Source organism: Micropterus salmoides, unplaced genomic scaffold (genome assembly GCF_014851395.1).
Source record: "Micropterus salmoides isolate LMB-PRFRI ecotype aquatic unplaced genomic scaffold, ASM1485139v1 Ms_hic_scaffold_12, whole genome shotgun sequence".
Classification (NCBI taxonomy): Eukaryota; Metazoa; Chordata; class Actinopteri; order Centrarchiformes; family Centrarchidae; genus Micropterus; species Micropterus salmoides.
The window spans coordinates 24,660,454-24,730,512 of record NW_024040263.1 but is presented as its reverse complement, the minus strand read 5'-3'; the positions used below and the strand labels follow the sequence as shown (position 1 = coordinate 24,730,512).

Below are 70,059 nucleotides of genomic sequence, written 5' to 3'. Positions count from 1 at the left end.
TGTTGAGGTTTGGCTTTAAGCTGTTAAAGGGCCTTACCTGAAACCTCTTTGGAGACGTTTTTATGTTCTAATGTAAAGTTTAAGTTATTTGCATGTTTGTGTCAACATCACAAACTGAAGAAAGAGTGAATTGTATGTTTTATTTGATTGTAGGTATAATTTAATGTTAAATATTCTGCAATTTAGATTGGCCTGTTGGTGCAGCCATTGTGTTGGAGGAGAATGTAGCTGAAACCATTGTGGAAAGAAGAACTATTTGTACAGGCATAATGGGCTTTATTCAGCTTGAATCCTGGGAGGGGCAGAATATACTTGCAGGAACACACTGAGTTTTAATTACTATGATTACCTTTTATATCTGATCCAGGTTCTTACTGAGGCACTGAAATGAAGTAGCACAGGTAAATGGAGGGGAACTCTTCAAAAGATCAAAACATTCACTCACAAAAAATTTGGTTCATAATTGCAGAATATACATTAATACATTATATTGGTTAATGGATAAAGGTCTATAGATAACCAAATACATTTCTGAGAACTAACCAACTAAACTTCCATTTTGGTGTTTTGATGATGTGAAGGTTGGTTTGTGTAGCAGACAGTCCATTACTGTTCCTGCCCTCTAGATGGCAGTATTGCCATATGAGAGAAATCCGACAAATGCTTCAAGCATGAAGGATTGATTTGAAGAACTTCCTCTTTAAAAGATTTAGTGGACCCAGATTGCAACTTGACACCATAACATAGTGAGCCCAAATAGTTGCTGTGGGCAGTGAGGAGTTTTTCTGCAGCGTCACACTCTGCTTATGAGAAATAGAGTGATAGAAAAGAACTCTTTGGGTCAACTGATGTAACTGAGTTACTTATTTGTTCTGGTTTGTGCATGTTAAATTAAAACCATAATCACCATATAGCAAATACATCATGTAACACCTGAGGAAAGAAGACCTCAGATTTCAGTTTGTGCTTATTTTAACACAAAATGCCACTGTTGATTTGACCGTCTGTGCTATGAACAAAAGATTCCCAAATACATGTTTTAAATGTGGCAGTGTTTAATTGTCAACAAATATCTTTGCTGGATTTTTTTCTCAAACTGACACTTGAATTGCCAATATATTAAGAAACTAAGTCTACTGATTAATGGCGCTCATTTTGGAAAGCTCATATAATGAGCTGATTTCAGATGTAACAAATGGCTGTGTCTCTTTTCTCGACTATGACACTCTCATTCTTGTATGCCTACAGATAACCAGCACTTGGTGGCAGTATTGCATTTACTTTTATAAGAAAGAGGCGTTGCCCAGTCAAGTCTGTGCCCAAAATGACCTAAATCTCAAAATGCTGTGGTCTTTTCGTTTTCTGTTATATTGATCTAATACATTCACTTATACCTTTCACTTGTTGCTGAGCTTTCCCCCTTCCTAACGTGGTTACAAAGTGCTCAGTTTGTTATTACTACTGCCTTTTTTATGGCTGGTGCAATGAATTCTCTTTTGTTCAAGTTAATTGTGAGCCTTTAAGGCACATTCAAGCTTACAGAATTTGGAAAATAAGAGTCATATACGTGTTTACAGTCAGTAGCAGTTTTGTAGGGAAAATGTGCGTCACTGCCTCTGAGCTGTTTTGATCTGTAGTTCTTTCACTAGTTAGTCTCTGAGTTTTGTGTACCCTAACAGGGATTTCAGCAGAATGCACTTCTTTAAACATTCTACATATATATAAAAATATATATATAAATATATATATGTAGGTTTGGGTTTCTACACCCAGTGCATGCTCCAGTAGACATCCACACAGGCCATAGGAAGCTTTAAAAATGAATGTGGTCACCTTTACAGTCACTACAGAAAAATGCAACAGGGTCAGACCTATCCTTTGTATAAGCTCCCTCCTATGATAACATACATTGTAGAATGCCAGTAAGCTGCTGTGAGCAGTGTATACCCTGCACAAGTAGGTCCTCATACTCTGTGTGAGGGTGTGGTTTCTCAAACCAGTTCTACCTGTTAAACTCCTAACTTTCAGCCATCCTGCACTGCCCCGTCAGAGCCACGTGTTTTCTTATTAAAATAGGGGACAGTACTCAGTGTCCGTGGTGGGAATGGACTGACAGGGACTGTTCTCGCTTGCTCAGGAGGGCCAAACTCACAGCCATGCAAATGGATGAAAAATCACATCTGTCTCATGCTTGGCAGGTCCTGAGAGCCCCTGAAGTCTGTTTGGTCTTGTTCCACTCTCTATCTCTCATCAAATGTTCCTACGCCTCGCTGCAGCTCAGGCACAGATTGAAAACTTTCACAGTAAGGTCTGATGCCATACAGAGTCTGAGACCTTTAGCAAAGAGGTTAGGCATTCCTCCCAGCTTGTATGTCAAACCTAACACTGCTCCAGAATAGAGTCCGCCAGTCGAGTGAAGAATGTTCCTCCTCTCCGCAGCTCTTTAATGGACTTTTTGACCTGAGACATCAACATTCCTGCTGATATGAACGTCAGCCTCCAGTTTAACTATTGCAGACATGACTAAAACTAAACATTTCACTGATATTAAAGCTTAATGTGATTTGGTAAAATTCCACATTGAAATAAGGTTACGGCAGACCCACACTGAAGTGAATTTTTCTGATTCTGACTTTTTACGACGATACAATTTAATAAAATCAATACTGTAAATTAGGTTAATAGTATAAAGAAATAGTTATAGGGATATATCATTCACTTTATTGTAGAGAGTTAGATGAGAAGATTGAAACTACACTTGTTTCTGTATGCTAATAAGCTACCAGTTGACAATTAGCTTAGCTTAGCACAGAAACTGGGAACAGAGGGAAACCTCTATTCTGACTGAGGTAACAAAATCCACCTACCATCACTACTAAAGTTATTTTTTAAAACTGATGTGTAAAAACATCCTGCACCCGTTTCTAGTCTTTGTGCTAAGCTAAACTAAAGCCGACTGCTTTTAGCTTTATATTTAGCATACAGACATCAAAGTGATATCAATCTTCTCAAGACCATTTCCCAAAATATCAGCATGAAGCTTACTGTACTAAATAAGTTGTCAAAAACATAATGTGACTAACGGATTACAAACAAGGGATGCAGTTGTAGGACAAGGAAAGGTTACCCACATAGTGAGAAATTCCCTACGACCACAGAAAGAATCAAAGTATCCCAACAACTCTGGAGTTCATATTCTCACCATGAACTTTTGGCATAAATTTCAATGAACTGAACTCTCTTTATGCCATGTATTTTATGACATCAAGTGAGAAACATCTTATTTTCCTCTCTGATCTCATTCTCTGCTAGCCTCTGGCTAGCCTTAGATGGCAGACAGCCATGACATGGAGAAATTACAGATATGACATGACAGCATCTTGGCACCACTTCTTGTCATTTTCCTTTGGGCAGCCACGTGCAAACAGTAGAGCTATTCATGCTAAATAATATCCTAACTACTTTTCAGTGTCGGTTTTCTTGTTTGTTTTCCCCTTATCTCATTGTCTGTAAATCCATCATTAACCAACATTTCAGACTTTGATTTATTCTGCACATCAATTAGTTCTCCCTGATGTCAGCATCTCAGTCGCTTGAAGCGTAGGCTCGGTCTCTACAAAAAAGTCAAAAACTGTTTACCTTCTGGGCAGAAACACCTGACCAGACAATGAGTGGTTCCTGTTTACAGAAGGGAGCGCTAACTGAGAACTGATACACTATCATAAACCAACTTAGTCTGTCAGTTATATTATGCTCCTACACCAACATTTCCCTTTTTTTATGATGATAGTTCATTACCATGCCAAGAGGCTCCACAACAAAATTAAGCAAATCCTTCAACTGCTCCCACTTCCAGTTTTGTGGGCAAGATGGTGGTTTTGCAGTCATTCGTAAAATTGACCACCATTATGTCGGTCCCCATCTGAGATCCACCACTAGCTCCTTTAGTTTGTCAGTGTTAAGCTGCAGCTTCTGCTGCACCACTCAACATACTTGGCTTTGGAGCATTGTCTTCAGAGAGTTGTGCACTGAATTTTCAGTTTTTGAGTACTCTGTACAAAATTTGATCGATCTTGGTAAAAGGCCATGACCTGTAATTAAAGCAACGGCTTGACATTTTTGTAAAAACCCAATGTGCAGTTTGGTCTTACACAGGGTTATGGTAGAACTGTTTCTTTCCCACAAAAGGAAAAAAATGTTTGGTACAGATTTTAAAAATGAGATACTAATATGTGAGCTGAATATTGCTGTGCAAATTAGGAGACCTTTAGCAATTATAGCGTACCTCCTACAGACAGAACTGAAACAAATACCTCTCACATGAAAGTGATAAAAAAGGAGGCATCATTGCACATTTTAAACATGGGAAAGACCTAAAAAGACAAACAATGCGTAACAGTACATCTAAAATGTCGGAAAGTGACACAATTGGAGAAGTCAAGGTTTGGCATTCATTTGTTCTTAATCAGATGTTCAGTTTTTGATTTGCATATTTTGTTCTCGACAGTCCCACTGTGTCAAACACTTCAATTCATTTCCAACTTTCATTTAAACTCGACGAAGCATTGAGGTCACCCTCAATCGCAAAGTTCAAATAAATAGGACAAACAGTTACACGTAGCAATGTGATCATGGTTTGAAATTGTCCATGTTGAAGATCATTCCAAGTACTGATCTGGGGAAAATAGTCTGATGTTGATGCAACATCTTATAATGACCTCTGCTCTGGATTTTCATGTCAAATTACAAGCTCAACTGGAAGGGCTTTGTCTTCAGCTATCATTATACCAGTGTGGAGTAGACACTCACATGTGCAACAAAATGGCTCCAAATAAGGGTGAGTGAAGCTCCTCAGAGGGGGATGGGTTTTGCAATTTGACCCTCTCTCCAATCTCTCCAAAACCAACATTACGCCATCGTTTGAGAATTAGGAACTCTTCACAGGATTTTACTGTAATATCAGAGGCTGTAAATGCTGACCTGTACTGAGTGCAAATGCTCAAATGCAAGGTTCTCTCCCTCTCTGCATGCTTCATATAACAATTTCCAGCCTCTCTTTCACACAAAACATACATTGAGTCATCAGCAGCCCTACCCTTCACGATACTTTATCGTAACAGCTCATTGGTCATTAATCATGAAGTCCATAAAAGAGGCCAAAGTGCAGTGCTGATAGCACCTGTTTCCACAATGACTCTCTTTGTTCAGTTAGTCAGTGTTTGCATTCCCACTCAGTAGTTCTTTCCCGATCTGTGTGTGTTCTTGTTACTAGGTGATAGGATTTAGACAGCCTTCATGTAAGGTTGAAAGCCTCCAGGCAAAGATTAGTCACCCATATGGGTGTGTCTTGTTTAAAAAAAACCCTCTGGGCAAACCTCAGGGTCATTTGCTCACATAACTGCTCTTTTCTTAAATGTTTTCTTGCTTTGTTTGAGTTCTGAGAGCATCAAGTTGAAACTTTCTGATTGGGCTTTTCCTCTACATCCTGAAGCTTTCCACACTGGAGCTGTTAACCATTGTTCACCCTTTCCTGACAACAGCCCTGTTACGTAACACAGATTTCCACAACTCCACACCCCACCTCCCGAAATGTAATGCAGTTGCTATGACGACTGCAAAAACAGAGTAATGTTTTTGAGAAAAAAAAAAGACGAGTCACAAAACAACACCCCTTTTATTTACCAGCAGATTTATTTTTCAGACAGATCACACACACACACACATGCACAAGTCAGGCATTTCTTCTAATAGCTCATATTGTTTCATACATTAACTTTAACACAAGCTTCACTTTCAACTCAGTTTTCTCATTCTCTGTTTTTTTCCAGTGCATTTTCCCTTATCTTGTAACAGCTTTTATTTGTCAGTGTGTGTGTGTGTCTGAGAACAGCTTGTCCTGCCAGTTGGACCTCCTAGCTGGAAGATCGCACAGTGGTGGTTGTGATTGTGGTCTTTGAGCCTCCTGTGCAAAAGAAGGGGGGAAATCATGATGTTAGTGCTTCAAGCTTTTATTACACTGACTGTACTGTTGTTATGTAATGTCTTGTTAGAACAGATGTCGCTCACGCTTACCAGTGGGTCTAGAATGACGGAGAGGGAAGAAAGAAGCAGAGAAAACAGTGAGTGAAGTGGGCGTGTGCATTATTTTCTAAATCAATGACTGCATTTTGCTCTAAATGGTCTCATAACTCTGGATAACTGTCTACCTGGACTCCTCTGTTTCCAGCAGGCTCCTGTAGGTTGCGATCTCCTGCTCCAGCCTGGTCTTGATGTCCAGCAGCATCTTATACTCCTGTCCCTGCTGCTCAATGCTTGAGCGCATGTTGCCGAGTTCTGCTTCAAGCATGTTGATTGTGTTCTGGTAACCACTGAGCATGGCGCTGTAACGAGCCTCTGTCTCTCCCAGTGTGTTCTCCAGAGCCCCTTTCTGTAAGAGAGTGGAAGGAAAAAGGATCTTAAAAAACTCACACGTGGATTGAAACACACAGTGTTTGTTTTTTATACTTGCAAACAAGTTCACTGTACTAAATCTTTTGTGGTAGTTCTGACAATTTAAAGCTATAGTCTGTGACCACCAACCACACCCTGGAATATATATGTTAGACAGACACAAAAGCATGCTGGCGTTTGTGTCGTATTTTCCTTTCCTTTATGAAGGTTAGCAGAGGGTTTTGAATGTATGTGTCTTTTAGCTGCTCCTCCACTGTTAAACAGGAGCAGTGTGCTGTTGTTGCAGGGAGTGTTGAATGATTAACTCCAGCTGGGCACAGATAATCTATGGGAGAACAACTTTAAGGTCGTCCAGTCCAGCATTCCTTGAGCTCTCTTCAAGCTCTTTTATGTCTTCCAGAATTTGAGCAGATGTCTGTGAAATGTTTTCCTCAGCAGGATCCCTTTCCTCCCTTCTCCACAGCTCCCATCATCCTTATCTTTATCTCCCTCCCTTCATTCTTTCAATAATGCCCCCTTCTGTTACCCTCCCCTCTGCTCTTTCAGCCTCTATCACTGTCTGTTTCTCCATTTACCCTGACAAGACAGCAATCCGGGAATTTTGCTCATATAAGGCAAGATCAGTGTGATGTGAACAGATGGTTTGGGTTAAGGGTTTTTTCTTTCTCACCATGCTGAGCTGAGACTGCAGCTCAATCTCCAGGCCTTGCAGTGTACGCCGCAGGTCACTGATCTCTGTCTTGGACGTCTGGATTGACTCTGTGCTGCTGGCCACCTCCATTGTCAAGGCTGCCGACTAAAGCAAGAAAGAAGGACACAGTTGAGTGATTACTTGTCTTAGTTTCACAGAAGATTATGTTTAATTACAGACTCTCGAGGGAGTAAACCCAGTCATTTGCAACGTGGGGGATAATGTGCCTGTTTACAGGAAAATCTTTTCACCTTCTGAGTAAACCAGGCCTCCTGGTCACGGCGATGTTTGTCAGTGATGCTTTCATACTGGGCGCGGATCTCATCCAGGACTTTGTTGAGGTCTTGATGGGGTGCGGCATCCACCTCCACATTGACTGTGCCAGTAAGCTGAGAGCGCATAGCTGCCAGCTCCTAAACAACCAAGGGGGAAAAGAAGTCAGCATTAAGATCTATTTTCAATCAATTCTAGGTGTGATGAAGCAAGCTTCTGGTGTCACATCAAATAGTAATCATTATAGCTAACAGATGTGCATCAGTCACCTCTGCGTGATTCTTCTTGAGGTAGGCCAGCTCATCCTGCAGGCCCTCAATCTGCATCTCCAGGTCAGCCTTCGTCAGGGTGGTCTGGTCCAGCATGCGGCGCAGGTTGGCGATGTCAGCCTCAACTGACTGGCGCATCGCAAGCTCATGCTCATATCTAATTAGTTTGGAGAGCAGAGGACACTGAAGTGAGACAAGTATAACCCTTAAGCCTTCTTGTGTGACATTTACTAGATGAATATAGGTCCACAAAAGTATGAAGATTTGTGTTTACTTGGTTCTGAAGTCATCAGCAGCCAATTTGGAGTTGTCAATCTGGAGGAGGATGTTTGCATTGCCGATGTTGGCGCTGATGATCTTTAGAGAAGAACAACAATGGGATTTGGTCAGAAGCCAAAAGTCTCAATTAAATAGTTCATTGTGCAGTTACATACAGTGGTAGACTGGTTTTGGGACCATGCAGACTCAAGTAATGCCTATAGTGTCTCTGACCCTTTGAAAACCCTCCCCTGATAATCATTAACAGCATGACAAACATTTGACATGTCTGGTGTTGAAGCTGTTGAAGCTGACACACACTATACCTTGTCCTTCAGGTCATTGATAATGGCCCAGTAGTTGCTGTAGTCCCTCTCTGCTGCAGGGCCCTTCTTCTCGTAGTACTCTCTGATCTGCAACTCCAGCTTGGAGTTGGCCGCCTCCAGAGAGCGGACCTTGTCCAGGTAGGAGGCCAAACGGTCGTTCAGGTTCTGCATGGTGGCCTTCTCGTTCAGGTGCACGTTGCTCTGGTCCAGGGCGTTGGAGAGGTCGAAACCACCGCTGCCGAACCCCATGCCACTTCCGTACCCGGAGGAGACAGTGCGCACAGTGCTAGAGGAGATGCGGGGACCTCCCCTGAAGCTGAGTCCTGACACACTGTGAGCCTTGTGGGGAGCAGCACTTGATGTGTAGCTGCGGCTCTGTCTGGAGATCATGGCGGGTCCACTGGAAATGCTTTGGCTGTAATACATGATGGCTGATGGCTGTCTGCAGGTCGAGAGAGCACACGTTGAGAGAGAACCGTTATACAGCTGTAGACTGTAGCAGGACTGTGGAGTTTGATAGAGGGAGGCAGGCCCTTGATATAGTGCTGGACCTGGGGCGGGACTGGCTGGGAGGAGTGAGGTGGAGAGGGAGGGAGGGAGTTTTCCTTCAGAGTTCAGCCACAGCCTTGGCAGGACCTCCATTTGTTTTCCTTTAAGATCTAGGGTTTAGTTTCTTTCCAGTACGGTGAGGAAACTGTTAAGGAATGTGTGTGTGTGTGTGTGTGTGTGTGTGTGTGTGTGTGTGTGTGTGTGTGTGTGTGTGTGTGTGTGTGTGTGTGTGTGTGTGTGTGTGTGTGTGTGTGTGTGCGCATCTGCATGTATGATTTGTGCATGCTTTCATAAATACCTGTAGTCCCGATCTCACCAGTCATTTGTTGTCTTGATGTAAATAGAGTTATTGTTTTAGTGTTCCACCATAAGTACATTCAAATAATATTTCATCATTTCAAATTTAGAAATTACCCATGTTGATAAGGTCACGTTACAGTCAAGTTATTTCAAACAAAACATTTGATTTCCCAGTCAAAATGTATTTTAACCAATACATACTGCCAAACTGGTGTCATGAATCATGAATATTTGTGAAATAATTATTTGAAGCATCATTAATCTATAGTAACTTGCTGTTACTGTGTGAGCAATTTGAGTTTTTAGACAGTTATTCTTTTAGAGGCAAAAAAGTGCGAGACACGTGTGCTAGACAACAATTTAAATCAACCTTTGAAATTTAATCACATGCAAATTACAGTATATCTGAGCAGCATTGTGGCCAACCAGATAAAATGAGCCTGTAATGAATAAAGTTGTTTCTGATTGACAGCTGAACAAAGACTTTGTAGCCTTGAACCACAAACCAGCATTGTTTCATATCTTTTAAGTTAGACCCTTTTTTCAAACCCATTGTTCAGGATATCACACACAACATCCCTCTTCAGTCCTGTATCCTGTGTGTGTGTGTGTGTGTGTGTGTGCGTGTGTTTGTGTGTGTGTGTGTGTGTCCACTCGCAGTTCATTTCGTTGATTTTGGCCTATGTCACTGGCTGTGTGAGAGATGAGACAGAACGCCTTAAGGGATTTCTGTGTTCTTGCATGTGCGCAAATGTATGACTGGTTGGGTGTGCATTTGTGTGTGTTTCTGTATGTGTGTGTCCTTCTTACCTCATTGTTGAGCTCTGGCCAATTTCTGTGCTTTTGTAGCATAATATCTGGTCACAGCTGGGGATGGTGAAGGAGGCACATGGGGGTCACGCTCAATCAGAGGGAAAAGTGAATCATGCTCCTCATGTTTTGTGTGTAAACTTCGTTGCTAATTACTTGGACTGCAGTTTTGTAGGTAAAGGTTAATTTTAGGTGGACATGTTGGGAAATATGCATACTCTGTTCTTGCTGAAAGGTAGAAACATTGAATGCAAGACTCTTGAAGACTGTTACAACTTACAGGGCAAAGGTCACTTGACCAATGGGAGTAACCAAGCTAGCGTCTCCGCTAGCGAACTAACCCATGAGGATGTTTACTACCTACTGACCACTAATGTCTGTGTGAGCTGTTACAACATTTTATCACAGACCACACTCACTGTCAGATTGAAGATGTTTTATGATAGTAAATATGCAGTCACAGGAAAAAGTATGTGACCCCTTTGGAATTACCTAGGTTTCTGCATAAATTGGTTATAAAATGAGATCTGATCTTCAGTCACAGTAACAACAGTAGACAAACACAGTCTGCTTAAACTAATACCACACAAACAATGATGTGTTTTCATGTTTATATTGAATACACCATGTAAACATTCACAGTGCAGGGTGGAAAAAGTATGTGAACCGTTGGATTTAATAACTGGTTGACCCTCCTTTGGCAGCAATAACCTAAACCAAACGTTTCCTGCAGTTGAAGATCAGACCAGAACAACGGTCAGGAGGAATTTTTGACCATTCGTCTTTACGAAACTGTTTCAGTTCAGTAATATTCTTGGGACGTCTGGTGTGAATCGCTCTCTTGAGGTCATGCCACAGCATCTCTATCGGGTTGAGGTCAAGACTCTGACTGGGCCGCTTCAAAAGGCATATTTTCTTCTGCTGAAGCCATTCTGTTGTTGATTTACTTCTGTGCTTTGGGTCGTTGTCCTGTTCAGTCTTCTGTTGAGCTTCAGTTGGCGGACAGATGGGTTTACATTCTCCTGCAAAATTTCTTTCTAAACTTTGGAATTATAGCAACCCTTCCAGGCACTGAGGCAGCAAAGCAGCCCCAAACTATGAGGTTTTGGCCTCAGGTGAAGATGCCAACGATGGTCGTTCAGTCTTGGCCTCGGGTAGTCCTAACGACTGTAACGACTGTCGTTACAACAACCAGGAACACTAACTATCCTGGCAAACGATCCCACTGAGTTTAAATAGCTGAGTTTCCCTACCAGTCAGTCAGAAGTCCCTTGGATGAGGGACGAAACGTCTTCCAGTATCTTCAACCAAGTCCAGTTGCCCTTGACTTTAACCTTCGTTGGATAACTATGACCTAGATGACTGAGAATCTTCACAGACAAGATATGGTGATCAATTGTATCAAATGCAACACAGATCTAACAAGACCAATACAGAGACTAGTCCCTTATCTGATGCAGTTAAAAGATCAGTAGAGATTTTTACCAGTGCTGTCTCTGTACTATGATGCATTCTGAAACCTGACTGAAATTATTTGAATAAGTTGTTGCTATGCAAAAGTTCACAGAGTTGAATGTGTTTTTCGCTGATTAACAAGAAGTCATGTTTGCATGAAATTTAATATGGATACAATGGCATATTATGGAAGGAGGTTGGCTTGCTACATCTTCAGTTTGTTTCTATCATAATCATCATTTCTACATTAGAAAATGTTTTTTTATTCAAAATTTAACAGAGGTTATAGACAAATAAACAGGACAAACTTTTAATCTGTCATTTAACCCTTCACTTGCAGGTCACAGTGGTCCGTAGAGAGTCTCCCAATATAAATCTAGAGCCAGGAGATGGTTAGTTTAATGTATTTTAGCATGAAACCTGGAAGCAGGGGGAAACAGCTGATCTGGCTCTGCCGAACCAGCACTTAAAGCTCACAAATTCACACTTTAATCTGTGAAAAACCACACTGACATGTTGTCGTTTTATGGGGGGTTAGGTGCTGGACTATTTCTGCAGATATGGTCATGGAGGTCCTGGAATTTGGTCGTCACTGTAAGGTTGCCTGGCAACCAGCGGAGAAGTAGCTAGTCACCGTGCCAGGCCAAGACAGTCCTGTCTTTTTTTCTTAAGATATGCTAAGCTAAGTGGTTACTGGCTCTAGCTTCATAATTAGCATCATGAGAGTGGTATCAGACTTCTCATCTAACTCTCAGCAAGAAAGTGTATAGGCATTCAACTCAAAATATGCATACACTGCAGCGACTTATGCCAGACTAATTCCCGCCTGTAAGCTATTATTCTAGACTCTTTACTCTTCTGAACATAGTTTTAAGGGAAATCACTTTTGAAATGGGTCGAGGACCAAAATGCTCATTATGTAGGTCCCAGGCATAGACTGGTCCCAGGTTGCTCTTTCCTTGATTAAACTTAAAAACAAGTCTTGTCAAGTTTATTTGCAGAGCCCTTAATCACTATTATGTATGGTCTCAGCGGGCCTGTCAGCACCCACATTATGAAAACAGTGACTGAAAAATGACTCCAAACTAAGACCTTTGCCGAGAACGAGAACAAAATCCCACAAGGAGCTCAGAGGGGGAAAATACACAACACCGTGGGAGGTGCTGCTTAGTGTCTGCAGAAAGGGACAAAGACTCTGGATCTTTGTGCAATGTTTATTTAGATGTTTACCGTTGTGTAAGCCACAATATGCCTTGTAAATTAATCCATCACAATTGGAAGGTACCTTTTTGTGCGGAGCCTTCCTTGCGGAGAAACTGTATCAGTGCCAATCATAGCCCAGGTACTGAGAAACAGACAGGGACGGGCAAAAGGGTTGGGTTGTCTGCTGAAATACAGCTTTGTATACAGCAGGACGAAGATAAATGCTTCACATTAGCAACGTGTCAAAGCAAAGTGGATGAGTTCATGTCTACATGGGCTGGAGACCATAGATGGGTGTTCTCACTGAAACCAACCTTATGACTCATGTGCATGGTTGATTTTCACCTCTACAATCTTATAAGAAACTCTACCACTTTATTTTTCATCAAATTTTGTTTGAAACATCAATGCAACCATTTTTAGTTATGTTATAATTAGTATGGTGAATGAGTAATACATGCAATGACTGCGTGTTTACAGCTTCTCATGAGAGCCTCAAAACCATATTAAGCTACTTTTTGGTATCTAGCTCAGTGGGATTTAAAACAAACAAACTAAACAGGGTCTGCCTGACTATAACACAGATCCTTAAAATAGACACAACATCTGTAGTGATTTAGACCGTTAAATCCCATAAATCTTTGAAAGCTTTTCCTTCTAACTTTGTCTAAATCTTAAGGTGTCTCCAATAAGCTGTATGACTCATTAGAAAAACAACCCCTCACCTCTTTAAATTCCACGCTTACTGAAAGATAAGATCCTTCAATAAACAGACTTCAACCGTTAGCAAAGGAGATGGAGCAATCTATTGCCTGACACCTTTTGTACTGTTTTTTTCTTTCATGGTGCAACGTGTTAATTTTTGTGTGATTTTATTATGTAATACTTTAATATTATGTTAATTACAGTGCACTCTACTGTAATTTACAACTTATATATCACATTTTAAAGAGAAAAAAATAATGTACTAAAAGTAACTTGTAAAATATTTTATCATTTTGTCATAAATCTGTATGCATATAACTGACTCTCTTTAGCAGGGGGCACTGAGAAGTAGACTCGCAATCAACTGTAAAAGGGAGATAACCTTGAGCATTAAAAGTTAAATACTTAATCCATGATGTTCTGTTCTGGGTCCTTCTTTCAGCTGTAAAGAATAGATGGATGCTTTCTATTCAATGTAAACAAAAAAGTATATAGACTTAATGAAACATGAAGGAATAACACTGTTCTGCTTCCTCACTTAAGCAGGCCACCCTTAAGTAACCATAGTCTCAAAACTGAATCAAGATAATCCACTGTTTGTTTACAGCATAGCAACTATGAGTGTAACCAAGAGTGTATGCTTTGCTATTCTGCTGATTCTTATCTATTGTCTTCACGTCTGGATGGTCTGGATTCCTACACCTGCGCACAGACGAATACAGTGTCCTTGGCATCAGTTTCTTTGTGCAGTGAGAAAAAGAGCTGGCTGGTGTTCCCATGTCTTTCAGGAGCTGGTCACTTCCTTTATGAAAAGTTGGCATGGCATGTCATGTCATGTGAAGATAGCACATAATAGCACCTTTGTTCTTTGTTTCAGCGCCTTGAGGTGTGTCACAGCTGCTGGCACATGTGGAACTCACATTCCCGCCAACCATATACAGCTGTTAATTCCACATGTGTAATTGACACCTAAAAGTAACAGTTTAGTCAATGTAGTTTTCATTTATCTCATTACCATTTGTTTTACGTCATAAGACATATTATAATATAATATGAGATATGCCTGAACAAAGTTTTGTTCATCTGTGATTATTACAACACAGTGTGGACAAGCAGCACTGTGAGGAAACAGTTCTGCTGCTCCTGCACTGAATCCTGAATAAGTTAGGTGCCAAAAACCATGCTTATGTTACAATTAAAACTGTCACAGCAGTTAACATGGACTGACCTCTGTGACTGAACTTGTATATTTGTGTGTGCCAATAATAAAGGGTTTGCCTTTATGACTGTTTAAGAGCGTTCTTTGAATCAGTTCCAAAGTTATATGACTTTTAGAAAAAGGTTTATCCACCCTGTGTGAAAAGTTAATCATTTCCTTCTTGCTCAATAACAAAGTTTTAGTCTTTTTCTGTTCTGAATCTTTTGAAATGTCCTGCTTATATACAGACAGATCTAGGCTAATGGTGCACAGACAGCAGCAAGAGCAGCTCTGTGCAGATTTGGTAACTATGAATCACAGATGTGAGCCTGTATGGAGCAAAACGATCCTTGGAGCCTCCTCAATGTACCACACCCCTCCACAGGCATTATCACATTCTGCTCAGCAATTCAGCATGCATTGTGCAATAACATCCCACCATGCAGCATCTGTGACAAAGGTCCTGAGCAGAATCATTGCCTGAACATGCACTGTAAAATGTGTTGAGAAAGGTGTGTGTATGTTAACACAGTCATATCATGGGGACTCGCCTTGTAAATAATTCAATCTTAGGGTGAAGACTTGGTTTGAGGTTAGCTTAAGGGTTAGGTTTACAGTGAATTATCAGCAGTGTAGATAGACTCTTTCATATTCATTCATCCGCTGTAGCTTGAATAAATAAAAGTCTGTTGTGTCAATAAACCTACCTTGGCTCGTTCCAATAGTGTAACTAAAAAAGACGTATGTGAAGAAAATAAAGTCAAGTCATAAATACTGATGCACAGTAACAAAGGGTGTGTGTGTGCTAAAGAAATGTGTCCTAGTATGGTGTCCATCGGTGTAGGAAGCATTGAAAATGTGGGTAGGACAATTTTTAACAGGTGGTTTGATACTTTCATCTGCTTATACCAACCCCCCAGAAAGTGCGCTGTGCTTTGAAGCCAACATTTGTTTCTGAAAATAATCACTTATTTACTACTCTCAACTTTCTATCTGAGGGAGTTCTGTGTAGAGCACTATATAGTGAGCTATTTTCAAAATGAAAATAACACTTTCGGAAACTACTCAGGACATCCTTTCTATGCCTTTAATTACATCATTGCTGTCGCAAAATTAAAATGTGCCAGATCAACAACGGCTGGTGTATTATTTTCCTATCAGCGCAATTCAAAGTGGCATATACCGCTTGGTTAGTGACCATCAGTTAAACACTATTCACAATTCATTTTGGGATACTTTGAGTCCATCATAGCTTATAGTGTATAATAATTCTATATATATTTGGACAGCACTATAAAATGGCAAACTCACTGTATGATGGAATATAGGCTATATAGTGAGTAGTGAGGGATTTTAGATACAGCCAGTTTGACATAGTGGCCAAACTGTGAAACTTCCGGGTCCCTCATGTGATGCACACTGGCACCAAAAGACTTTCCCCCCCACATTGTGAAAGAAATGATTGATCATTTTTTTTGACAGTCACAACCCCCATGAAATATCTGGTTTCACCAACAAAGTTTGATCCATTCAGTCTGATAACCTTTGGAATGTCGATTAAATCAGATGACGGTTGCCTCTGTGTTGCAGTAGCTCAATATACTTCAGATAACAACAATCTTGACACACTCTCTGAAGGTGGCTTCTGTGTTGCAGTTGATTTCTAAATACTCTGGACACAGCATAGATCTCTCCAATCAAGCTGTTTGGTAGCCACCACTTAACAACACAGCTTGTCAGCTTGAGTCAACATGGATGCCAGCGATTTCATTAACCAAATCAGTAGCCTAAAGAGTTGTTTGTATAGTTGGCATTAGATCAGTAAGTACATAAAACATTGAATTATTGCTTTTACTTTTTTTTAAGTTTTAAATATGTCCAAAATCCTTGATGAATTACCAAGCCCCTGGTTTTATTAAGAACAAGTGTGAGCTTGTTTTAACAGCTCAAGAAGACAGTTTAAGGACAGTCAGTCGCTACATACATACAGTGGGTACGGAAAGTATTCAGACCCCTTTAAATTTTTCACTCTTTGTTTCATTGCAGCCATTTTCCAAAAATCAAAAAAGTTCATTTTATTTCTCAGTAATGTACACTCAGCACCCCATCTTGACAGAAAAAAACAGAAATGTAGAAATTTTTGCAAATTTATTAAAAAAGAAAAACTGAAATATCACATGGTCATAAGTATTCAGACCCTTTGCCGTGACACTCATATTTAACTCAGGTGCTGTCTATTTCTTCTGATCATCCTTGAGATGGTTCTACACCTTCATTTGAGTCCAGCTGTGTTTGATTATACTGATTGGACTTGATTAGGAAAGCCACACACCTGTCTATATAAGACCTTACAGCTCACAGTGCATGTCAGAGCAAATGAGAATCATGAGGTCAAAGGAACTGCCTGAAGAGCTCAGAGACAGAATTGTGGCAAGGCACAGATCTGGCCAAGGTTACAAAAAAATTTCTGCTGCACTTAAGGTTCCTAAGAGCACAGTGGCCTCCATAATCCTCAAATGGAAGACGTTTGGGACGACCAGAACCCTTCCTAGAGCTGGCCGTCCGGCCAAACTGAGCTATCGGGGGAGAAGAGCCTTGGTGAGAGAGGTAAAGAAGAACCCAAAGGTCACTGTGGCTGAGCTCCAGAGATGCAGTCGGGAGATGGGAGAAAGTTGTAGTAAGTCAACCATCACTGCAGCAATCCACCAGTCGGGGCTTTATGGCAGAGTGGCCCGACGGAAGCCTCTCCTCAGTGCAAGACACATGAAAGCCTGCATGGAGTTTGCTAAAAAACACCTGAAGGACTCCAAGATGGTGATAAATAAGATCCTCTGGTCTGATGAGACCAAGATAGAACTTTTTGGCCTTAATTCTAAGCGGTATGTGTGGAGAACACCAGGCACTGCTCATCACCTGTCCAATACAGTCTCAACAGTGAAGCATGGTGGTGGCAGCATCATGCTGTGGGGGTGTTTTTCAGCTGCAGGGACAGGACGACTGGTTGCAATCGAGGGAAAGATGAATGCGGCCAAGTACAGGGATATCCTGGACGAAAACCTTTTCCAGAGTGCTCTGGACCTCAGACTGGGCCGAAGGTTTACCTTCCAACAAGACAATGACCCTAAGCACACCGCTAAAATAACGAAGGAGTGGCTTCACAACAACTCCGTGGCTGTTCTTGAATGGCCCAGCCAGAGCCCTGACTTAAACCCAATTGAGCATCTCTGGAGAGACCTGAAAATGGCTGTCCACCAACGTTTACCATCCAACCTGACAGAACTGGAGAGGATCTGCAAGGAGGAATGGCAGAGGATACCCAAATCCAGATGTGAAAAACTTGTTGCATCTTTCCCAAAACGACTCATGGCTGTATTAGATCAAAAGGGTACTTCTACTAAATACTGAGCAAAGGGTCTGAATACTTATGACCATGTGATATTTCAGTTTTTCTCTTTTAATAAATTTGCAAAAATTTCTACATTTCTGTTTTTTTCTGTCAAGATGGGGTGCTGAGTGTACATTACTGCGAAATAAAATGAACTTTTTTGATTTTTGGAAAATGGCTGCAATGAAACAAAGAGTGAAAAATTTAAAGGGGTCTGAATACTTTCCGTACCCACTGTACATCACAGGGCTCTAAGTATGAAGTGAGTGATTTTGCAATCGCAGATGACACCAGAAGGGATCTTAGCTTGCTTTAGTGCTCTTAACAGTTAGCTTATCAAGCAGTGAGGCTGCTGTCAGTCAACACAGAGACCAAGAAGCCTTCAAGCAATAGGCAAACAAAATCCTAACATTAAGTTTAATGCCAAGATGCCTTGAGACCCACCAACTCAGCTACCTGGCATCCGGGCATCAGTCATCATGTGTGCTTACTATGTGACGATCTGCTGGGTACAAGGTAGCAGTGAAAACGTGGTATGGAATTTCATTGATTTGGTTATTCTCTCAATAGGCAAGTCAAAATGGATTTGATAATAAAGTACTGACAACAAAGCACTGATTTTCACCATGGTAAAAAGATGGTAAAACTAATAATTGTTTTCTTTCTTTCTTTGTTTGTTTGGACCCACCCACCCTCATCTAATAGCTGCAACATGTGATGGTGTCACGTTAATAGGATTTCAATTGAGACAAAGAAATACCACATTTAAAATGAAAGACCCTCAAGTAAATGCTGTCAGTATGTAACTTGAACTCCTCTGCAGTTGTTATTTAAACATTAAACGGCTTGTAAATTAGCCAAAGTGTTACTTAGGAATTCTTAATTTCCTTTGTGCGTGGCAAGTGTAGCTGACCGATTATAGCTACTGTTAATAAAGCTTCCTGCATAGAGGAGAAAAAAACATTTGGACTTTTTAAATGTGTCAGCAAACATGGCTGTACAGCACATAATTGATTTTGAAATACAGAAAGAAATTGCCAGGAACAATGAATAATGTCATGTTGCAAACCCCACACTAAGTTCATTTGTCAGACTACAGAATAAGACAATAAGGTCATTGGGTGGATCCATCTCTAAGTTGACTTGACAAATGCAACAGATTATCACACAGCCACACCCTGCTTGTAAACAGATTCCTGAGATATGGAGGTGAGATTCACAGCTGCAGTACTCCATCTAGTGATGTCACTGTAAGAACTGCTTTCCACAGAGATCAAGCAGGAGTCACAAGTGATTCACCACGCCACACCCAACCCGAGGGAGGTAAAGGGAGAGTTAACACCTGATGTACCAAACTTTCTTTTCCTGAAAGAAAATTGGACATCATCAGATTGTCACATTGTAGACCAAAGAAAGTAGGGGGGGAAGAGAAATATGAGCCTGTAAAGATTTATTAATGCAACCATCATAAAATAATGTGCTTAGTTGTTAGTAGATTACAAGACGTTTAAAAACAAACGGAATATTCCCACAAAATAGCAGGACGTTTTCTCTCTATTGTGGCTATTCAGTACACACAAGTGCACTTTCATGCATACACAGCTGCAAAATGTGTCTGTGTGAATGACTAATCTGATCAAAAAATTGAAAGACACAGTGTAGTTGTTTTTGTTAACAGATAATTGTGCGTCCACTGTGGTCTTTTTGCCTACTGTTCTGTTTTGAAATTGAAAGAAGGTGGGCGTGGAGAGCTGATGGGCGGTGGTGGTGGGTTTGTGCTTGGCCAGTAGGTCTGAGCATTGTAACATTTGTTTCATCTGTCTTGGGGCATTTTTTCCTTTAGCTTACCTGCAGCTCTAAATACTGGATGGTCATTTTAACCACTGAAGGATAAATTTAACCCAATTTGTGAGATAAATATGGCAGCAGCACACTTACTGTGTATTGACCATAACGTTCACTATTTTATTTCATAATAGAACTAAATACCAATTTATAACTCAAAAACTGTGTCATGGATTACGCAACTTGAAGCTGTTAATTAAGGACCCTCTTTCTTTGCTAGTGTTATGTATAGTCCTTTGTCTTGCATAGAAAGTGAATTCTTATGTGATTAACTAGTTATTTTTTACACAATATTTATTTAAGTCTATTAGTAAAAATGGTTTTCAAATTGACGTTAAAGTATATTTTCTGTTTATCAGTGTACAAACTCTTAATTGTATCAACTGTGATTAAATGTTAAAGTAAAACAACACAAAAAGCAAAGTGAAGACACTGTACGTCCCTCATGTCCTTGTCCTGCTTGTGTTTCTGCCACACTGTCTCACAGACAAAGTCCTGGATATTTATAGCATTTCTCACCTCAGCTGTGTTTGCTGACTCCTCGAGTTTCTGTGATTTAATGTGAATCAACTGACCACTTTTCCAAACTACAAACGTGAGCTCAGTTGTGTATGTAATAACATGCCCCGAACATAGTTGCTTTAATAGTTAGCCAAAAGTGTAGGCACTGTTTGCCAAAGGATGAGTACACAAAGGAGTGCCACCACATCTGAAATGACAGTTACCGAAGCAAATACCCCATAAACTTTGGTTATCTTACAGACTTTGTAGTAACACTGTCAGTGTGGCACAGAGAAGCCACTCAGAGCAACATTTTTGTCTAGAGAAAAAAAGTTATTTTCTGTAATGAACTGAGGAAAGTAAATAATAAAAGGATTAAGGTGAAACTGAGAAAGTTGTTCTACAAGCCGATCATGCCTATCCATTTGCTGCAGCATTAGATTGCTTTTAGGTCAGCAAGGCTTTGGGGAAAGAAGGTGTATAGGTAGCCCTACAGTTAAAACACATTGCATTTATGAGATTTATGCAATGTTGTAATGTTGTAAGATTTAGCCTTGGGTGGTCTAAACCTTTTAAAGATAGCAGACATTTTGACATGTCAGAGCAGGAAAACCATGGTGTAACTAACAACGTTACTCGCTGGTATTATGCATGGTGACTTCCTGGGACACAGTTAATGTGCCAAAATGTCTGCAGTGAAAATGTTACTGTAACTGTTACATGCAATTTCTATTCTTATCAGCTAACTAAAATAGTTGATTTTTCTGCTTTAAACAGTGATAATAATTACATTTTTTTTTTTTTGCCCTTTTGTGATTAATTTAAAGCTTCAACACAATCTCAAGACTTCAGTTCAGTTCAGTTCTTTATTGTCATTCAAAAATGTAAAACATGAAGGAACGAAATTCGTTTCCCAGGTACAGCAGCGTACAGAATAAATAACAATTTTAAGATAGACCCTATATAAAACATTAAGTAATCTTAACCATAATAAAAATAATATTAAAACCATAGTTGAACCAAAGTTAAGACTATATGACATCATTAAAGAGCCTTGTGCAGTAGCAGCAATAATCGTGAAAGGGCAGGAAGAGCTCTAAGCCAAGGAGTTCATAAGTCTCACAGCCTCTGGAAAGAAGCTGCACGTTAGCCTTGTTGTTCTTGCTTTAAGGCTGTGCAACCTTCTGCCAGAGGGGAGAGTGGCAAACAGTTTATGCGCCGGATGGGTGGAGTCCTTCATGATACCTGATGCCCTGCTTCTGCACCTGCTGACACAGATGTCATCTAGGGAAGGGAGGCAGTTGTTTGTTGTTATTTTCTCAGCAGATTTAACTACTCGTTGCAGAGCCTTCCTGTCAGCCGCAGAGCAGTTTCCATACCAGACAGTAATGGAGGATGTCAGTGTGCACACATCGGTAAACACATCGGTAAAAACAGGTCAGGATAGCAGGGTTGAGGCCAGCCTGCTTCAGCCTCCTCAAAAAGTACAGGCGTTGCTGGGCCTTCTTAATAATGTTGGCTGTGTTGGTAGCCCATGTGAAATCATTGGAGATGTACAGGCCCAGATATTGGTAAGGTGGACACCATCTCCACAGTTACTCCATCCATCCATGACTTCATTCAGTCATCATAAATCATTTCTATCTGATCATCTAATCTGTCTGTCACTGGAATAAAATGCGCGTCATGTGCCTTTAATATTATTTTTCACATTGTGCTGTGTTTAAAGAAACAGACTGACTGACAAGACAGTCATCCCTTTTCAGGCCTCACCCTGCTTATCAGTGTGATTGCTGAGTGAAGATGTTGTGAAATGATGATAGAGGAAGGCAGTCAGGCAGCCCAGCTATGTTGACTGGAAAACTACTACAAGGTGATCATTTTCGACTGGTACAGGAATGTGCTTCTGTAATGGGAATACTGCTAGGTGATCATTATAAACCAATAAAAATACCTGGTACATTTTTTCACATCGAGCATTTAGAAGCTGTTAGTGATTATAACAGATTGTTTCACAGTATGTCCGAGATTGATCGCAGGCCTATGACAGTGAAGCCAGTTTAGTCTGTCAGCGACTTGTCGGGTTCGTCTTGAGAGGGAATCCTTCAATGTTCAGAAGGAATCTTTTCTGTTGTATTTATCAAATCTCATTGTTTCACCATCTATGATGCAATCCTAGTATCTGATAATTGTTTGTTTTTGTTAAGAATAAACAATAAATAAACCAACTTAAAATCATCTCTGCATGCTCTGCTTGAAGAAGTCTAGTTTACAAATTTCTTAAAACAACAATAATGCTATAGACATTATGTTTAAGGCAGTTATATGTTTTTCTAACATTAAAATATAGGTGAAAATAACAATGACGTACTGCTAAGCACATATAAGAAACAAGGTTTCTCTTACAGTACAGGCCATTTTTATTCATTCTTTGCTTTTCACAAAAAAGAAACAATTAACTGATACTAGGATTGCATCATCGACGGTGGTAAATACAACAGAAAATATAGTATACAACAAGCCACTGACAGACTAAACTGGTTTCACTGGTGAAACTAAAATCACCAATGTCACAAGCCTGCATTCAATCTATTGTAACATTTGAATATATTGTGAAACATCCATCTATCATCTATAACCACTTATCCGTGCACGGTCACGGGGGCAACACCCTGGTTAGGTCGCCAGTCCATCACAGGGCACACAGACACGAGCAACCACTCACACTTACGTTCATACCTGAGGGCAATTTGGAGTCACCAATTAAGCTATTAACCTGCATGTTTAACTGTGGGAGGAACTGGAGCACCTGTAGAGAACCCATGCAGACGTGGGAACAGAAACTCCACACAGTAAGGCCTGGGAAAACTGGTTTATAATGATCACAGCAGCCTACCTGTAGTGACTATGCCCTATATTTAGTTGCTACTGGTTGTTAATTGATTTATTGTTTCTAACGTGTACCCGAAAAACGATGTCCAATCTTTTCCCAAAGTTTGCAGTTTTAAGGCGTTTATTTCCTGCGTCCACTTACAATAAATAATACGTAATATAAAGTAGAATAAACAACATAATCAGAGTGCAATAATCTGAGCACAGTTAAAAACTGTTTGCTCCTCTTCTTCAATTAACAACCACCTTTTTGCAACAATACAGGAACCTAAATAGGCTGAGGCCAGCATCGGCCTTACCACACAACACCATGTGTTACACACTCGCACCATCATGCTCCCTGTGGCTTGGAGGAAAACAGGCAGTATGGCTCCTATGCTACCCATCACAGAAGCCCATTCTCATGCCAGTAGAAAATGATCACCTTGTTGTTGTTTTTTCCTGTTATCTCTTTGAACAACATAGCAGGGCTGCCTGACTGCCTTCCTGTATCGTCACAGAGGAGGACAGAAATGGCCACCAGTGCCACGTGACACTTATATATTCTGCTGTTCATTCTAAGGTAATCTTTGAGTTCAGCCTTTCCTGTTTGACATGACCGATGAATGTAGATTAAAGAGCACGGTTACATACAATGTGTTTGACTTGACACAGTTTTGCTAGAGGCAAACCAGCACAGCATGATAGCACTGTGATTTTTAAGTTAATATATGATGTGTTTTGACACATATAGACACAGTACCACGTGTTCTGCTTACTTTCTTTTTGTTTTATCTTGCCTCTGTGGGTAATGTAAGCAGGTTCTGCCTTTAAACACCATCATCCCACAAACCCCAATAGACATACTGAAAAGTATGCCAGTCCATTAGAATCCAGAACATCTCGTCTTCAGCTCCAGTTCCCCTCAGGGATGCGTTCTGGGCCCACTACTGTACACACAGTTTACTTATGATTGCTCAGTGTAACTGTGTTTCAGGGGAGCAGCTATCGAGATGGTCGCCTGCTTTAAAGACCTGGGGGCGCACGTCTCAGATAACCTCACTAGACCCACCAACGCCTTTGCTTTTTGAGGAAGATCAAGAGCGCTGGCCTTGGCACTTTGGTCCTCACTTCCTTCTACAGCTGTGTGGTGGAGAGCATTCTCACCTCCTGCATCACTGCTGCAGAGCGACAGACATTGCAGCGGCTGGTAAAGACTGCACAGAAGATCAGGGGCAGCAGTCTACCCCTCCAAAGGCCTTCTGTGGGATGAGGTACTCTGCCCACCCTGCAAACGGACTAGTTGACTGGCTCCTCCCATCAAACAGGAGGCTACGCAGCATCAGGGCCAGAACCACAAGGCTAACGAACAGCTTCTTCCCTGATGCTGTGAGACTGATGCACTGCTGCACTTTTGGGCCCACTTGGCCACCTTGTTATATTTGAGATTTTTTTACTTATATTTATATATTATCTATTAATATTATTTTAATGGTATATTTAATGGGCTTTTTTTCTTGGTTTAATAATTGCTGTTACCTGCACCAGGACGTGAGTACCTCATTTCGTTCCCTTTCCTTTATAACATGTGGAACGGAAACAGAAATATCCTTTTCCTTGTCCTTATCCAAGCTTCCTGTAAGTCCATTTAGGCTGGGCGCTACTGGGTGTATAAAACTTGATTAAAAATATAAATCCCTGCATAAATACAATGTATCATTCTTAATCAACACAATCTTGAAGATCTTGCTTATTATGTGCCAAAAATAACCATGGCTATCTTAGAAATGCCTTGCCCTCAACCAGGTTTCACCGAGGTGAAATTGTCGCTGGTATGTGTCATTTTTGTCACTGCTATGAGTGAATATTTTACAAGATAGCTACACATAGCAGTCTCTAGAAAGCCTTCTTTTAAATGTATGTGTTTGTGTCTCTAAACCTGCTTGTTCAAGAAAGGCTGCAATTACAAACTGCAAAAGGTTCAGGAAAACAGGTATTCAGTGTATGCCCTCTCACTGAGAAACGAAAAAATGTGGAATCACGAGTCCAACCTGAAAAAAGGCAGATAAACCCCATCCCACCTGTCACCACACCCCTGCTAAAGGAGAGATAGCGTAAAGGAATAGGGGGTCAGCCTGTCAGCCGCATTCTTCCCTTTCATCCACCCCACTAGCCCCTCCCACTTTGCTGTGTGTGGCAGCTATATAAACAAGAAGACCAAAGTGATGCTTTCAACTGCGAATCAACGCCAGTAATCCTACCCTGGTCCAGATCCAGACCTACCAACCATGTCGTTCAGCACCAGATCTTACGGCCAGAAGACCATCAGTGTCTACGGTGGAGCAGGCGGCCGTGGCACCCGCATCTCCTCAGCCCAGATGAGCTACGCACCATCCTCAGGAGGATTCAACCTGTCTGATGGCCTGGACATCCATGTCGGGGCCAACGAGAAGGCCACCATGCAGAACCTGAACGACCGTCTGGCCTCCTACCTGGAGAAGGTGCGCACGCTGGAGAAGGAGAACGAACGCCTGGACAAGCAGATCAGAGAGTGGTACCAGAGCAGAACTGTCATCTCCCACGACTACACCAGCTATTTCGCCATCATCAGTGACCTGAAAAACAAGGTAAGAGGATGGAGACAGATATGGTTGAAAGTGTTTTCTGTTATCTTCCTCTCCTCACCTTTCAGCTGTTGACATTCCTGTGAGTGTGTGAAGGTGGGTGGGGGGAATCTGTTGGTATGTACTGTACGTGCTTTCATGACAGTTGACATTTGAAAAAGAGAGCCAGTAAACGCATCATTGCCATGGTTTAGAAGTTGGCCATCTTATCAGGAAGCAGTAAGATGGTACTTTCCATGACTGTCAGATTCAGTCCAATTGTGCGTCACATCCTGCCAACAGTGTTCAGTGTTACAGTGATTACAAAAACATGCAGTGTAGGTTTACAGTAGAGCCCAACTGGTGTATCCGCAAATTGATCAGATGAGCCAGTATTTTACAGTACATCAGTTCTGCAAAGGCTGCATGCGTATTTGTCTTCATTTAAGCTAAAAATGTGTTTTAACCATTAAAATATAACATTATTTTGTTTATGTATATGTTAATATTTACGTTTTGTGGCATGTGTGCTACTCCATTTTTACCAACATAGTTGTATAATTGTTTGTTACAAATATTTAAGAACCACATTTTTAAGGGATCCCTCCAGAGTTTCAAGTGTAGAAACTGAATATTAACCAATATATAAATCAGTATATTGGCATCCATAAGGGTCTCAAAAATGCCACATCTGTGGGTCTGCTGTGTAGAATAAAACTGTATGACAAGCTGTATGAAACATGCGCTCCACTGTATGTTTTCTGACTTGTTTCCCTTTTTTTTCTGTCCTCAGATTTGTACTGCCTCTAGACTCAATGCCAAGACAATCCTGGATATTGACAACGCAAAACTGGCTGCTGATGATTTCAAAATGAAGTGAGTGTATTTTCCATGTGTTTCTGCCCCCGCCTCTCTCTGCACTGCCACATAGGTGAAACTTCACATGCACAAGCCTGAACTCCTGTCTAACTGACAGCTTGTAATTGACTAAATGACCCACTTAAACCTCTCTGACCTGTTCATCCCTTCAGGCATGAGAACGAGCTGGCCATGAGGCTGGCTGTGGATGCAGACATCACAGGACTGAAGAGGGTGCTGGATGAGATGAACCTGGCCAGAATGGATCTGGAGAGTCAGTATGAGGCCCTGAAGGACGAGTTCATCACGCTCAAGAAGAACCACGAAGAGGTGAGAGTGTAGAGATGAGGCACAGCGAGAAGTGGCACGCCCATTTTTAACCAAGCAAAGGTTTATACATGGCAGATTAACAGCATTAATCGAACACTGCTCATCAGCATCCACCAGGAGGGAGCTAAACACAGCAGCTATTCACTGAAAGACAAAGTTGTCACTATTTATCACAGCCATCTATTGGGGCCTAAGCTGGTCAGAATGTGCACAAAGGACCTCTGTCTTACTTCTGATAACACAGAGGAAATCCCACGTTAGGTCATGTTTTTATAAACAGGTCTGCCGCTTTCTCCCTCTTCCCAGCGCTGCCTCTCTTCTTTACACTTCCATGAATTCTTCTCTCCCTCCATTAGCTCATTGTCACTGTTTGTCTTACACACACACACACACACACACACACACACACACACACACATACACAGTTAACACAGATCAAAGAACCAAAAGCATGCATACAAAAAATATCACATTATTTTAAGTTGTTGGACTGACTGACTGAGGTGTTGTCCTTTGACCCCTGCAGGAAATGGGTCTGCTGAGGAGTCAGATGGGCGGCCAGGTCAACGTGTCCGTGGATGCTTCTCCCTCTGTAGACCTGAACCTGGTTATGTCAGAGATCAGGGAACACTACGAGGGCGTAATAGGCAAGAACCGCAAGGAGCTTGAGGCGTGGTACCAGAACAAGGTGAAATGTTACAACGGCGTAGAAAAAAGCCACTTCTTTAACCTTTAAAGAATTAAATTGGGTTTAATGTTTGAATTGATCTTGATAGCATGTCTGTACTCTTTTATAATTGTTGGGTAAAACAATTAACGTTTCCCAGATTGCAGCAGTGGAGCAGGAAGTGATCACCCACACAGAGATTCTGACAACATCCCGCACAGAGATTAAGGACCTGAAGAGCACTTTCCAAAGGCTTCAGATCGAACTGCAGTCCCATTTGAGCATGGTACGTCAACATATATTAACAATAAAGATTAATTATCTATTGAATTTGACACTCTTTTACTACTACTATTCTACTACACAGAGATAACTACAGATGGTTTAGGAAAATTTGGGAAATACACAGATTCACTTTGTTGCCAAGAGTTAGAAGAGAAGTTTGATACCACCTTCATGTGTACATTGAATGACATATGATGCTACAGTCAGCTGCTGCTTACCTTATTTGTTGGCATAAAGGACGTCCAATAACTCCCAGCACCTCCAGGAAGCTACTGTGCCTGGCCAAAAATACTCCCCATAGTAATAATAACCCCAACATCTGAGTGGTATCAATCTTTTCATTGAACTCTTGGCAAGAAAGAAAATAAGGGAACCACTTGATGCAAGTTACACACTCGCACCAGCATGTCTTGCAGCAGATTTGAAGTGACATCTCATCTCATTTAATCACCTCCTCACCTAACAACTTCTTCCTTCGACCGCAACAGAAAGCGTCTTTGGAGGGCAACCTGGCAGAGACTCGGGAGCGCTACGCTGCACAGCTAGCAAGCCTCCAGAACATGGTCACAAGCCTGGAGGCTCAGCTATCCCAGCTCCACAGCAACATCGCCAGCAACAAGCAGGAGTATGACATGCTGCTGGACCTCAAGACCCGGCTGGAGCTGGAGATCGCAGAGTACAGGAGGTTGCTGGATGGGGAGGATGAGAGGTGAGACGTGATGAAGAGAGAGAAACACTGACTGGACGAATAGAGAATATATAGAAACAATATTTCACATTAACACTAAATGACAATGTACTGTAGATATGTTCCAGACTAATATTTTGTTCTTTCATGTTCTCTCCATTACCAGTACCAAAAAAGGTAAGCAATTTTTCACTCACATACAGTATGATTCTTATTTTATCTTTAAGTTGCTACTTAAGTTTATACTGGGTTTAAGAAATGTGATGTTATTTGCTAATTTATGCTGTTTCTTTCCTTCTCCTTAGTGGTCAAAAAGGTAATCACAGTGGTGGAGACAGTTGTGGATGGAAAGGTGGTCGGGAGCAGCCAGACCGTTGGTATGGACGTGAAGGAGATTCATTGATGGACTGAAGCATTAGTGAAAATCAATAAAGATCATGCAGTTGAATTAAACTTTCTTGTGTGTTGTAATTTCATAATGAACAGAACACTCCACATTTTTAGTATCGTCCCTAACTGATGAATAATGAATACATATTCCAAACGGGTGCCAATATCGTGAACTTAATCATCCATGTATTCTAAAAGCTAATCAAGATTTTTATATTAACAATGGAACAAATACATGTTGTGAGAAAGCCTCTGTTGCAGTAATGAACCCACAGAGAATTATTCCAGTGCTTGAAGTGGACCAGTACGAGAAAAGATGTCATAATTACGAGATAAGGTGTCATAGAAAAGATCTCGATATTAATAATAATAATAATAATAATCTTTATTTGTAGAGCACTTTTCAAAAACAAATTACAAAGTGCTTTGACAAGTGTAAAGACAATAATACCCAAGAGACAATAATACAAAAACAATACAAGATAAAAGCATGAAAACATTGAAAAGACTAAAATACACGTTTAAGATAAATATAAAATTAGTAAAATACAATAAAATAAAAGGGATAAAATAAAGTCAAATAAGATCGGGAAAGGCTCTCCTATAAAAGTATGTTTTAAGAAGGGACTTGAAAGAGTTCACTGACTCAGCTGACCTGATTTCCTCGGGCAGGCTGTTCCAGAGCCTCGGGGCCCTGACAGCAAACGCTCTGTCCCCTTTAGTTTTCAGTCGAGACTCTGCCTTTGATGTGAGAGACCAGGGTTCGAATCCACTGTGAGACACCAATGTGTCCCTGAGCAAGACACTTAACCGCTAGTTGCTCCATAGGCGTGCGACCTCTGACACATATAGCGATTGTAAGTCGCTTTGGATAAAAGTGTCAGTTAAATGAATAAATGTCATGTTATAAGCAGTAGTGTCTCAAAAATCACTTCAATCATCGGTGGTCTTCTATTGATGCTACTACTTCACTGTTATACAGATACCCAGCCAGACATTTTACTTTCCTAGAACATTTTGATAACATTCCTGCTGGTGTCAAAGACGTTGCCTTATAATGTTCCCAGATTGTTCCCAAACGGACACGATGTGAAATTCTTTAAAGTGTTGGGGGACCTTATTTTGCAGACCTGCACTGTAATGTTGGCCATATACATATCATTAATGCATGTGGGAAACAAAGGCTGGCCTGTGTGGACCGATCCAGCAGACTAGCCACTGAAGTTCAAATTGCTGAAAAAGTTAATGCTGGTTCTGACAGAAAGGTGTCAGAACACACAGAGCATCGCAGTTTGTTGTGTATGGGGCTGCGTAGCCCCAGACCAGTTAGGGTGCCCATGCTGACCCCTGTCCACTGCTAAAGCACCTACTATGGTCATGTGAGCATCAGAACAGGACGACGGAGTAATGGAAGAAAGTGGCCTGGTCTGTGGAATCAAGTTTTCTGTTACATCACGTGGATGGCTGGGTGCATGTGGGGCACACATGGCACCATGATGCACTATGGGAAGAATCCGAGCCAGCGAAGGCAGTGTGATGCTTTGTGTAATGCACCCTGCCACAAAACAAAAATGGTTCAGGAATGGTTTCAGGAGTACAACAGCAAGTTCAAGGTGTTGACTTGGCCTCCAAATGAGATCTCAGTCCAATCAAGCATCTGTGGGATGTGCTGGACAAATATGTCCAATCCATGGAGGCCCCACCTTGCAACTTACAGGACTTAAAGGATCTGCTGCTAACGTCTTTGTGCCAGATACCACAGCACACCTTCAGAGGTCTAATGGAGTCCATGCCTTGACGGATCAGAACTGCTTTGGCAGCAAAAGGGGGACCTTTTAGGCAGGTGGTCAAAATGTTACGGCTGATCGTGGTATATTGTTTTAGGACTGAGTGTGTTCCTACGACACATGAAGTGAAAATGTTATCATTTTTCCATAAAAGATATATCTGTGCAACTTTTTACTGGACTCATCAAAGTGATTCATTTTGATATTTTATATTGGTTTTCATAGAGCCTAGGAAAGCCAAAGCACTGGGAAAAAAAGAGTGCTCTCTGGTACCAGTACTTAAAATACACACGTACTCTGCCCCCCAGTGGCCTAATGTTGTTTTGTGCAGATTTAATCAGCGTTATGAGGGACTGGGGCCTATCCCGGCATGCAGTGGGGGAAAGTAAAGCAAACTCCCCCCTTCCTTGACAAGTTGCCAGTCCAGTCTAACAACCAGAGACTAGTTATGAGACGTTAAGGCTACATTGGTACATTGTATAGTTGTGAATTATTGGTGAAAAATGCTAAGCATGCATGGTGTTTGTGAACACACACTCTGCTTCAGAGCTGTACGACTGTAGTGTTATACTGCTGATCAAGCCTGTGTTGCCTCTGGGGCTTCCTGAACTCACTGGAATCTCAGGGGAAATTGTTGAGGAGCAGGGAGAGCTTTATTACTCTATTTGCTTAGATGTTCCCAACTAGCCTCAGGATGCATATTAGCAACCCCACAATATATTCACTGCCTCAATTTCTCTATTTTTTGAAATGCAGGACATAATGTGGCTGACCCTGTGCCAGCCTCAAGCTATTCTGAGCATGTTTTTCACACATATCTGTCACAGACCTTTGGTTCATGCCATAACAATCCCACTATAATGACATTGTTTGGAATTAAGACACAAATAAGTCAAACAAAAAACGACAACATGGTAGTCAGCAAACTGGCAGCCATTTATTGCATTCACATGTGTATGTGAAGGTAGTATTAGGTTAACAAGTTGTGGTTGTGGTCCTCAGGAGTTGCCCCTTTGTGTTGGGTTTGCTGCGTGAGACAGATTATTTGGTGGTTGTAGAGGAGGACACCAGCTTGCCGTCCTTCAGTTCCTCTGTGACCACTATCACCCTGGAAGTGGTTTTCTTTGAACTGCCACCGGAACTGCCACCTGAACTGCTGAAACTGTGGAGTGAAAGAATTACAGTGCAAGCGTTAATAATATGTTTAATGCTTCAATTTAAAGACTTAGTTATTGGTTTACGATGAAAGGAGAGAATTGTTTTTTACCTGCCCTCTCCGTCCATCAGCCTCTTGTATTCTGCAATCTCCATCTCCAGCCGTGCCTTGATGTCGAGCAGCATGTTATAGTCTTGGCTCTGGCGTTCCATGTCACCACGCAGATTTGTCAGTTGTTCCTCTAGGCTGGTGACCTGCATCTGGAGGCTTTGGAGCTGCATGGAAAACTGCCTTTCTGTGTCAGCTAAAGTGCCTTCCAGGGAGGATTTCTGGAGGAGGAAGGTGAAGAGACGAGGGACAGAGAAAAGAAAGAATGAATACAATGAAACATTCATGAAAATCCATCTTGCTGAGGATTGGATAGGTAGAGAATGTAACTGCAAAGATGAATAAAGATTTGTCCCGGATCATTATCACTTACCATGCTAAGTTGTGACTGTAACTCAATCTGCAGGCCCTGTAGTGTTCGACGGAGTTCAGAGATTTCTGACTTTGACGACTGGAGAACTTCTGTGCTGACCGCCACCTCCTTGTTCAATTCCTCTGACTGCAATACAGAGGGGAGAACATCAGTGGAAATGTAAAAACTTATGTTCGTACAACAGTCTAGTAGGGGAGGAGAAATTACTTCAATAAATGTCACCACCATGGCTTTGGTCCAGTCTTACCTTTGATTGGAACCAGGCTTGAAGTTCTTTCTGGTTCTTGGCGGCCACGCTCTCGTACCCCTCACGGATCTCAGCCATAATGCTGGACAGGTCTACCTGCGGTTTGGCGTCCACTTCCACGTTGATCTGTCCACTCATCTGGTTCCTCATGGCTGCCAATTCCTGATGAATAAGAGTTGTTTGGTAAGAGATGGATGTTTGCTGAGTTGTTTGAGTACATTTTATTCTACGTTTTGAGACAGCAAATGAATTGCAGTGCAAATCCACTCAGATGACTGTAAAGAGTCTCACCTCCTCGTGGTTCTTTTTGAGGTAGATCAGCTCCTCCCTCAGGCCTTCTATTTGCATCTCCAGGTCTGATCTGGCCAGCGTCAGCTCATCCAACAGTCTCTTTAGACCGGCGATATCTGCCTCCACTGACTGACGCATGGCGAGCTCATTCTCATATCTGTGGGGCAGCAACAGATCAGACATTTGTACTTTAACATCAGTACATACAGTACACCTTCTATGTATTGCTTCAGAGTATTCACTATGTGTTGTATGTGTTTCTGTCTCTCATCCTGAAACGTACTTGTTCTTGAAGTCGTCTGCGGCCAGTTTAGCATTGTCAATGGACAGATAGATGCCTCCATTTGTACAGGTGGCATTCTGGATCTGTGTGATGAAGCAATGTTTCATTTTACATAATTATAATTAAGTTTTTCATCAAACTGTCTCCAACTGCAAACAAATTATGCAAGTAGGTTGTCAACAACATTGCATGTAACATCAGGACATTAATGGTATAAACAAAATCATGCATTTGCAATCCAACTTGGGGTAAGTTAAAGTTCCTTAAAGTACTTAAATTACATTGTGACATTTTTAAGCATCTCATTTAGGAATCAGAACATACCTTTCCCTGCAGGTCAGCAATGGTGGCCTCGAAAGCTGAGTAGTCCCGGGCAGTGGGGGAGGTCTTACTTTCCAAAAACTGCCGGATCTTGAGCTCCAGCTCAGTGTTTGCCTTCTCCAGGGTGCGCACCTTCTCCAGGTAGGAGGCCAGACGGTCGTTCAGGTTCTGCATGGTGGCCTTCTCATTGGCCCCAACATCAGCACCACCATCTCCAACGTAGCCTCCACCACCTCCCATGCTGAAACCACCTCCACCACCTCCACCGCTGTAGCCGCCATAGCCACCTCCACTGCCATAGCCGCCTCCACCGCCGGAGGATATGGAGATTCTTGCTCCTTGGCCACCTGCGCCACCATGCACACTTGAAGCATATGACCTCCTCACCATGCCTCCACCAAAGCCTCCACTTGTGCTTCCACCAAAGCCTCCACTTGTGCCTCCACCAAAGCCTCCACCTCCGCTACTTTTATAAGAATATGCACTGCTTGATCTCAGAGACATTGCGAAAACTGCTCAGGAGGTCTGCCTGTCTTGAAGAGAATGAGATGGACAGATGCAGAGCTTTGCCTCCGTTTCCTTTTTATCCTGCACAAGGCTGCCTCTGGTGTGGGTGTGGGCATGCAGGACTGAAGGGAGGAGCATTACTTAAAATGGTTTCTCTGCCCCACCCATCACACATACTCTTCAAGTTCATTTTGTGTAACGATCAGAAAAAGAAAGTAGGATTAAACTTAATCCTCTTATGTTTGCAAAAGGAAACCTCACATTTACCTGCAAACCTCATACAAAACATTATGGTTTCATTATTCATCCTTTCAACCCATGCTCCATGTTAATGTGCATGAAGACAGGGCGTCCATCTTTTGTTTCTACCAAGTATGCTGTGAATTGTCAGCAGCCACCCCCCCTTCAGGTTAGTTACCCAGTCTAATCTATGATGTGTCTTTATTGAATTTGTGCCATAATTCTTGAGCAAGACTGCAATACTGTGCTTGCCAAACCTGTTAGGTTGCCAAGTTAACAAGAACTGTAAATACTGAAAAAATGGATCAGTATGGTTTTTTTTACTTGACTTTCAGCCAGCACACACCTCATGTTATCTTGCATGAAAATTATCTTTTAAGTATCAGCTCTTTTCTTTTCCATAGTTTCACATCATAAACTTTAGAGTTTAATATTCTCTTTTGATTTGCTTATTAACAGCCTGCAGGGTCGCCAGTCAGAAGCGATTTTTATAGACGCTCGTGATGTCAGTAGATACCCGATCTTATTCAAGACTGGGCTCAGCACTGCAGGAAAGCTCACCACAAATGTGTCTGCATGTTATTTATTTATCTTGGCATTGCATGTTGGCATGGGCATCATGCCCAAACAGGAACAAGCTCTTGCTTGTTTGTTCCATTTCTCCACAATTTTTTTTACAGTACTCCAGAGGATTCTGCTCACATCAAGCATGTGGAAAGGTTGATTTAATGAAGGAAACTCAGGCTTTTAAACTTTTACAGTTTTGGATTCATATTGTAAGAATAATGCTTGTGGTTAAATCTAACAAAGAGTTGTTTTACCTCGAACTAAAAAAGACCATTTCAGACTGCATACACAGAGCTTAGATTAATACAACCCAGATGTTTCTCTTCACTGCTGCTTTTTATTTTGAGGTTGCAAACTCATCTCATGCATGTGCTAAAAGGGCTATAAATAATGTCCCAGATACTGATTAGTTTGAAACCCCTGTAATATACAAAGTGAAGATAGTTTTGTCGCTCTGGGGATAGCATTTTCACACCGACACACCAACTTCTTGTGTGGACACACTGTAACGTATAGCTCTGTACAGCTTAGTCGCACTTTAAGGGTTTCACTGCTCCATTGTGAGATGCCCGAAGTCTTTCTTTTAAGAGTGATTCCCAATTTTACCTGCTGGTGTAGAAAGCTTCTGGTTGATCTTCACTTTGATGAATGAAAGAATAAACTCATTGTGCCTCAGTTGTTCTTACTTACAAATATATAAGTTTTTTCATTACAACACAAATCGTTGTTGACATAGAAGATCTTGGTGCAGCATGAACGCGTGGGCACAAACATATAAAAAATGTAAAGTCACAAACGATAACACCTGGTCTTATACTATCTTGGAGGGAGAAAGGAAAACAATTATGGGTAACTGTAAGTCAGTGTCAAAGTGTGTCTCAGTTCAGTATTGTCTGAGCCTGGAAATTTTCCAAGGTCTATCATATCTCTAGCTCCAGTTCTGTTCCTCCTAACATAAAAAATAACTAATCTGAAGACCAACAAAACGTCAAGTGCAACATTAGAAATTCTTCTTACCCATACAGTTCTTACACACCTGCAAGTATTCTGTAGCAACAAAACATTTGCTGAAATTTACAGCTAAGCAAATGTACATTTGTAACCTTTCAAACATTAAGCTTCCAATCTCACATCCTAACTATATGTCCTTTGCACTACCAGCAGAACCAAGTGTTGGTGTAAATGTGCGTTCACATACTACAGCTGAACACAAGAGAGTCTATGCACTGTGTTGTATTTGTGCAATCAGACATCCTTGTGATAGAATAACATGAGGGTGTGGCACAGGTGGGGCAGTTTAAAAACACAATATGTTGTGGAGAGTTTACTGTATGTTAGTGTCAGAGTTAGAACAACAATAATCAATGACCTGTTAATGTTTGAGAGATTTAAGGCACTGAAAAACATGTTTCACTGTGAACAGTGAGTCCCATAAGACTCAATAAAACTCATGTTTTCTCTATAATAGTTGTAAGAATAGCTCACCTTTTATGGAATATAATACAGAACTCATGTTGACACATCACAAAACTTGCAGCTAATGTTTATTTAAAAAATACATTTGAATAGCAATCAGTGTAATAGAAATGATGTAAAGCTCGAATGAGTCATTTTTCGGTAGGCAACAATAGCACCAGCCCTCATGCTGCTCTGCACATTAAAGAAGGTAAAGTTACCTTCTGGGAAGATAAGGTTGAGTTGCAAAATTTGAATTTTTCCAAATTTTCAAAAGCTTTCCTTTTCTGAAATTAGGAAAAACAGTTATTAAAAATTCACCTTAACCAATTTTCACTGACCTAAGTCTGGTCATTCAACGCATTCTCATCTCAATGTATCATAACTGACGCTTTCAGACATCGTGACAAAGCGTAAGGATTTTACGCTAAAGGTAGCCTTCAGCGTCTTTGCTACGTTGCCACAAGGGAGGCTAACCCTACCTGTTAGCAGCTGTTGGGTTAGCCCGTCGACATGTATAAAGTCAGTGACTTCGATTTAGGTACTAACATTTCTGATGGTTATGGTAGGTAAGGGTAGGGGCTTCGGGGGGCTGTCAACACCTTTATCTACACCTAGCTACCCCTAGCTAACTAGCACTTCCGCTCTGTACAGGACGCCCCAGAGCGTCTCACACAGACGCTGAAAGGTACCTTTAGCGTCAAATAACTGCGTTTTGTCACTTTTTCTGAGAGCGTTGGCATTACAGGTCCTGAAATACACCAGTCTTTTTTGTCAATCTGTCTGTCCAGACTGAAATACCTCAACAACTAACAGATGGATTGCCATGCCATTTTTAAAGACATTCATGGTCCCAGGAGGATGATAATGACTTGGATACCTGATTTTTCCCTCCATTGTCACCCTGATGTTGATATTTGTGGTTCAGAGTGAAATATCTTGACAAATATAGGAAAGATTGCTGTGGAATTTGCTACAAACATTCAAGGACTTTTGGTGATCATATGACTTTCCCTGTTCTAATTTACTTAATGTAATAATATATAATATAATATATGTATAATTATTATGGCTCTTACTCACTTGTGAAACACAAAACTGTCAAGTGTGTCCACTTTTAACTGTGTCACATTGTTCTGTTACAGGTCACATCTCTTTGTCAATATGCTTCCTTAGTGTTATCAACCTAAACTTCATAGATGGATTTAAATCATTTGAAAACAGAATGAATTGTATGAAATGTATTTAGTTTTCATGCAATGATCTGCATCAAACACTGCACACTCTTCTGCTCACATAAAAAACTTGTGGTTTAGATGAGATGTGATTAATGGTGATGGTATGTGGTAGGCCAAGGTGTGACTGTGGTTCTCATTGTGGAGTATGAAAGAAGCATGCATTTAATTAAGATACTCCTCGAATCTGGTGTTTGCTTGATTCACTAAAAGAAATTTTCAGATTTTCAGATGATATGATTAAAATATATTCAAAGCTCACTAAAGACTTACGTCCTGCATTTAGTGGACGACAATCTGCTATGCACATGGCATGTGTGGGGGTTATACTCACAGTTCAGCTTGCAGAGCTTTTGCCAAAAATCATAAATAAGTCTTTTTGACACATTTACTGCGTCACACACCCCATCCACTTTTCATGTAAATGGGAATTACTTCTCAGAATGCAAAAAGCTCATTCAAGTCTGAGTACGAAGTGCATCCCTGACACAAATAACCGCAGCTTGTGCTAAAATCAGGAACAGTATGTATGAAATGCGCTGCAGCCTAAGGGCTTTTACCTGGGTGTGTAACTCTCATGTATAAGCCTACATGAAACAATATGTCACTTTCTGCCTCATGTAGTAGGGGAAATGAGGGCAGCATCAGGTGTTTTTTGACAAGACTCATCATCCTATTTCAGGCCCAGACTGGTTTCAGCTGAATCTTGGTATGCCTTGCAGGTAGTGGCCGCACCCTTTTCAGGAATGATTAATGCAACACCTCGGATGTTCAGATACGGTGAGAGGTCTGGAAATTTACAAAAGAGAACTTTGGACTCAAGATTCACGGCCATTAGCAAGATATAAAAGTAACTGATATATTAAATCAACAGCTTTATTGTCTTCTAGATAGTGGGAGTTAACTGAACTGAACTGAATGAAGCACACAATTAAGCACTTAATTGTTTAGGTTTTGGTACTAATAGAGATTATTGTAGTCACCTGATAGGGAAACCTACATTTCCTCATGTGATGTACACAGCCATTAACTAACACGACCTTTTGTGTTGTAATGAAAAAACTTATATATTTGTAAGTAAGAACAACTGAGGCACAATGAGTTTATTCTTTCATTCATCAAAGTGAAGATCAACCAGAAGCTTTCTACACCAGCAGGTAAAATTGGGAATCACTCTTAAAAGAAGTGCAAAAGCAAAAAAAGCACATTCGCAGGGAATTTGACCACCAGTTTTAAATGGGACTTTCTGTATGTATGTGTTAGGGGTCAGGTTCCAACAGCGGTGCACCATGTGTTTTTTGTAAGTGATTTTGTCCTGTCTAGCTGCTGAAACACTGATGATAAATAGCAACAATGTGTTAATAGAGTATAGCACAAAAGCACTGAAAGAAAGGGAGTCTTCTTGACTCATTTTGACTGACAGATTAAGCCGTAAAGTCAATGAATCACTAATGTTTGGATGAATGGACATCTCAAGTCTCCACTTGATTCAGCTCCACCCAAATGAAGAAGGCTTTGATGACTCAAGGGAGACCAAAAACCTCACTCAAATAAATCTATACTTGAGACATATGACACACTATACATAGTTCTACAGTGTACAACATGGCATAAACATTTTGCCTTGATTTTGTGCTTTTTGCTGACCATTGTTTATTATCCAGTTAAAATAACTATAACTTCTAAACATATCTTGTGCAGCAACAATCTGTTTTCAATTAAGCAAAATAAGGTTATGCAATCCAGTAAAGTTGTGCCAGGACTTCACTTTTAAAGAGGACAAAGTGACACCTGGTGGCCATGAGTGACATTACACCCTAAATAATACAAGAAAAATGAATGGCACATTTTGCTTTACTTTAGTTTCTTGTAATGATTTTCACAAGAGTATCTGCAAAGGAAAACTACAGGAGACACCAATCTGGGCTCATACAACAAAAACATTACTAAGTTTGAATCATTTTCTTTCCTTTCCCTTTTACAGTTCATTTGTTATAAGTTTTGCTATGATTAACATTTGTTAATGAAACATCCAAATACAAACTATAACCCACCTTTCTGAATTGTAATACACATTTTTGATTTAAGAATACACATCCTTATCTTTGCTTTCTGGATTTTAATCATATTTTGGTATCGTACTTATCTGAACAAGCATCTGCCATGGAAAGATTATCACTTGCTGCAACCCTGCTATATAAATATAATTCAAAGAAAAAAAAGAACCTGCCAAAGTAACCTCCTTAAAAAGCTAGATAAAGGGATTTGTTTGGTTGAATTGACAAGTTAACAGCTGACTAATTATTCTTAAAGCCAATATTATGAGTCAACTGACATTTAGGGGCCAAATCAACATGGAAAAAAATAGGTTTAGTGGCAGCAGAGGTGAGCAGAGGTGTTACTGAATGTCCTCCACTTGGGTGTCAACACTGGAGGACACCACCTTTCCATCAATGATCTCCTCCACGATGGTCTTCACTCTCCTCTCGATGTGGGGCTTATGCTCTACAGAGGTGGAGAACAAACATAATGGATCATGTGACTACATTGCAATGATTCAATAATATTGTCACAAGGTCAGAAGGTCTTTTTAGTGAATTACGGGGATTCCTACCTTCCACTTCCACGACCTTGCTGATGACCACAGCCCTATGGAGAGAGGGAACATTATTTTAAAACACATTGTATTCCTTTAGCTGTTGGCCTGCTACTTTCACTTTAAAGATGTAAAGAAATGTAATGATTAATAGTTCACTTTTTTTGTTCGTAATGCCTGGTCTCGTGCAGCTCTCCGTCCAGCAGCCTCCTGTACTCAGCAATCTCCAGTTCCAGCCTCATCTTGATGTCCAGCAGCAGGTTGTAATCCGTTTGCTGCTGCTCGAGGGAGACTTTCAGCTGCTGCAGCTCGACCTCCAGCATGTTGATGGTCCCCTGCAGCTGGCTGAGCTGACTACTGTATCGACTCTTCACTTCCTCCATATTCTGCTGCATGCACTGAATCTACAGAACAGACAGGAATAATGTTAGAAAAGCTGTGAGAGTTACCGGGGGAAAGGGCTGCCCTTTTGTCTCCCTGTTGAGAAATTACGAAGTTACAGTTTCATGATGTATCTGAACAACACTAATTTAAAGGATAGGTTCACAATTTCTCTCTCTCTGTCTTTAAACAATAGTCAGGTGCCCATATGAACATTAAAATAGTTTACGCTTGCTGTGATCATTCCTCCGGTTCATATTGGCCGACAAAAGATTCCTTCCTCGTGTGCTTCAAATTGTCAAAGTCCTCGTTCTGGACAAACATACGCAGATTCCAAATTTTATCAAAGTTAATATGAGGCTTCAGCAGTATTAGTAAGTCAGATCCTGTGTGTATCTTCAAGATTTACAGTTAGGCTACTACTTTGAAACCTGAATGTTGTTTTTCTACTGTTTACCTCCAGTCATGTCAAGTCAAGTCAAGTCAAGTTTATTTATAAAGCATATTTAAAAACAACCAGAGTTGACCAAAGTGCTGGACAAGTTATACAGTAGAAGACATAAAAATTTAAACCAGATAAATGAAAACAGGCCAAACAATTAATGACATACAGCAATAAGATAGAAAAACAACACAGTTAGATACAAAATAGACAAATAAAAACACAAGCGCAGGTGCCCCTAAACAGACTCAAACGCTAAAGAATAAAAATATGTTTTAAGTCGAGACTTAAAAGTGTCAATGGTGGGGGATGATCTAATAATCAGGGGTAGATTATTCCACAGTCTCGGGGCCACCACTGAAAAGGCACGATTACCCTTTGTTTTCATACGAGACTGTGGGATGGCCAAGAGGGATTGGTTTGATGATCTGAGGGGTCTGGACGAGTGATGAAACATTAGGAGTTCTGAAATATAAGATGGAGCCAGTCCATGTAACGTCTTAAAAACAATTAACAGCAACTTAAAATCGACTCTATATTTGACTGGTAACCAGTGAAGTGCAGCCAATATTGGGGAAATATGGTCCCTCTTCCTTGTACCAGTTAACAATCTAGAAGCTGCATTTTGAACAAGCTGCAAGCGTGACAAACATGACTGACAGATGCCAGAGTACAAGGAATTGCAGTAATCAATTCAAGAGGATATGAGAGCATGCAAGACAGTTTATAGGTCCTTTACAGAGAGAATAGGTTTAAGTTTAGCTATGGTCCTTTAATGAAAAAAGCTACCTTTAACAACAGAGTTTATATGTTTGTCGAATTTTAATGCTGAATCAAAGATAACCGCTAAATTCCTAGCAATTAACATTAATGGACAAGGGGCTCAGATTTTTTGATAATTCCTCAATTGAGTTAGGGGAACCAAATAATATTACTTCTGTCTTGTTTTCATTTAGTTGGAGAAAGTTCATTGCCATCCAACGCTTAATATCATTTAGACAGTTGGAAATGGACTGTAAGAACATTGAATCACCTGACTTCAGAGGTAAGTACAGCTGTGTATCATCAGCATAGCAGTGGTATAATATATCATGTTTACGGAGAATGGAGCCCAAGGGGAGCATATAAATAGAGAAAAAGACTAGTCCCAGGATTGAACCTTGAGGTACTCCACATTTAATTGCTGCTGAAGAAGAGGAAATGTTAACAGAAAAGGTTCTATCTCTCAAGACTGAAACCACTGTAGTGACACCCTGGATACCAAAAGCTTGCTGGAGGCGATCCGGGATGATCAACGGTGTCAAAAGCCGCGCTGAGGTCAAGCAAGAGTAAAATAGCACAATTTCCAGTATCACCAAACAGCAACAAATCATTTAGTACCTTAAGCAGTGCAGTTTCTGTGCTGTGATGTACCCTGAAACCTGACAGTCAGTCAGTGGGCACTTTGTTTTCAGCTAAAAACGAGGAGAGTTGAGAAAGAACGACCTTCTCCAATATTTTGAACATAAAAGATAATTTAGAAAAATCCATAGGGTCAAGATTTTTTTTTAATAAGAGGCTGGATCACAACATGTTTAAAAGTGGATGGAACAATTCCATTTAAAAGAGACCTATTTATTACAGACAAAAGGCTAGAACCAAGAACATTTACAACATCTTTCAAAAGACATAAGGGGACAGTGTCCGTAGTGGCTAAAAGTAGGCTTCATGAGTGAGGCTATATCGATCAGTTCTGACAAGGCCGCAGGCTCAAAACAATTTAGAGAGACAGGGTATGGGACTAGCTCAGATGGGTAAATGTAAATGCTCCGTACTTGTATAGCGCCTTTCTAGTCTTTTCGACCACTCAAAGCGCTTTTACAGTACATCTGCATTCACCAGTCATACACTGAGCCTAAGTGCTCAAACGGAAACTAACATTCACACACATTCATACACTGGCGGAACAGCCGCCAGGGGCAAATCGGGGTTCAGTATCTTGCCCAAGGACACTTCGACACGCAACCAGGGGGAGCCAGGGATTGAACCGCCGACCTTCCGATTAACGGCCAACCCGCTCTACCTCCTGAGCCACAGCCGCCCCAAGATCAGAAGGTGAGATACCAGATCTAATGACATCAACCTTATCAATAAAGAACCTCAAGAACTTCTCTGTAATTTCGGAGGTAGCATCAGGGAGTGCAGTAGAATGGTTTAGTGCAGTGTTTATTGCACTAAACAAGGTTTTAGGGTTGTGTTCATTTCTAGCAATGATATCAGAGAAATACTTCACTATTGAGACTTTGACCAGGCGTTGGTAAGATGTCATGTCGAAAGATGAAATAGTTGCCACTGTGATAACTTCTGTGTGACTGTCTGAGTATTACAACCGGTTGTGCATCTGATAAGCATTTGAACACATAATCTATTACTCCAACTGGACTTCCCATTTGTATTTCTCTGTTACATTGCACAGAACGAGGACTGTGGATTTTGTCACTTACATCGGAAGCACATTAGGAAAGGATCTTGTAATGGCCACTATGAACAGGAGGAATGATTACAGCAAGCAAATGTTTCTACGTAGACAGACTTGGAAAAAGTAGAACTCTTTAATCTAAGAACAATCCGCTAACCCTACAACCTTAAAAGCCAACATTGTATGTGTCATTTTGCATTCTGTCATTTCATCCATGGCCTACCTCTGTGATGATGCTTTGTCGACTTATCTCCAAACTCTGATAGGTCCTCTTCAGCTCTGACAGCTGCGTGTGGAACGTCTTCACCTCTGTTGTACATGTAGTGATTTGTGTCTTGAGAACATCCACCTTTTTACACACACACACACACACAGACACACACACACAGATATACAATAAATCCCTTGACATTGCCATCTGTAAATCTTTTCATCATAGTTATTTTTTTTTCTTATTTTTTTAATTTTCAGGCACATTGTTCTCCTGTCTCACCTTAGATTGGAACCATTTCTCGAGCTCCAGCTTGTTCTTCATCACCACAGCTTCATACTGCTCTCTCATTTCCTCCAGGACCTTTATCATATCAACAGACTCTGCGCTGTCCACCTCTACATTAACAGTGCCAGTCTGCTGGATCCTAAGTTGAAGCATCTCCTGCAACATAGACATATTTTCACGTGTGCTTCCTGCCCTTCTACAGATGTGTGTCATGGCAGGGACCACCAACAGGTGGCGCCATTGTACTTGAAATCAAAACTGTCAATCTTTTTTTTAACCTGACAAGAGAGAAATTTCTCTGGAGCTGAACGGCTCTCACCTCCTCATGGGAGCTCTTGAGGTACACCAGCTCTTCTTTCAGACCCTCTAGTTGCACCTCCAGGTCACTAATGGAAAGAGTCAGGCTGTCCCGGACTCCTCTGAGACGAGACACATCGGCCTCCACCAGTGAATGCATGTTCAGCTCCATCTCATACCTACACAAGGAATGCAGGTGTAGTTGTAATTCAATTACAGGAGTGAAAGAAAAAAATGTGACCATTCAACTATTAGTCCTTGTGATGTTCCCGTGGATGTAAATGTTATTCCAGTCATATGAATGAAACCATTATTTCCATACATATTTGAAAAATGATAGACTACAATTACAAAACTTTCTTCAAATGTGGTTGACATATAGGCCTATAAAAATAAAATTGTTGGAGGGTGCGTGTGGATTTAGCATGAAGCAACAGAGGAGAGTAAACCTACTTTACTTTAAAGTCATCTGAAGCCAGTCGAGCATTGTCAATCTGCAGGATGATTCTTTGATTCTCTGCATATTTCCTCGAGATCTAAATAGGGGGGTGGAAAAATGTCACTATTTATTCATATGCTCACTTGTTTTATTGGACAGACTCATCAGTACATGTAGGCCCTACGTCATTTTTATGCAGAAGAGACCACCTAAACATGACATCCATCCATCTATCCATCCATCGTCAACCGCTTATCCTGTGTACAGGGTCGCGGGGGGCTGGAGCCAATCCCAGCTGACATTGGGCGAAAGGCGGGGTACACCCTGGACAGGTCGCAAGTCCATCGCAGGACCTAAACATGACAGTGTATTCCAAAAACTGCATTTTCTACAGTGGGTTTTAAAAGAAATCTAAATGATGAAGTTTTTATGTGGAGTTCAATCCCACAGTTTATACAACACGAAGGGAATATACAGCTACTTTGGGAGTGCTCTCCTGTGGCCTGTACTACGAAGCGGGGTAACAGGTTTATCCAGGTAACTTAAGAAGTAACTTCGTGACGTCGGGTGTAACTTCCCGGTGAACCCGTACTACGAAAGGTGGATAGGTGTTACCCGAGGTCTGTTGCCATGGCAATTTACGCTGCATCTCTATACTGCTCCTAGCAGGTTTTGTTCGTGGTAAACTCGAGGTTACCCTGTATACGCGGACTACACACCACATCTATAGGCCTACTCAGTGTTAATGGTGAGAAGTAGGATATTAATACACCGCTTCATAAAATAGGCTATGTTCAGATTTCATGCTGATTTGCTCCTCTGCGGTTGCAATGAAGTTCTGAACACAACAGCATTACGTTACGAGCCCTGCAGCCTCGGTGATTTTAGAGATGAATCTTAATTAATTACCGGGTTGTGTTTGCATATATTTAGATATTTTAGGCCCCTATGTGTCCAAAAAAATAGGGAGCCACGGTCGGGGTTAATAACCGAGAAAAAACCCCCTCCTGAATGAAAGTGTGAAATTTACAAGAAGAAAAATCAGAAATTCCCTGAAATTATTGTCATAAAAAATCGAAAATCACTCTGTTTTCTTCTGAATAGGCCCAATCCAAGGCAAAGTCTCTAAGGTCCATGATAGTGATTGTGGGCTAAACTCAGGAGTATTTCTTCACTACTAAATCCGACTGCAAAGTTTAACATAACTTTCCAGTGCATGCATAATAGTCTGCAAATTGCCTTGTAGACGATCACAATAGTGTGTGTGATGTTGCAGCCTTGCAAAGTGAAGTTTCTCTCATAAATGTGTGACTATAATGTCAGAGAATATTCAAGTTTTTTACTTGTATTAGTCTCGGAAATTAAAAATTGTCTCGGATTATTACCCCCCCGCGCTTTTTTTCTATTACAATGGACCTTATGTGCAGTTGTACCTTTACATCTTACATTTATTAATTTAGCTGACGCTTTTATCCAAAACGACTTACAATTGCTTTGCATGTCAGAGCAACTGGGGGTTAAGTGTCTTGCTCTGATGTCTCACAGTGGGAATCAAACCCAGGTCTCCCACACCAAAGGGAAGCATCTTATCTATGCGCCATCACCACCCCATTTTAAACATATTACACATAAAAGAAGAGCCCATAAAATAAATAATAAAGATTTCAACTACAATAAGAACACTGTGAAGATAATTAGGCTACAAATTTACTCAATGCCATGCCAACAAGCCGCCCGGTCTTTGACCGCGGTGAAGTTAGTTTTAAGTTGGATATTCGACATTCACCCAGGATCCAGTGACGGCTTTTTAGTCAGTTCACCCAGTGACGGTTGTATAAGTGCGGTTAGCTCACCTCTGATGGCTCGCTTTAGGGTGTTAGCTTAGGGACCATCAATAAATTCAAATTGTGAAAACAGTGTTATGGGAAAATCATTATTTATTTCAATAGCTTCCAAGTCATGTGACGCAGGGACTTCAAACCAATGCCGAATTGTAGTACTACACTAGGCAAATGAGACACACCCCTTCATATTTGATTTGAGTGAGTTGCATATCTCACAAATGTACGCAAAAGAATTTGCCCATAAAATACTAATAAATATTAATATAAAATAAAATATGCACTCAAACATAAAGAGGTGTGTCTAGTGCCTAGTGTAGTACTACAATTCGGCATTGGTTTGAAGTCCCTATGTCACATGACTTGGACGCTATTGAAAAAAAAATCATTATTTTCCATAAATTATGAATAAATATTAATATGAAATTTTAAAAAATCACTCAAATCAAATATGAAGGGGTGTCTCTCATTTGCCCAGTGTAGTACTACAACACTGAGCGGTACCTGAGCTCGGAGATCAGCGATGGTGGCGAAGTAGCTGGTGAAGTCCTTGGAAACAGTAGGAGCTCTCTTCTCGTAGAACTCTCTGATCTGCAGCTCAAGCTTCCTGTTGGCTGCTTCCAGGGAGCGCACCTGCACCAGAGGGTGACATCAGGCAGTGACAGGTGCACATGACAGATGTGGATATTTATAGAGCACTTTAGTGCTGGCTCATAACACAACTCAATTTCTTTTTTTTTCTTACTGTGCCATTTACTTTTTTATCCCATAAATGCATTTTGCACCAATCCTAGAAATTCGTTCTCAGCGCCATGAGTGAATGTGGACCATTAAGGTTACTGTGGCTTTATGTTATGTTCATCAAGTTAAGTTTATACAAGAAGGTCATTTATATTTTCATATTTAGTTTAAAAATACTGATGTGAAAAATAATATATTACTTTCTTATATTAGCTTCATGTTTTGTATAAAGATGTATAAAGATACTAGAATGAATAGTCATGGATGTGGGGAGGGGTCCATAGATAATACCTATGTGCAGGGTCCAAAATTTTGTGCTGCATCCCTGTGATTTAGCCAGTGTGTTAGAAGAGATCATATAATGTATTTATCAGGGTAGAAATGTCTTTGCACTTAGCTAATTTTAATGCAGGTTAAAAAAACAAACATTTTGTCTACAGTATAGGTCTAACAAAGATTCAGAGGGTTGTACAGCTCTATTCAGGGAGTGCTTTCAAGGCTTTAATCAAACCACAGGAAATTGGGAGTGTTGCAAGTAACAGTGTGCAGCAATTCGTATAATCATCATCATCATCATCATCATCATCATCATCATCATCATGTCTTACCTTCTCCAGGTAGGAAGCCAGGCGGTCGTTGAGGTTCTGCATGGTCACCTTCTCGTTGTTGATCACTGCCGTGTCGCCGTACGGGGTCAGTGACCCGGAGGAGAAAACAGAGTGGGACTGGGAGATGCGAGTCCCGTATCCCCCAGCTCCCCCGTACACGCTAGGTGCACGGTTCTTAAAGGAGCCCGTGGAGATGCGGGTCTGGCCGGCTCCGAGAAACTGCATCTCTCCGCTCAAGCTGATGGCGCTGCTGCTGGAGATGCTACGGGAGCTGTAGCTGCCCTGGCGGGTGAGAGTGAGAGTCATGGTGAGACGTGGAGGTGGAGCTGACCTGCAGGCGATGAGCACAGCTGGAGAATCTACGAGGAGTGACTCTGCCTGAGACAACGGTGCATTTTATAGGACTGAGAGAATGGGAACAGCGTCTGGTCCGATGCATCAACAATGCATGGTATGCAGTTGATTGGTTTTTTTGTTTTGTTTTGTTAAAAAAAAAAAAAAACTAATAGGTGTGAACATTAGCGATGATCTGTGGAAGAAGGCTGAACATCTAGTAGGGCAACTAGGTGGGAGGTAACTGATAAGCAGACAGGAATGAAGATAATAGTTTGTCATTGTCAGTTATAGCTACTTACTGCAGCAGGTTTAAATGCCACGCACTTATCTGTCTGAACATCTGCTTAGCCCGGCATTTCTACACTGAAGCCTCTTTTCTTTAAAGCCAGACAAAGTCACTTTTATATAACACGATCTTCAAATCTACAAATGAAAAGTTGGATTGATAAGAAATAAAGCAAAACCTCACTAAATTCACTACATTCAGGGGTTTTGTTACAGGCTATGACCAGAAGCTTATGGTGGATGACAGTTTGACAAAGCACCTGCTCACCCAAGTTGAATTCACTAGTTTTGTGTAACACAGTCAGTCTTAGCCACTTTGGTTGGCATTCATGCATTCATATGGCTACCCCCATGAACTCATCAGTCCGAGTGTATTCGCATTTTAACCAATACACTTTTGTTTTTTAGCTGCTCATTGTACACAGAGCAATGCAGGAACAACAGCATGGCAGGCTGAAAACTTTATAAATCGAGCCAAACTAACTGAGATGCAGGGGCGTCGCTCAAAAATCTGAACCCTGAACACAAAGCATTCTTTATGGGCCCCTCCCCGCATCCACCGCCATTCATTCTAGTATCTTTTCCTCGTATCCACCTGGTCCTACTCCGCTGGATGGAAGTCGAAGGATGATGGATGACAGCGTGACGGTAGACAGCGAGGCAGGGCAGTGAACACTTATTTGCATAATGCATGTCAAAGAATTTTCTGAAAGGAATGGAATGGAAACCTAATTGTTTTTATAACCATTACAAACTGGTTCTTCCTAATTGCTTTCTTCTTTCTTTTGAACAGCTAAAAATATTTCTGTCACTTCCAACGAAGCAGGGAAAATACACAAAAGAGTTCAATGTTGTTGACATAATACATCATGCAAAAAATTCCTCTCTGGGACACCCCACCCCACTGCAACCCACACACACACATACACAAAACACTGACACACCTTTTTAAAAAGACGCTTATCTAATATGCGGTCAGAAAAAGCTTTCTCAAGTGATTGGCACAAAATCCATCTCAATCTGCTGTGGAACACACCCATCAGTGGAAAGTGACTTTGCACGCCACAGCGGTCCATATTTAAGACCATTACTTTGATAAAAGGGTTTTTCATTGCAGGTAGTATACAGTTAATATTTGGATTTAGTATCATAACCCAAAGGATTTCAAGGTATTTTTGTTTTAATGTGAATCTTAATTATCAGTGTAATTCAGCAAATTGCTATTAATCCAGCTATTATCAATAATTAATTTGGTCTAAGTCAGTGGTTCTCAAAGCGGGGTCGGGGGACTCAGGGGTCCTTGAGGGGGTTTCAGGGGGTCCCCAGCAAAAAGGGGAATAGTTGATTTTCACTGTTATTCCATCCATAAGTAACACAAAGACAGAATGTATGACTATTTTGGTCATAGGTTTCGAACACTTTCTAATAATATAATCAAAAATGCAATCAGATGAGGGAATCTGGGACAAACTCTTATCTAATGGGGGCCCGTGGTCTAATTTGTGTCAGTTTAGGGGTTCTTGATGTGAAAAAGTTTGAGAACCACTGGTCTAAGTAACAATGTTTACATCACAATTTCAATAAATAACTTGTTTTTAACCCACATACTTTTTTTTCACTGCAGCAAAATGCATCATTATTTTCTTCTGTAAAGGTCCACCTGTTTGAGTGCTTTGTAGCATTTTTTCCAAATATCAGACAAAACCTTTTTAACAAACCTTTTTTATGTCGCTGTTATTCCGTACTTTTGGGTCATGATCAGGACCAGTACTGATTGTGAAATTGTTGTTTTTCTGACACAGACAGACACATACTTTAAGCAAAAGACTCATCATGACCTTTTACCAACCTCACAAGTCCTGCAGCTTAAAAGAAAAAAATGATCTTCTCAAAGTTGACACATAGCTGTGAGGACTCAAGTGAAGATGAAAATAAACAAAAACCAGTGATCAGCCTTGCCTGATAAAGTCTGAATCATCCAGTCTTTGATATGGATCAGGTTTCACTGATGGGTGTGTTGAACCTGTCTAGTTAAGGCATTAAAGTAAAATCTTATGATCTGTGATTGTATTTACACCGCAGAGGAGTTTTGGTTCCTAATCCTAACTTAGAGGTTTTGGTGCCTAAATCCAACCAAGCAGTTTTGTTGCCAAAATCTAAGCAAGTAGTTTTGGTATCAAGGCCTTTTGGAAGAAAGTCTAAAGGATAAAACCCATGTGCATCACATGTGTATTTTATGTGCAGTTGCTGTCTGCAGGTGAGCACATGCATGTGCATTCTTTGCTATCCATTGTGCTGCTGTCACTTCTACTCGTATAAATCAAAGTGTGGCACATAATCAGCCGGCCACTGCTACAAAGTAAATCTGTTTGATGCTTTCACTGTTTGGTGAAAAATATTTTAAGGCTGCGTTCATGTCGTTTCTGCTTTTCTACATCTATTATACATCACATATTGTCAGTGGAAACTAGATATAATAACTGGGCCACAAATCTATACAGTATGTAAACAGCGCTCTGAAGTATTTTTACTAAAAGGCTGGAGTGTACGTCATCAGGGAGGTCTAGGCAAAAACATGACATGTGGAAGGAAATATTCACCTCTAACCAATCATTACATTATACACACTTTTGCTTTTTTTCAAATTACATCACCAGCTCTGCCTTTCTTAAAATTGAAAGTGGAAAACTTGTCTACAGTCCATACAGTGTTAGGTTGAATAGATGCTACACGGAAATGCGAAACAATGACTTAGTCTGCATCTGGTTCCAACATGCGTGAAATGTTAAATGTAACTGTTTAGTGCCAGTTGATAACTTGAGGACACGTGGAACCCCTGTTTTCAGCCTTTAAGTCTTCCAGCCAGTGTCTACATAGTTACATCAGGTGCTCTGTATTGGTCTCTAAAGGAGTATTGGATTTCTTATGTAAACCCATTGACTTGTTTTATTGTTATTGCAGTGCAAAAAATACATTGCCAGGTAAGTGAAAAGCTCATTAATAGGTGTGTGGATGTAGTGATCCATCGTTTCCTTTACGCACTTCCTCCCAATGCATCCGTCTACCAATCAATCAGTGAACACTGTTGATTTTAGGCCCTATCGCTTACACCAAACTTGTGGTATAAAAGGGCAGATCTGCTCAGAATCTCAAACATTGCAACTAAACTCTCCTCGGATTTCATTGTGTACATTTCTCATCCTGTCCTCACAGGTAAAGTAAAGTTTTTGGGTAGTTATTTTGTCACTTCGTAAACTTAAATTGGATTTTAACCAAGAATTCTTTTCTTTTTGTACACAGACATGTCAGGGAAAGTCATTGTGGTGTTTGCACTGTTGGTTGCAGTGCTAGTATTCGGTGCATCCGCCACTCCTCAATCCTCTGCCGCTGCAGATACTAGTGTACTACAGCAGCTTCTCGCCAAGAGGGAGAAAGTGAGAGAGTTGGCTGGCAGACAGGAGCCGGAGTCTCAGACTCACTCTGCAAGGATGGAGAGACGGGCACACCTATCTGAGGATGAACGCGAGACTATGACCAAGAGAATAATGCAAGCAATTTCAGGTATGCTGCGGGGATAGGGGTGTGAAAGTTATTATCTAATATTTTGTCTATTGTGTGTGTGTGTGAGAGAGAATGAGTCGGGACGAGATCCAATCAGATGCTAAGATGTGTTTATTGAACCCTTGCGTGGTTCATGTAGGAATGGTTTGTTTACAGAGATGATGAACTCAGAGTGCATGTCAGATCGAGACTACCAGGGCTGGGTGGACTTTGGACGCCGGGACGCAGAGTGAGACCCAACAATGCCAAAAACAACCCGAGCGCTAAGACTCACTGCTTCATGTTCATAATTTATATGAAGTCAATGTTTTACTCTCCCTGCAACTTTATAAATAAACTATTTTGCAGAATTATCATAATAGTCTGATGTGTTCATTCCTCGCTGTCATGGGGTGATACAGAGATGAAACTGTGCTGGATGGAAATGCAAGGTTTTATTCACAGGTGGTACATTTTACACACACATGTACAGCTGTGATGCAAACACAGAACAGAGCGAACAGTAGTGCAGAGAAACAGCAGTTTGGTTGATTTAGGTCAGAACACAAATTATTACAACCTGTGATTTGGATTTCTTCCCTTTTTAATCCACAGTATCCTATGCCTTTTTACTACAGTTGTTTGTTTAGAAAGATTTCAAAGAAACATGCTGTTTAAACAATTACCACTCTTCTATTCATCTTTAAATAATGATTCCCCTTAACGTCCTGAAGAATTCACTTTGAATGCCCTGAACTATTTTCATTTCATTTATATCCCAGTGATTTAAGAAGTCCTGACGACATGAAATACAGCAGAAGATTTTCAGTCAACGCAACACAGCAAATACACATATTGCTTCTAAAAACTCCCATTCTCTGTCTTTGATGCAGCATGGCAAACCTGATTTGTTTTTGGTGAGGTCTGGCTCAGGATAAAGTCCACAATGTTATAAATTCCAACATCTCACAGGTGATACTGTACTGTATGCAGAAATAACAACATGTGCTATGTGAAAGCAGGTGATGAAATGTATGAAACTGGGGAGAGTGTTTAATTCAGTATATTTGACAATCTTATATACAACATGCTTTTCTAAATTTAGCAGCTAGAAAGCAGGAAGACCAGAGCGTATGTTAGTGCATTTGAAAGTTCTTCAGTGTGACAGCATTGGTTTGGTTTGTGGTTTCAACGAACAGTAATTTAATAGTCTTTTTTTAAACTTTGCCAAATGACAACTTTGTTATATACACATAAGTGATGTTCCACCTTGGAAACAAAAAAAAATAGACAGGTGATGAGGTTTTTTTTTTTAAAACCAGTGGCTGTGTAAAAATGTAAAATGCCAGTCACAATAAAGAAAGTATATAAAAAAAATCTTCATGATGTTTCTTTTTTGTGTGTGTGTGTGTGTGTGTATGTGTGTAAAAAGAAGCTATTTCTGCAGGTTGCAGTCAAACACACTGGTGATCAGGTGGTTGTCCTGAGATGAAGATTTCACACATACATAAACACAACTACTGTACACATATTCATAGAAAAGAATATTACTGTACATTACTGAAAACTTAAAGTATGGCTGTAGCACAATCTGTGGCTTTAGTTTTCAAGACACCAGAGACGTGGGCCCTGAACAGCACAGAGGGAATCACATGGCTGGATGCGAAGTCACTACGGTGAATGAGAGTGGAGTTAAGTGATGAACAGCACTCATCAAACTTTTACATGACGTCTGACTGCTTCTCTCTCTTTGCCATTGCGGCCCGTCATCCCCCAGGCTGCCACACTGTGCAGTCCCAGAGTCTGAAGCTTCTTCACCAGATTCAAGCTGAAAATGTTCCCTCTTCCCTCTTTGTCTGATGATGAGCCTCCATGTTTGTTTTTTGCTGTGGAGCGTGAGGGGTTTGTACTCTGGCTATAGCGCAGGTTGTGGTGGGGACAAGGAGAGGCTGAGATGCCACGCTCATGCAGCAGCTGCACGAGTCCCAGCGAAGAAGTGGTTACAGTAGTGGTGGTGGTGGTCCGGCCTCCCAGGCCAAAGTGTTGCTGGTGGGACGGCGATGAAGTTCTCATGAGCTCACTGTTCCGACAAGATGGCAGGCCGAAAGAGCGAACGCTGCCAACAGAAAAAAAATGTATTAAAAACAAACAATAAGAAGATAGAAAACTATAGATGCTTCTTGTTGCACAAACATGCAAGCTCATACACAAACAACAACAAAACAAGACACTGGAAACAGATTTGGATAGTTCATTTGTTGTTAGTGTCAAACATGATGTTAGTGTGGTGGGATAGTATGGCAGGATCTGGTGGTTTGTTGAGCTGAAAACCTAGAAAGGGCAAGAGACGTTAATAAAACGTGTGGTGTAATAAGCCAAAAATATACAAACAAGTCAGCAGCATGTGTTAGTAGGAGGCGAAGGGTGTGTTTAACAGAAGCACAGTGCATGATTCTCCCATACAGTAGCTATGATCATTTCAATTAGGTCACAGCAAATGTTTCTCTGTCTCTGACCTGATCTTTGTAGAATTAAACTGAAAAGGCTTCTTAAATGATGTTATTTAGTTAACCAACATGGTACTGTGCCTCTGTTGAAATCGAGCATTCAAAGTTGATCCATTACCGTCTCTTACTCTTACTTTGCCCCGAAGGCTCCTTTTAGAGTTGGAGAAAGAGCCTCGCCAGATGTTTTCTGGGGGCAAAGAGGAGAATTTATGGAGGAGGAAAAAAGCAGCATGGAAGAGAGGAAGAGAAGAGATGAAGTTTGGAAAATCCACACATTGAAAGAAAGTGAAGCTGTGAAAAAAATCTTTTGGATTAATGAACATTGAACTCTTATTCACGAGCTTCTTGTTCTAGAGCTGCAATGATTAATTGATTAGTTGTCAGCTATAAAATGAATCGCCAACTATTTTGATAATTAATTTATCAGTTTGAGTATTTTTTAAGAAAAAAGGTCAAAATTCTCTGATTTCAGACACTTAAATATGAATATTTTCTGGCTTCTTTGCTCCTCAATGGGTCGTGGACAAAATAAGACATTGGGGATATCATCTTGGGTTGGTTGGATCTATACCTTGTCCAGAGTTTTATGGTAACTCAGGTCCATCACAACAATAAAAAATCAAGATCAAGCTCAAATTGAACTTTATTACCCAAGAAGGAAATTCAATCTGCTTTAACAAATAGACAAAAAACACAGTACATAGTACATATATTCTTACCTAGTGGAGAAGGAGGGAGTGAGAAGGGAGGGTTGGAGGACTTGGCAGGTGGTAATGGTATGTGTGGGAGAGGTCTGAGGGAGGTTGGGACCGGATGGAGAGGCTGCGAGGTCACGGAGAAAATGGGAGAAAAGCCACATTAAACTATGCATGAATACAAGGACGCAGGATGAGAAACTACAAGAGCCAACGGAGATGGGGGAAAAAAATTTATGCAGCACAATTAATGGGACACAACCAATGCAAGCTAACTGGAATAATGAGGAGAGGAAGCAGGAAATTTGGATTTTAGAGGGCATTTAATGACCTGAATAGGAATGACAAAGCATGTGTTCAGTGTGCCCTACCCATGCCATGTGCTCCAGAGAACTGCGACAGGTCAGGTTCATCCTCCTCCAGGTCGTTCAGGCTGTAGACGTGCTGAATGTCGACCTCAAGCTCCCTGAAGTCTTTAGTCAGGACTCCTGGGCGCGGATGCAGGATGCCTCCAAGGTTTGGTTTGGCCAACTGCTGCCACTGGTGCAGAGTCACTGAGCCTGCAGATGAGAGAGTCAGAGGGAGGTGCGCTTGAAGAATGACATGATAAATGCAGTTACATTTTATTTATATCGTCAGAAATAACTTTGATTTTTTCAGCTTGTTTGTCTCTTGAATCACAATTACTTCATTTTCATGTCATGTTATAAATTTGATTGAGTTGATGGTGTTGGCGTAAGGGTGGAAATTCTTGAAAAAGTTGGTTTTGCCGGGAAAGTTACAAAATTCTAAATAAAATGTAGAGAAAATATATTGGAAGCAAATGCACATAAAGTCAATTGAAGGAGGAGGATGGAGCCACATGTTCATAACTTATGTTGTAGGAGGTGCTGACTGACTGGGGAGTCAAGCTCAAAGAAAATTACCAGGTGCAGAATTTAAAATCAGTTAAATTCAAACAGTCCTCATCCACTTGTGTGTCATTTTTTATAGTTATATTATAGTTATATTGCAGAATAAAATACAGGGTTTCTGCAGGGTACACACAGTTCATTTCAAATCTTAAGGCATCTTTAATATCACATAAAATGCAATATAATACCTGTTTCATGGTCATACCAGCCAAAGTATTAGGAAAACAATGAGGGACTACATGACCGGAAAGTGTCACTACTTTTATAAATCACATTTCTCCACAAAAGGGATTGGACAGCGTGCTGTGTGCACAATCCCATTTTCAACATCTCCTGATCAGATACAAAAATATTTTATAGATAACATTACAGCCTATGGCAGAAAAGACAAAATATAAAGTAAGCCTTAAAAAAAATATTTTTGCAATCTACAGACAAACTTTTTTTGAGGAAACTAAATTCAATGTCTTCGTAAGACTTTTTAAGACCTGCAGAAACCCTGTTATAAATGGTAGATCTCCCAAATTACGCTGTCTTGTTGGTTGCAGCAGCTGAAGTGGTAAGAAAGAAGAAAACTGGGACAAGATAAGGAAGGTTTGGGTTTGGCTCACTGGCCAATTAACGGCCAATTAATGTTAGTGTTCAACATGTTAATTTTTTCACAGAGCCGACGTGCTTGTCACTTTTCATTTCGTTCGTCCAATCACAGTCTGGATGGGGCGGGACATTAAAAAAAGTTTGACGTGCTCCAGCAAATCATTAAATGTTGAACAATATGATTACTGACAAGTTAGTAGTTAGCATTAACAAATTAGAGACAGATGTAGAGCCTTTTGCTTGCACAAGGATTAAATGAATAAAAACAACCCACAGAAATTAAACAGCTGTAACTGGATTTAATATTCGACTAGTGGTAAAATAATATACTATTATATGAAATTATAATGAATGTAGTATTATAGTTATACTAACAGTATACTGTTAACTAAACATTATACCCTTTATATACTCTTTATTTAATAGTATCATAGTCAAGACCGCCCAAAACGAGACTGAGACATAAAAATTACTTTTAGGGGCTGAGATAAGTCGAGACCAATACCAATTCCCCACATTACATGACACACAATAAAATGTGGAACAGGATCATATGTACTTTTCAAATTGATCCGGTCTTGGTCTTGAGACCGGTCTTAAGACCACTCGAGTACTACAACACTATTATTTAATACACTCATGTACAGTTCCTTCTCCAGGTTGTGGATAGAGTCTCAAGCAAATAAAGCTTTAGTTTCCTAGAGTTTTAAGTAATGTAACACCAGAGCTGCCAACTCTCAGGCATTGAGAGTGAGACTCACGCAATTGACACTTTTCACACGCTATACATGAATTTTGTCACGCATTGAAAAACAAACCTATAACTGATAACAACAAGTCGGGGCGAGTGAACTCCACCCAGCTGATGTGACACTGGCACCTCGCGCTGTGAGTCGCGGCAACTAAGTGAAAGAGTTTAATAATAGTAATAATAACCATCTAAAATCTGAGGTGCAGACTTGCTCTGTTTGGGACTGTGAGCTGCATTTTATCTGAGGTGCTTAAGTGAACATTTGTGTGGATTTGTGGTGAGATTTCTGCCTGATCAAAAGTGTTTTCAGTAAGTTTTGTTTTCCACCTTCTCCTCCCATCCAGTAAAGTCTCAAATTACTCTGTGTCTACAGAGTGTCTGAAGGAGCCAAATCAGCAGATCAACAACACAGGCTAATGCACAGCAGAGTATAGGGCAGGTAGACTATTTCTAAATATTATGACTTCTCATTAAATGATGACATTATTCTTGGAATATTATGACTTTTTTCTCATCATGTCAGAGAACAAATATAGTCGATGTGGGAGAGATTCAGAATATGCAGAAAGTTTTGAACATGAGCAGAAAAACTGCTGAAACAGAGAAACTATTAAAGTCCAGGAGTTTCTAACTGAATTAAAATTCATTCATTTATTAATTGAGGTGAGATAAGGTGCCACAGTCATACTTAAAGAGGTTACTTCCCCAAACAATGACAAAGACAAAAAAGGGGAGGGAAAACGAAATCATGCCTACATGAGCTGACTCAGCAGAGCTGATATTACATGAGAAAATATTTTAATACACAAATATTAATATATTAATCTGTTAAGTTCTGTGTGTGCAGCATGAAGGGACTATAAACTTTTGTTTTTCGTTATACAACAACCTTGTGTTGTATAATGACAAATACCTTGTAAAAGTTAAACTACAGGAGAACACATATATCTAAAAGCAACACAGAATGCCTGAGAGCTTAACTGCATTATAGTCTATTATATTATGAATCGTCACCTGCCACCTGAATTTGGTTTCCCTTTATATTAATAAAGATTAGTAACACCCACAAGTTCCCCTGTAACTGCCTCAAGAAAATTGAACGACAGTAATCACTAGTCAGCAGCACATGACAAGTCATAGGATACAGCTGCAAATATGGTTACAATATAATAAGCTATACATCTGTTTATATAATTATTGTCATCATTTCAGCGGACACATTTATACTCTATATATAGTATTTCAGTTCTGCACATAATTTGACCAATACTTGTACAATGTAGTCCTCAAAATTGAATTTGATAGACAGATGAAGTATGTTTATTTGTTCACTCATAATTCGATTTTAAGATTTAATGCTTTGCAGTAATTTCTTCAATGTTTGATTTTACTTTTCTCTAATCGCTCACTTATTGAAGGGCATTTTTTCTCTCCTTGTCTTGTTTTAAGTTAAAAGAAGAAACATAACTTTCACAGTCTTAATTTTAAAGATTTAAAAAAATAACTGTATTGACCTTTTGTGCTTTATAATCATATTGGGTAACTGAATATGTATGCGAGCGTGGCCTGGATGAACACTGAATTTGGAAATGGTCGTTAATGACTCCATCTGTGTCACTATAAATAAGGCTAATTGCCAAGAGCTTTTTTGAAATTGCCCGTGTTTGTATTAGAACTAAGGATGGGTGGGTTGAGGTGGTGCAGGAGTTGAGGTGGTGCTGGATTGAAAAATGTTGTCCCCCTGTCCATAATTCCTGATGGCGGGGCTGTTGCTAGCAGCACCTTTTTCGTGCACTAGTACATTTCTGTTGATCAGTTGACATTAGCTGCCAAAGTCAAACACAGGTCAAATTCTCGTTTTACTTTTGCAATTAAGTAATCAACCTTTTCTTTCTTCCTTTTTTAAAGAATACATTTTCATTTTAAGAGCAGGGCAGCTTTGCACTTGTGGCATTTAATTAGCATCACAGACTAACTTGTCAGTCTTGTTTGAATTTTAACAACACTTTCTCATGTTCCATTGTGACTCCACATAATGCTGAAATAAGCTCAAAGTAATTGATGAGAAGCAGTAGCAAGCTGCAGCTTTTACCTTCCAAAGGTTTGACGATCTGTAGCCGGTCGGGCAGGTAGGACCTGGATCCTCCTGAGGAGCCACAGGAATGCCGTGAGCTGCCATTGGAGTAGTTAGTGCCAGTCGATGCCGCTGGGCTGGAGGCCAGGCTGTCATTTGGCGTTAAGAAGCCACTGGAGCCCTCGCCCTCCTCGCAGTTTGCTGCCAAGGCATGGAGTTTACGCTCACGCTCTACATCAAAGAAAGGCCGCTCAGAGGAGTGGTTCTGCTGCCGGGCTGAAAGGCTGCGCAAGGCGGCTTCGAGGTCCTGGCCTCCTGGTGTGCCTGGCTGGCCCAGACGCTTTGGACCACTAACACTATGGTGAATAGATGTGACAATGTTTTAACTGCTTCAATCCTTTGGACCTTAAAGTGGACTAATCTTTATAAATTACTACTACTTGCACTGTTACCACCCAAACAAAGGCATTTTAACTTCTAGTCAAGATTGTAAATAAAAACAAACAAAAAATATATATATACATATATATACATACATAGTCTGAACACATGGAATGGAAGTCTGAATATATGGAATGAAAGTCTGAATATATGGAATGAAAGTCTGAATACATGGAATGGAAGTCTGAATATATGGAATGAAAGTCTGAATATAGTGAATGAAATCTGACGTCAGTGATATGAAGTGTGACACTGTTAGTGAATCAGCAAGAAAGTGTCCAACGTCCGCAATTTTGAGCAATGAAGAGATTATAAAAACACTGGCGAATGCATGTATGAGCCAAAATATTGGAAACCACATCCAGTACCGTTCTCCTGATCTAGAAATGTATTCCCTATTATCGTGGAAGACCAAATGCAGGAACCCTCCCAGTTCAGGCAGTTCCCGTTTATCAGGCAATCTGAAATACGCCTTTAACGTCACAGATGCCCCCCACAACAACCCCTATATACAATCTTCGTATGTCCACCCAAAAGGGCTCAGGCAGTAACTTTTTAAAGAGTAAGATCCTGTGTTTAACCAGAAATAGCTGTTATATCGCTCTCTTCAAAGCCACCGAACTCCACTGACAAAAAATGTTACCGCTGCCAGGTTATTTTTTCTGTGACTTTGGTGTTTAAAAGATTAGTTCGGATGCGAACTAACTTAAGCTGTTGTGGGGGCACGTGTGAGGTTGAAGGCTTGTTTTCCTGATAAACGGGAACTGCCTGGCCTGGGAGGTTTCCTGCATTCAGTCTTCCACGATTAAAGAGAATAAATTATTTCATCAGGAGAACTACTGGATATGGTTCCCAGTATTATGGCGTGTACATGCATTTGCTAGTGTGTTTGTAATCTCTTCAATGCTCCAAATAGCTGACACTAGATTTCTTACTTATTCGCTCATAGTGTCACAATTACATCCATACGGATTAATCACATCAAAAACACAAGATGGCGCCAGTGCCTTAATGATGTCAGATGATGATTTCATTATATATATTCAGACTTTCATTCCATATATTCAGACTTCCATTCCATATATTCAGACTTCCATTCAGTATATTCAGACTTTCATTCCATATATTCAGACTTTCATTCCATATATTCAAGGTTCATTCCATATATTCAGACTTTCATTCAATATATTCAGACTTCCATTCTATATATTCAAGGTTCATTCCATATATTCAGACTTTCATTCCATATATTCAGACTTTCATTCCATATATTCAGACTTTCATTCCATATATTCAAGGTTCATTCCATATATTCAGACTTTCATTCCATATATTCAGACTTTCATTCCATATATTCAGACTTTCATTCCATATATTCAGACTTTCATTCAATATATTCAGACTTCCATTCTATATATTCAAGGTTCATTCCATATATTCAGACTTTCATTCAATATATTCAGACTTCCATTCTATATATTCAAGGTTCATTCCATATATTCAGACTTCACACACACACACATATATATATATATATATATATATATGTGTGTGTGTGTGTATGTATATACATAGTATAAAATAGATCTGGACTTCTACATTTGACATCATAATGCAAGTATGTGCATGAGCACACACTCACACACACCTGTTATCTTCTTTCTGAGCATTATTGGAGCTGGGTTTGTCCTCCAGTGTAAAGCTGGCATTATCTGAGCCATAGTAGCTGGTTCGGGGGGTGCTGGTACAACTGGAGCGAACGGACACCGGGCTGGAGCCTGGCAGCCCCGGGGAGTGACACTGAGACCGCAGTCTCACGGCCTTGTTCACCACCTTTACGGTTTCAAACACACGCCAAGGGTGGTTCCTGCAAGGAGTAGATGTTTAGTTCATTTAGTAGTTTACATCATTTAAATTTAAGTCTCTCCATATGTTTTATTACAATAGAAAGTTGTAGTGGCTTGCTGTGTTTGCCACAGAAACCTGTATGGCTGAACTGACAACGGAGATGCAATTTTTGTCACCTTTTAAGGAATTGGTAATGGAAGAGGGATACTCAAAAACACAAATGTAGAAATCTCTAATGTGAAATAAGCAAAACTGTTCTAATTTGGCAGTAAAATATGTATTCATGTGGGACCTCATCATCAATAGTAACAAGCTAATTAAAAAAATAGGTTTTCAGGGCCAAAGCCATGATGACTCACATCAAAGTAAATGTCTTGGGTTTTATCTAGCTATAGAAATTCAAGCAAAGCCTTCTACATATGAGAGCACACACACAAAGTCACAGACTCACTTGTACTCTGGGGTAGCCGGGGTGTCCAGGCCTTTGCGGAAGGTGCCCTCTATCTCAGCTGCCAGTGAGTCCATGGGGAGGACAGAGGCCAGTGCAGTGTACCGCTGCACCGTGCTGTTGGGTAGGCTCTTATTGCGCAGGTTCTTAATGTCCTCTCGGGCCTCATGGAGCATGTCCTCACACTCTGAGTATTTGTCCTGCAGGTCCTTGAGCTGAAGAAAGGGGGAGACATATCTGTCAAACTGCAGTACAAGACGCTGAATATCTGAATATCAACATTTTAAGAACAAAGTAGGCTTCTGCAAAGATACACATAAACTGGTCTGTGTGGGGTTTCTGGGTAACCATGTGAACTATATTAACAAAATCTCTACAACTACATATGATCTGTACCTGCAGTGCACACAGACCTTCTCACAGAGGCCTGGAGTAAACAAGACCTTATTTATGAAAGTGTGATCTTTGAAATCAGAGGCAGCTGTTCCATTGGCCACCTCCACTGTATCTAGACTTTCTCTAAGCCTCCAGAAGGTTGACACAAGATCTGTTTGTTTTATTTATCCTCTGTTTTGAAATAATTTTATTTATTAAATGTATGTCTAAAGTTGAAAATAGGCTTCTGCATCTAGTTTGTCAGTGAAAGCAGCTTGTCTTTGTAAATGTTTTCAAACGACACCTGTGCATGTTTGAAGACTTAAAAAACACTTGCCTCTGATTTAAGTTTTAGCTGGCTCTCACGGGAGGCACTCAGGTTTTGGTTCAGCTCCTCGTTCTCATGTGTGAGCTAGAAGGACAGAGTAAGAAAGGTAGCAGAGTTTTATTGTAACTGGACGTTAAATCCACAATGCAATTTCCAACATGCAAACGTTTGACAGCAAAGGTAAGTATTCAAAGTGATCTATTACACAACTCCTTATAAAGTCAATAACTGTTTTATGGAAGCTCCTAGAGGGCACCTTAACTGGAGAATTTGTGTGCGTGCGTTTCTCTCACCCCTTTGCAACGGGCCTGCAGGTCAACAATCTGAGCGAGCAGTGAGCTGATCTCCTCCTGTTGTCGGAGAGTGTCCTCCACCTTCCGCGCTAGCTCATCTGACAGGTCGACCACCTGCTTATTGACAGATGCTGAAACACACAGGTCCAATTAACACACCTGCCACTCATCCTCTGTACACCATTTTCATATGGTGAAACAAGACTGGTTACACTTACTGAGTTCTTCCACACACACCATCATCAGCTCCTGTTCTTGCTCCTCGTAGTTGGTTGTCTCCGTTGTGAGCTCATTGGCCTGCAGGGAAAAATGTCATACTTTTAACGCTAGAGTAAAGTAAAAATGTAAATACATAAATCTTTACATCTGTGATTTTATTTTTTTTTATTCAATCAACAGCACACATTATTCAAACCTAATGCTAACACACATAAAAAAAAAGCCATGATGAACAAAAAGGTGTTACTCCCCCAAATACTGACTGAACTCCTTAGCAGCACATAGATGGGTTATTTATACTTAGACATGTGTTTAGTTTGCATTATATAATGAGATTGCGTACTCCATGTTTGGTTTTCTGCATATAAATGTTACTGTATGAATGAAAATATTTGTTTAGGATTAAAGCTGAATGTAGTCAGTAATAAAACAGTGTTAAAAGCTAGATTTTATACAGACATGAACATAACAATTATGATATGATGTGTTTTATTTTATCTTGTGTATTTGAGTTACCTTCCTTTCATTTCACTCTGCGTTTGCACTGTTGCATACCTCTAATCTCAGTTTGCGGTTCTCGTCCTCTAAACCCTTCAGTTTCTGGTGGAGGAAGTCATAGTGGACGAAGTTGCTGAGCGAACTGCTGGACTCGTTCCTTTTTATTCTACAACAACAAAAGAAACATTTACTTGCATTAGACATAATTCTGTTTTTCTCACTTGGAGAGAGAAAGCTGAGCTTGCAAAACACATGTAACCAGAACAGGTGGGCAATTACCAACTGTAGATAGCTGAACAAATCAAGTTTGTTGAGTGAGTGAGTGGTAATAAATGTACTTAAAATGGTTAAATAAGCTGCTGCAATGAAAATAAATTAAAGGAGAATAGCAATGAATTGGGACAATGATTAACTGCTGATGGGAAAGAATTAAGCAGGAAGCTTAGCTGGAAATTTTGAGAAGATTAGTGGAGATGTTCTGACGTATGTTTACTTACAGACACAGCAACACAGGAACATTCATCACCATAAACATCTCTGTTATTTCACTGAATAACTTTAGCAGGAAGGCTATTTTGAAATTGTTTTGGGATAGAGTGTTCCAAGCACAAATGATTGTTTTTTTTATGTTAAAAGAACAAGAATGAAGTAGTAGGAGGATCTTGTCTGTTATTACACTGTTTATTGAAAGGAGGAGGCTCTATCCTCTTATGCTCTGAAAAGGAAATAAGATGTGTATTTTCCAAGTAATTAGTAGCATGAATTACAGTAATACATACTTACTTTGAAGGATATCTAGTCACAAACCTATACCTAAACTTTGTTTTAAAACAAACTGAATACTATATGTTTGCATGGAGCGAAATATTTCCAGTGGCATCATTCATCAACCTCTGTGTACTGCGTGTGTGTGTGTGTGTGTGTGTGTAAACTTACAGTGAGTGCGATTCAGCGTTCTCTATTTCCTCAGTGCTTGCATAGAACTGAAGGAGGTCGTCTCGCATCGAGAGCTCATGGCGAAGTTGAGCGATCTAGAAAACACCGTAAGCTAATGTCACTTGAGCTCAGCAGGCTGTATAAACACCAAATTGTGTATTCCAGTGTGACTGCAGAAGTGTGTATCATGAGGCTTGTTTATACCTCTTCCTTTGCAATTTCAAGCTGTTCATCCAGCATTTCATTGCGTGCGGTTAGTTCCTGGTTCTGCTTCAGGAGGGATTGACCGATTCGCGCTGCTAACTCGAGATCCCGCTCTTTCTGCAAAGTGATAGAAATACTGCATTTATTCTGCTGAGCAACGCAGAATGACACACATCATACACAACCACTGTTTTAGTAAGTAAGTGCAGCTGTATTTTCCTCCCCAAATGTTATTTACTTTCTTTTTACCGCACTGACAGAAACAAGAGTGACACACAGTGACGGTCAGTGAGGCAGATCAATTTAATCCTCTATAATCCCATTCATCTGTCTTTCACTTACCTCCTCCAGCAGGTGGGTGACTGCTTTAATGTCATGATACGTCTTGGTGATCTGGCCCACTCTGTCTGAGCACAGCACTGAGGGAGGAGGGAGAGAGGGATTTCATGAATGGAGGCAGAGGCAGAGCTGTAGACAAAGGATGCTGGAACAACACAGCCTTACTGACTGTTTTGATGAGAGGGAGTTTTGAGCCATAATAACCTCCAGATGGTAGAGCATTTTTTGATTCTGACTGGTCTCTTCCTCTATTTGTATTTTTCAACCAGCTAGTTAGCAAGCCAGCATCGCTACAATAGAAAATGACTAGAATGTGAGTCTGAATAAAGTTTGATATGTTTGAAATCAATTTATGCTTTGATTACGTTGGGCGATATTTCTTTTTCTGAGCAGTTAGCACATTTTCAAGAATTAACTTCATCCCGTGTCCGGTGCTGTTCAGTGTCTTTCCCTTAGATTTTCTTTTAAAAGGGTCCGGTTTTCTGTTGAATTTCTGAATGCACTGCACTGATGAAAATGGATTAAGGATTAAAAATGGATTATTATTCATAGATTACATAATCATATAAACACATGAAGCAAGAGAGGCCGCCCTCATGAACATGCCCTTGTCACAAAATCATTATTAAATATTAACCTGTAAAAACACCAACGACACATCCAGACTAAAAGCAGCATTGTTTGTATGAATGAGTGCCTCGGGCAGATCTCGTCTCTCCTTTGAGCTTCCACAGCTACAGACCACAACATCTCCATGTGGTCAGCCAGATACTGATCCTCTTAGCTTGATCCTTTTTAGCCCAGATAAGACGCCAATAAAGACCTCGTTCTCCTGGATACCAATATAGCTGTGTCCACACCAGCAGGACAGTGACTGGCTACTGACCTGCAACTTTGTTTACATTCCTGGAGAATGGTTTGTTTATGTCTACTTCAAAGTCAGTGTTCAAGGTCAACAAGTCATTTTCTCAGTTCAGATCTAGTATTGAAGTTGTTCAAAATTAAGGCCATTAATGTATAATAGTTTGTAATTTGCTAATTACACACAAGGTTTTGCCTACCAGTGACTTAAGTTATAAAAATAACCCATTGAGTACAATACTGTGTTTTAATTTTGTGCTACTTTTGTAATACTACCTGCAATTGTAGGTTTCAGGCTTTTGGAGCCAAACTTGTTGACTTAAGATGCATTCTGTCTGTATTTGTCTGGACTAGCGTGCGATTCGGAAATCAGTTGTGTAATCTTTCTTCAGTTAAAAGCTTAGCTGGTCTTTAAGATTTGGGAAGTTGCCATGCAGCAAAGTAATTAGATTGAGGTCCTTTAATTTGGCCTGGAAACACAATGATTGGATAGTGGTATCTGTGTCTAATCAGCCTAATGGAAAGAACCTAACCTGGCCTGAACTACTGCATTGTAAAATATATTGTAGTATGAACTGTATCACAATAAATCATGTCTATAGCACTGTGAGGTGATGTACTCTAAGGTAGAGGTCATGTTTCCATTTTCAAGTAGATTAAAGAGTAATGCAGAAACACAAATGTTTAGTGAAAACATTTCAACCTGTCATAAATACTCACAAAGCTCAAGAAGACAGCAAACAGTGATAGCACAAGTTGAATCTGGGACTCCAATATGACAAAACTGTCAAATCATGATGGAAACTCTCCTAATTTAACTTCAGAGCTCACTGTTGTCTATGTTACAGGTCCACTGCCAGGATCTCGTGTTTCCCTCAAGGACTTGGACACGGGGCAAATTAACTGGAACAGTGACTCTCAAATAATAAGGAATAGGGGTGCGATATTCATAAGGATGAATATCGCATAAGGATTCATATTCATAAGGATGAATATCGCACCCCTGACTAACCCCCGCCTCCCAAATGCCAACATCAACTCTCAAATTCTGAAGTACTCAGAAAATAGACATTTGAACATGTTAACTTGGTAAACTCCATCTGCTGATAAAAATCCTGTAATGTGATCAAAAACTCTACAACACCAAATGGACCTTGAACAAGCTTGACTGATTATTTAACCTATAAAAAAGGTATAATAGATGTACGGTCATCATCCACCTTCCTATAGTGTCAACATGTCTATTTCTGATCTTGCCAGCTGGTTAAAAACATTCACTAATTTACTAACCAAACAATCTTGTTAATAAACAGTAAACTACACCCTAAATTACACATAATTATGTTGAGTCTTCTTTAGCACTGAATGGCTTATTGTGTAAAGTGAATTCAATACATTAACAAAAGTTGAAAAGATAATAGCTCAACTTCAACCTCAAATCCTATTGCACCAAAAGCAAAGTCAGCAGCAGGACTGTCAGTGGGTTTCACTTACTGTCGTGTCCACACACACTCACTCACTCACACACACACACAAAATAAGAACCAGTACATTTTCACTGAAGAATGAACGAGATGGAAAGAATGTTCACATCACGTTATGTCAGACGTTTCGTGCTCTCTTGAATGGCTTAAGCCATTCACCTTCATTCAGCAAGCACTTAAACCGTATATCCAAAAAGTGTCACCAGCCGAAATCCTCGATCTGTTTCCTCTTGACCTGACCGCTGCCGCAGCATAGAGCAGGTCAAGAAAAGAGACGCTGTTATGCCAGCTAGAGGTTTTAGGGTTTGGGTTGATCTAAATCCAGGCTGCTGCCCTGAACTGCTAGCCTAATACTGCACCTATGGATGAACCTTGCTGACTTAGGCATACTTATGACGTCTGTTATGCTGTGGGGATCAGACGGGCATGGGTGAGCTCCAAGAAGAAGATTCGCATTCATCCCCTATTGATCTCTATTGTTCTGAAGGTGCATCCTTCACAAGATTGGCAGGAGCAAAACTTTGTCTCACAGAGCTTCCTGCAGTAAATCTGTCTGGATATTTTTAGAATAATTAAAAAGTGTATGCACATTTTATTCTTAATAGTAACATTAATCTCACTATAAAAAGTCAGATCCATCACTGATCGGTAATAAATTTGAGCTGGACTTTAGCCTAATGCTCCTGGCAATACACAACAACATATCAAAAAATAACTCAAGTATTTGTGCACCAAAAATATATGTGTGATTCTATTGCATAATAGAGAGACCAAAAATTTGCCAAGAGTGTCGTTTTTTTTCTGGAAGGGTGCCCGTGTCGCAGCATTCGGTTGCCAGTGCCCGTTTAGACAAAGAATGGCCGATACAGAGGAGGAATAGAGGAGAATCCCTGCTAACATTAACTGATCTCTTAAAGCAGAAGATGTTTTTTTAAACACACGTCAACTTGACTACACTATAAGCCGGGCAATACACATTTGTCCAACAACAGTCGTATGTTAGGAAGAGCGTTCAGGTCATTCCTTCAATCTCATTTGATCAACTTAATTCACAAAAGAACAATTCCCCTTTCAGATTCAAAACATTTCAGGGAGAAAGAAATACCCCCAAAAAATGGAAACTATACATGTGCACAGGGCTTAATGGTGCTGCTGCAGCATGTGGACACACACACACACACACACACACACACACAGGCTTAGTGACCTTCACCACACTAACAAGGAAACAGTCAAGCAGATATATATACACAAAACTTTTCACATCTCTTTCGTGTTGAACTAGATGGAGTCTTCTGACAAGAGCTGCAAAAGCAAGCATTTTGTTGGTATCATCATTTGTGGGATGCACCTTCAGTGATTTCACTGCACCATAAAATATTAAAGCACTTAGATAACTAAGACCTTGTCCATGCAACTTACAACAAAACACACTAGACAGCAATATCTGGCTTTAAGGGCAGAATAAAATTAACCATGACACTTCATATTTGCAAACTGCATTATTTCATTACTCTCTCTTCAAGCATGAGCTCTACAGATCACTAATCAGTCTTTTTACTACTTGCCTGTTCTCATCCTCACCTTGTGTCACCTCCCTGCAAAGGCTATCCTTGTTGTTGTTGTTATTGTTATTGCAGTTGGTGCCTATCTCCTCCACCTCTACTACTTCCTCTACAAGACTGGTTGTGCTCTTCTCTTCATCCTCCTCCTCAGATGCAGAGGAGCTCCACACCTCCATAGCAACCAGAGAAAAACTGCCCTCCGTCTCTCCGTACATCGGTTAAATCCCTTGTTCTTCTGATCCTACTGGGTGTTTGCTGTGCTGTGACACACCAGTTGTGTCTCTGGCATCATTCTGCTGGCCTGTGTTTCAGAAAACCATATCCATTTGCCTGCATGAGTGGGTGTGTACGCCTGTGTTTGTGTGTGCAAGAGAATCTGAGCTGCTTGGTGTTAATATATAATCCCTCACACTGTAAGGGCCATCTGTCGTCATGCCTGCCTCCGTTCACCTGGCCACGTTGGACTACCGGGTAAGAAAAGAGGGGAGGAAGAGGAGGAGGGGTGAAGGAGGAAGGAAAATCTAAACCACGAGCCATAAAAGCTGATATTGATCACACTGACATTGTTCAAGCACAAAAAGACAAGTATTATATAGCTGGAATTGAAAAAACAAGTCAGGATGGGAAAGCTTATGCAGCATTCAAGGATGCTGCATTAAGCCCACCAACCCCTGTGAAACAGAGGGAGATGGTAGGTTCCGCCCATGCTGATGGCTGTTCTTGTTCTGCACACAGACGT

At 40.5% G+C, this 70,059-nt stretch overlaps 6 protein-coding genes across 12 annotated transcripts; 2 read left to right on the top strand and 4 right to left on the bottom strand.

Annotated features, from left to right (window-relative positions):
• Positions 1–5,657: 5,657 nt before the first annotated feature.
• krt94 (keratin 94) lies at positions 5,658–8,786 on the bottom strand. Its single transcript, XM_038714183.1, has 8 exons — positions 8,268–8,786; positions 7,958–8,040; positions 7,684–7,840; positions 7,393–7,554; positions 7,121–7,246; positions 6,207–6,427; positions 6,073–6,080; positions 5,658–5,962 (listed from the first exon to the last, which is right to left on the bottom strand). Exons 1-8 carry the CDS (start codon positions 8,691–8,693, stop codon positions 5,913–5,915), a joined length of 1,233 nt encoding a protein of 410 aa, XP_038570111.1. The 5' UTR covers positions 8,694–8,786; the 3' UTR covers positions 5,658–5,912.
• A 16,523-nt stretch (positions 8,787–25,309) lies between these two features.
• On the top strand, positions 25,310–28,973 carry krt98 (keratin 98). The gene is made up of 8 exons (XM_038714176.1): positions 25,310–25,716; positions 26,486–26,568; positions 26,724–26,880; positions 27,407–27,568; positions 27,708–27,833; positions 28,321–28,541; positions 28,687–28,697; positions 28,826–28,973. Exons 1-8 carry the CDS (start codon positions 25,378–25,380, stop codon positions 28,921–28,923), a joined length of 1,197 nt encoding a protein of 398 aa, XP_038570104.1. The 5' UTR covers positions 25,310–25,377; the 3' UTR covers positions 28,924–28,973.
• Positions 28,974–31,612: 2,639 nt separating this feature from the next.
• krt15 (keratin 15) lies at positions 31,613–34,042 on the bottom strand. Its single transcript, XM_038714174.1, has 7 exons — positions 33,480–34,042; positions 33,156–33,238; positions 32,873–33,029; positions 32,582–32,743; positions 32,335–32,460; positions 31,965–32,182; positions 31,613–31,859 (listed from the first exon to the last, which is right to left on the bottom strand). Exons 1-7 carry the CDS (start codon positions 33,978–33,980, stop codon positions 31,739–31,741), a joined length of 1,368 nt encoding a protein of 455 aa, XP_038570102.1. The 5' UTR covers positions 33,981–34,042; the 3' UTR covers positions 31,613–31,738.
• A 4,526-nt stretch (positions 34,043–38,568) lies between these two features.
• krt99 (keratin 99) lies at positions 38,569–48,162 on the bottom strand. Its single transcript, XM_038714175.1, has 9 exons — positions 47,783–48,162; positions 46,938–47,066; positions 44,607–44,689; positions 44,176–44,332; positions 43,851–44,012; positions 43,581–43,706; positions 40,236–40,480; positions 40,095–40,129; positions 38,569–39,985 (listed from the first exon to the last, which is right to left on the bottom strand). The coding sequence occupies exons 1-9, from the start codon at positions 48,086–48,088 to the stop codon at positions 39,879–39,881; spliced, it is 1,350 nt and encodes a 449-aa protein (XP_038570103.1). The 5' UTR covers positions 48,089–48,162; the 3' UTR covers positions 38,569–39,878.
• Positions 48,106–52,256, top strand: LOC119899567 (cholecystokinin). 4 transcript variants are annotated; one of them, XM_038714179.1, is made up of 3 exons: positions 48,106–48,233; positions 51,704–51,964; positions 52,121–52,256. In XM_038714179.1, exons 1-3 carry the CDS (start codon positions 48,227–48,229, stop codon positions 52,195–52,197), a joined length of 345 nt encoding a protein of 114 aa, XP_038570107.1. In that variant the 5' UTR covers positions 48,106–48,226; the 3' UTR covers positions 52,198–52,256. The 4 variants fall into 4 exon arrangements, with proteins under 4 accessions (XP_038570107.1, XP_038570109.1, XP_038570106.1 ...); XM_038714181.1 differs by lacking the exon at positions 48,106–48,233 and adding an exon at positions 50,137–50,660 and having other exon boundaries at positions 52,104–52,191; XM_038714178.1 differs by lacking the exon at positions 48,106–48,233 and adding an exon at positions 50,147–50,660.
• A 123-nt stretch (positions 52,257–52,379) lies between these two features.
• si:dkey-28e7.3 (trafficking kinesin-binding protein 1) lies at positions 52,380–69,823 on the bottom strand. 4 transcript variants are annotated; one of them, XM_038714171.1, is made up of 15 exons: positions 69,340–69,823; positions 65,414–65,490; positions 65,072–65,188; positions 64,868–64,962; positions 63,989–64,097; positions 63,433–63,511; positions 63,215–63,345; positions 62,931–63,005; positions 62,222–62,433; positions 61,571–61,789; positions 59,500–59,837; positions 55,517–55,705; positions 55,170–55,272; positions 54,579–54,637; positions 53,921–54,059 (listed from the first exon to the last, which is right to left on the bottom strand). In XM_038714171.1, the coding sequence occupies exons 1-14, from the start codon at positions 69,533–69,535 to the stop codon at positions 54,604–54,606; spliced, it is 1,974 nt and encodes a 657-aa protein (XP_038570099.1). In that variant the 5' UTR covers positions 69,536–69,823; the 3' UTR covers positions 53,921–54,059; positions 54,579–54,603. The 4 variants fall into 4 exon arrangements, with proteins under 4 accessions (XP_038570097.1, XP_038570099.1, XP_038570098.1 ...); XM_038714170.1 differs by having other exon boundaries at positions 53,930–54,059; positions 54,569–54,637; XM_038714172.1 differs by having other exon boundaries at positions 53,930–54,059; positions 54,585–54,637.
• Between the last annotated feature and the right edge of the window lie 236 nt (positions 69,824–70,059).

Coding starts and splice junctions, on each gene's coding strand:
- krt98 (XM_038714176.1), top strand. CDS start 25,378: ATGTCGTTCAGCACCAGATCTTACGGCCAGAAGACCATCAGTGTCTAC. Junction 25,717..26,485: donor TCAGTGACCTGAAAAACAAG/GTAAGAGGATGG, acceptor TTCTGTCCTCAG/ATTTGTACTGCCTCTAGACT. Junction 27,834..28,320: donor TGCAGTCCCATTTGAGCATG/GTACGTCAACAT, acceptor CGACCGCAACAG/AAAGCGTCTTTGGAGGGCAA.
- si:dkey-28e7.3 (XM_038714169.1), bottom strand. CDS start 69,535: ATGTACGGAGAGACGGAGGGCAGTTTTTCTCTGGTTGCTATGGAGGTG. Junction 63,512..63,988: donor ACCGCAAACTGAGATTAGAG/GTATGCAACAGT, acceptor TTTTCCCTGCAG/GCCAATGAGCTCACAACGGA. Junction 55,273..55,516: donor CTCTGGAGCACATGGCATGG/GTAGGGCACACT, acceptor GTGACCTCGCAG/CCTCTCCATCCGGTCCCAAC.
- krt15 (XM_038714174.1), bottom strand. CDS start 33,980: ATGTCTCTGAGATCAAGCAGTGCATATTCTTATAAAAGTAGCGGAGGT. Junction 32,744..32,872: donor TCAAAAAGAACCACGAGGAG/GTGAGACTCTTT, acceptor CTTATTCATCAG/GAATTGGCAGCCATGAGGAA. Junction 31,860..31,964: donor CTGATGGACGGAGAGGGCAG/GTAAAAAACAAT, acceptor TTCACTCCACAG/TTTCAGCAGTTCAGGTGGCA.
- krt94 (XM_038714183.1), bottom strand. CDS start 8,693: ATGTATTACAGCCAAAGCATTTCCAGTGGACCCGCCATGATCTCCAGA. Junction 7,841..7,957: donor GCTGATGACTTCAGAACCAA/GTAAACACAAAT, acceptor CAAACTAATTAG/ATATGAGCATGAGCTTGCGA. Junction 6,428..7,120: donor TGCAGTCTCAGCTCAGCATG/GTGAGAAAGAAA, acceptor ACTCTCTTACAG/AAAGGGGCTCTGGAGAACAC.
- LOC119899567 (XM_038714178.1), top strand. CDS start 50,618: ATGTGCATCACATGTGTATTTTATGTGCAGTTGCTGTCTGCAG. Junction 50,661..51,703: donor TGTGCAGTTGCTGTCTGCAG/GTGAGCACATGC, acceptor TTTTGTACACAG/ACATGTCAGGGAAAGTCATT. Junction 51,965..52,120: donor AATAATGCAAGCAATTTCAG/GTATGCTGCGGG, acceptor GTTTGTTTACAG/AGATGATGAACTCAGAGTGC.
- krt99 (XM_038714175.1), bottom strand. CDS start 48,088: ATGACTCTCACTCTCACCCGCCAGGGCAGCTACAGCTCCCGTAGCATC. Junction 47,067..47,782: donor TGGCTTCCTACCTGGAGAAG/GTAAGACATGAT, acceptor CCTCTGGTGCAG/GTGCGCTCCCTGGAAGCAGC. Junction 40,130..40,235: donor AGGCATTACGAACAAAAAAA/GTGAACTATTAA, acceptor CTCTCTCCATAG/GGCTGTGGTCATCAGCAAGG.